Source organism: Arachis stenosperma, chromosome 4 (genome assembly GCF_014773155.1).
Source record: "Arachis stenosperma cultivar V10309 chromosome 4, arast.V10309.gnm1.PFL2, whole genome shotgun sequence".
NCBI classification, from domain to species: domain Eukaryota; kingdom Viridiplantae; phylum Streptophyta; class Magnoliopsida; order Fabales; family Fabaceae; genus Arachis; species Arachis stenosperma.
The window spans coordinates 1718766-1790854 of NC_080380.1; the positions used below are offsets into that span (position 1 = coordinate 1718766).

A 72089-nucleotide genomic window follows, 5' to 3' on the forward strand; every position below is an offset into this window, starting at 1 on the left:
GGGTACCCCGTCGCTGTGGCACTGGGTCGCATCTGTTTAGATGATACCTCTTTCATGTATTTTTTTCTTTAAAGTTCAATCATGTATGATAGTGGTTTGTACTTTTTTTTTCCATAGTTTGGACAGTTTCCAATATTTAATTTTTATTACTGAATAATATTTTATTTTAATTATTGTCTTTAAATAATACTTCTCCGCTAAGTTAACCCCAAAGAAGAGCATTTCAAACAAAGACGCATGTTAGAGTCTTTTCCGTCATCATATTTGAAACTTGGTGACAGTGTTATGTCTTGTCACCCATTTTTTCACTCCACCAATTTTGTTCATTTACTTTATTATGTTGTAGTCTGTTCACCTATGTTTTTTTTTTATTTCTCTTGTGGGACATTCACTTCGTAGGATCAACGAATCTTGAAACAGTTTAGTGATTATTTTTTTCTTATTAAATTGTGCATCCACGGAAAGTGTTGCATTATCCATAAACAATCAAACCGGTCTGGTTCGAACTATGATTGGTGACATAGGCCGGGTTGGCGACATAGGCCGCACCTCTTTGGCCGATTCGGATCTGCCTCGTCCATAGATAAACAGCTCAGTCAGTCTCACACTAATTCAAACCGGTCTGGTTCGACCTATGATTGGTGTAATTCGAACCAGCCCGGTTCGATTTACACGGAAACCCTTTCTCTCTATAATTCGAACCACCTTGGTTCGAATTACATTCATTCATAATTCGAACCAGGTTGGTTCGATTTATTAACAAATAAAATAACCTAATTCGAACTAGGCAGGTTCGAATTACTACCATTTTGAGTTCGAACCAAGCTGGTTCGAATTATATAAAAATGCGGTCTGGCTTATTGCTGAAACGATTTTTGCTTTGGCGTATTTACGTTATTTTTTCACTCATTTGGCTTAATATGATTTTTTACCCTTGTTATTGTTTATAGATAGATAATATATGATTATTTTAATTTGAATATTTTTATATTGTTATAGATTATTCTATATTATTATTTTTATGTTATTCGAATTTAAAATTTTAAAATTCATTAAAATAATTAACTTTAAATCCCATAAAAAAAGCGGATGAACAGGCAGGTAGTGCCTGTTGAGCCGCTAGTATAAATAAATATACTACAGATTACATATTTTCATAAATATTATATTTAAATAATTTAAATAAAAAAAATCCCTAAGATCAGCCGTTGTTTTATCCAAGTGTAAATTCCTAAATACTTGGGAGGCACTCGTTTGGGTTGAATCGTACTTGACTACATCAAGTACATCAGGACTCGGGTTGTGTGATTCTGATTCTACGTTTTCCACTTCCACGTTGACGGTCAAATTTTACTCTTCTCAATCTTTGAAACCCATTCTGCACCGTCATTCTTTGTTTTTCCACTCCCACCTTCACCTTCTTCTCCCTCTCTCCATGGATATGCATTTTTATGCTTCATCAAAGGCAAATAACTTTGCCAAAACCGACTCCTACATTTTCCCCTCTCAAAGTTTGCATTTTTAGGGTCTTCTTATAATCTCATGGACTTGCAACCTAAAACCGAACCTGCTTCACCTCCGATCCCCGCTTCTTCTGCCAACCATGGAAGCTTGAACGAGATGAGCATTTCGGAGCTCTTCTCGGGTTTACGCACCAACTGTGATAAAGTTGAAGAGGTTTTGTTGGCCAGAGATGCCAAACACAAAGCGGAGATTGATTCCCTCGTTGTGAAGTATGAATTGGAGATGCTACAGAGGCTTCACACCGAAGATCAACTGAAGAAGAAAGAGCAACAGTATCAGAATTTGGAGAGAAAATGGTTGGATGATAACGATGCAATTGCTGCACTTAGGATCAGATGCAGTGAATTGGAGGATGAAAATAAGAAGAATTTGGAGACCATTCAGAAACTGAAGGATGAGAACTACAGATTGGAGAAAGAGAAAATCAATGAAGATGCAAGGGTTTTGAATGAAATGGCTGTTCCTGATTCTCCTCCTTTCAAAAGAAAGAAAGGTATTGGACACTGCATTGGTGAATCAGGTATGGAAACTCTTTGAATGGTTCTCTTATAATATAATTGTGAATCGCTTGAACAAACATTTGAACTAGATAGACATGTTTGGATTTGTATACTATGCTTAGATTCCTAGATAACTTAAAGCATGATATTTTGAATGATATGGATAGGAAGATATGACATTGTTCATAACTTACAAGATATGATAAGGCTCAATAACTAGTATAAAACACACATTGTTGACTTAAAGAATGGAATAGTAACCTCAGTATTCATACAAAGAGAAATTATCATAAACACATCGTTCATGCGGTTTTGGAGCCCATTTAGGTGTGTTAAGCCAATGGAAATGGAAAATTAATGAGCATTGAGGGGAATAACTAGAGCATAACTCTTTGGGGATGGTTTTCATGGTTTAATTCTGCTTGTATTGTTTGTTGTTAATGACCCTAATGAGTTCATATTTATGTTGCTGGATTCCTGGAGCAAGTTGAGTTTCTTTAAAAGTTTAAAATTAAAAACTAAAAGAATAAAAAGAAAAGAAAAGAAGACAGATAAGCACATTATGACGTATTTATTTGGTTGATTATTGTAGAAGATAATAAAATATAGGTGTAAGACTTATGAAACATAATAATATATAAATAAAAGTATCTTAAAGTATTTATTGAATTATCTGATACGACAAAAATGTGATACAGATGTAGCAACTGGTTTCAACTTGGAAGTACCTATGCATCAGTGTATGTTACCTGTTTTATTAAGGCAGGGTTTAGGTCATAGCTGTGATAAGTTGAGAAAAATGTTTTAATAATGGCATTGAACTAGTTTGAAGCAGATTTTATTAGAGATGAAGCATTAAATGAAGCCTCATTTAAGGAAAGATCACCTCCTGGGCCATGGCTTGTTTACACAAGAAGGAATAGACAAAGATAGAGTTGGGAATAGAAATGAGCAACTGTGGAAGCTGCTTGTTGAATAATCTGAATTTGTAAATCAAAGGGATTCAGCTATAGTGAATTACAGGAAAGGGGGTGCATTAGCAGCAGAGTGTATGTTGCATTAATAGCTAGACAAGATTGTGGGGGAAAACTTTGTGCATTTGGAATTCTTATTTATCCTTGTTTTGTTGAATTTCTCTGTCTTTGCTTTTGCATTGTATTTCCTATCTTTATAATTTTGTGATACTAGCAATATATATTACAAGGGAATGAATATTGTGCAAAATATTAGATTACGTTAAACACTAGTTTTAGCATTGTAGCTGAACTCCAATGTTTGTGCCTATAATATATATTTTGGACTTTACTTGGACTCAACGACTACAGTTTCCTATTAACCTAACTTAATATTTGTTTGCCTTCTTCGTTGGGTCTTATCAATTTGTTCCGGGGTTATTTGAAACGGTGATTTGGGCCTCAACGTGAGGTTCAGACTCTTTTAGTGGCAACGACCAACTTGTTCTTGGTGTCGAGGTGTCGCTGTCCGAGTTCCTCATAAGGAGGTTGGGGGTAGTACCTGCAAGAGACTCTGATACTTAAGTTAGCAAGGGCTTTAAGTAGGTTTTTAGTAGATTGGGACTTGAACATACCTGAGGGATTCAGTGTATTTATAATGGAATAGATAACCATTTTTTTAGAGTAGTTTCACCTTTGTTGGTGGATAACCGTTATCTTTATTTTGGGAGTTTGTTGAGATCTATCATTTAGATGAGGTAGAGATAGTAGGAGTGATTTGGGGAAGTAGTTATTTATTTAGATAAGTAAGGCTAGACCTCCTTGTTGCATCCGACCTCTGAAAAAGTCGAGTAAGTGGAAGAGGTCACCTTTTGGTGGACCTTTATCCTTAATAGGTCTGGCTTTGTTTTGGGTCAGGGTATGAACAGTGCTCCTATTTGAATCCAAATTTTCATGAGATCGGGCTCAAGCATTTGTGGTTCAAGATTCCTTTGTCGAGTACGCCACCTTTATGAGGTCGGGTATTCGACGTGTTTAAAATTTTTGAAACATTGCCCCTTTAGTGACGTGGCACACATTACGCGGCAGTTTCCTGAGAATCTGTACGGTGCATTAAGATGGGTGCAAAATGTCTTGTTTGCTCCTTATCTCTTATATAAGCTTCACCTCTTCCCTCTTCCTTCTTTTTCCATTTTTTGAAACGCTCATTCACCTTCTCACTTTCTACGCTCTTTCTTCATAATTGTTTCTCAGTTTCAAGATTTCTCCATCTTAAATCTTTTTGAAAATTTTGCTTGCATTTCGGAGAGGAATGTTCGTGTTTCTTGCTGATTGATGTGTCTTTCTATTTTCGCGTTTCGTCAAGGTTGGTGCTTTGCCCATTTTCCTTTTTTTTTTGTTTCAATTGCTTTGGGTAGTTCTTGTAATGATGCTTTGAATGGTAATTTGAAATGTTGGCGACTTTCAGGATGATGTTGGTGATGGAGACTTTATGACTTATTTTTTACTGTCGCTCGTTTGTTGTGTTTTGAATCTATTGAAACCGTTACTGTTTGATATTTGTTGCTACTGATTATAGTTGTATTGCCCCCCAAATGGCGTTGTTTTTGCATGTTGAAGATGACGCCATTTCTGTATATGATAATATGGTGGTAGTTGCTGTGTTTATGAGGATTTGTAAGAATTGTAGTTAATTTTTGGTGTTGTTAATGACGACCCGGCTTCTTTACCCGACTTTCTGACTTGTGACGTTTTTTCTTTGTGTGTTGTATTTGTAGGTATAGCCCTTATGTCTCTATCTGTAATCCACAATATGTTGACCAAAGTTTCATCTCACCTGACTTGGGTAGATATAATTGTTTTTACTCCCGTCCCTCTAATTGATAGAGAGTATGCTGAACAGTTTCATAGACATCATAGACTGTGTGAAAACCGGGAGAATGAGAGAAAGTATGAAATTATTGTTGCTGATCCCGAGTAAAGAGTGTATTTTCCCCAACTTGATAGGTCGGAATGCCATTTCATTTATGCCTATGATTAGGGCTGGCAATGGATAGGATAGGGTAGGGTTTGGACTCTACCCTAACCCTACTCGCGGGTTAAAAATTTCATTAAAACTCTACCCTACCCTACCCGCGGGTTGAGAATCTCTCAACCCTAACCCTACCCGCACCCTAAAATTCTAAACCCTATCCTACTCTACCCTACCCGCAGAAATATCAAAATTTTTCAAAGTAAATATAAAATTCAATTATTTCAAATTTTATACGTATTAATAACATAAAAAATAAAAAATTAATGCTCTAAATTATTAAATTAACAAACTAGTTTAGTGGTTGTTCACTTATTATAAGTCATTACATAAGAGAGGTTGTGGGTTCAACTCTTACTTCCTTCACTATATAGAGAGATTTTTATAAAATATGTGTTATATATGAGGTGCGGGTAGGGTAGGGTAGGGTACACCCTAAACCCGTACCCTACCCTACCCGCAGGCATACCCGGACCGTACTTTACCCTATCCGCTGCGGGTAGGATAGCCTACTCTACTCGGACGGGTTGGACCGGATTGGGTACCCGCGGGTAGGGTATGAATTGCCAGCCCTACCTATGATTGCTTTTTTACCAAGTTGGACGTTAGGCTACCTTTTTCCGAGTTTGGAATTAATGTCCTCTGGGCTTGCAATGTCGCTCCTACCTAACTACACCATAATCTGTGGCCTTTTTTGAAAATATACCAGCTTTTTTGTCGGGAATTAAATGTCCGACTTTCCCTTAAAGTCTTCTTCTACCTCTTTGTGCCAACGAAACCTTTCGGTGCCAAAAAGATAGGATGGCTCTCTTTTCGTGCTGTTTAGGGTAGGAAAGTTTTCGCTATTTTTGACGAGTTTTTCCACGATTTTAAAAATTACTTTTTCAAAATCCGAGCCATTGAGAATATCCAACCTTTCTTCTTTGATGAGAACGAGGAACCCTGTTTTTCTTTGTATTGGGAAGAGAAATCTGTAATAGTTAAGTATAATGTATATGATTTAGATGAGCTTGAGGAGAGCATAATTGGCTTGATCCATGAGTGTTGGGGCAGGGCTCCTTATTTGGACACGAAAAATTTTTTAGGAGATCACAATCAACTCCGGTCCGAGCTAGGTAGCCCTCTTTCCTTTTGCTTATAAATTTGGTTGTAAGGTTGTGTTGATGACTAATGTGTCTTTATTTGGGTGTTGCAGAAAGGATGACTCCTAACTCGGCTGCCATGAAGATACTTCGGGCCACTAGGAAAAATGTTGTGGCTCGGGGCATACAATTAAAAGAAGGTGGTGAAACTGCCGCCCTATCCTCACCCTCGAAATCGGACTCGAGCGCGTCAGCCTCTCAAAAGGTTATACCCATCCCAGCGTCCCGGCCAATTCCTCCTATTTCCACTTCGGACAGTTTGACGGCCCGTCCTCCACCTTCTTCCTCCGAAATGATTCTTGCCGAGTTGGAGGGTATATACGACCAGAGCTTTGACGTGATTGCTTGGAGTGAAAAGCACATTCTTCCACATAGCCACATTAGTATGGATGATGATGTGTCCATCAAAAACCATCTCCAGCTCTTGGTCCGAGATGGAATTCGGATGGCAGGCATATGTGCAGCCTTGACCAGGGAGTTGGAGAAGACTCCCCTTAATGCCACCCATAATTCATTGGTGGCTTCACAGGCCGAGGTGGTTTCTCTAAAGGAGGCAAAAAGGGAGCTTGAGGAGGAGAGGGATGCATTGCTATCCGACTTGGGTAAAGCTCGGGCCAAGGCGAAACAGGCGGAGGCGGCCTTGGCTATGTCGGACGTGTTGAGAAAGGAAGCAGAGGAGAGCTACACCCGCGTCTTTGGGGAGAGGCTCGACCTTGTGGATGAACTGACTATGGCTCGGGACAAATATGTAGAACTCGAGGAATCTGTGGCTGAGGGAGTGGATGAAATGTTTGCAAATTTAAAGGCCCAATTCCGTGTCATTGCTCCCGAGGCGGACCTTTCCCTAATCAGCCTGGACAACATTGTGGTAGACGGAAAGATCGTCCCTGCTCCCGAGGAAAATGAGGAGGTTCCCTTGCCCGACCCGAAAACTTAGGAGGCAGATGTCGGTCAAACATCGCAGAATCCCAAGGTTACTCCTTAATTTTCGTAGTTTGAATGGCCCGATATGTGGGTCTTGGATGAACATCTTTTGTAATAACTCGTAGTTGTTTAAACAATTTTATTCTGTTTTAGTTGTGATTAAGCGGTAGAATTTTATTAAAGAATCTATTTTCATTTTAGTAATGATTTTAGGTCTTTGTCTCTTGTTGAATTAGCTCTTAGTTGTTACCGCTATTTAGTTGAAGATCGTGTTTTGACAACTTTTAACGCTGTTTTTTTGCTAAGTTAAAAATGAAGATCGGTAAAGAATATCACGTTTCCTTTTGTAAGTTCCGACTTCGGGTTAGTCGGACTTTGCCAAGTTACTTTTGCATTTCGTTTTTGTGTCGCCTTACTTTTGAGGTTGGTCTTACGAATTGCTTACATAACTTCTTACATTAATTTGTACCTCGTCGCTTCATCTTGCGGGATCATTCTAGGTCGGACAATGATTTTTGCGGTTTGTTGAGTTTAAACTAATGCGTTTTTATAGGAAACTTTAGAAAAGAAATGAATTTATCATTGATAGATCATAGATGAAAAATGCCTTAGAGGTCGGGATGCACTTTAGGATAGGTGTTGATACCCTCTTTTGTATAGAACATTGTGGACCAAGAATGCAGTTGTTTCATATTAGTTTGTTATATTGATCTCTAATTAGGCAAGAATGCAGTTGTTTTCAATAAAGAAGTTGATATTAAGCATCCTTATGCATTGGAGACATCTTGCGTGCAAGGTTTATTGCATCCTAATTGGTAGTTTCATGTTCAATACATCTCTATAAGAAAGCTAATTGTGCTGCTGATTCTTTGGTATCAGTTTGACATTCTTCAGATTTCAGTATTTGTGGTTATTTTTCTCCATGAAATGGTTTTCGGAAGTGTTGTGAGAGATGATATAGCTGGAGTTGTTTTCTTTTTCCCCGCCTTTGTCCTGTTGTATATACCATATAGAAAACAAAGCTTGGCAAGCTTGAGAACACAGTTCCTTTCTTTCTTTATCTATTTATCATTGTTATTGCAGTTTTTCTCATAGAGAGCTTTGCATCCTTCTTGGATCCTCCAGATTTGGAATTTATTTCTATGTTTGCTTCTACCCATATGGCTTCTTGCTTCCTTCTTCCATCAATGAAAAATATAGACAGAGTGCTTATCTTGCTTGCTTGGACATCTGGATATTCTTCGTCCCCTAATCTTTTGGAGCTTCATTCGACTCTGAGTGCAGAGGTCCTTGAGGTTCTTGTGCATCGTTCTGATTTTGGGTTCAAAAGGTTCTTGGATTGAGAGAACTAGAGCTGTTATACTCAAACCTTCCCTCCCAAGAAACATGGAAGAGTTAGTGAAGCTTTCTTCAAAATTGCTTCCACTATATCTTGTTTGGAAGGCTCCAAACATGAAGCCTTTGAGCTTTCTACTCTCTTTGACGTGACGAATGCTGGTATTGATGTGTTGAGTGCCATCCTATAGCAATTGTGTTATCAGAAGAAGGTATTGGAGGAAGGTCTAAAAGTTCTCACTTTTCTCTTTTCTCTTTGACATCCCTGTATAGGATTGTGCCCCTTTTGTTGCTTAATGCCCTTTTATTCTGAAAATACTGTTAAGTGATTATTGGTGACATCATATTTCAGGTTCATGTATTTTGGATGCATAGGTAACACCCCTTTGGTGACTCTTTTGTTGTTGAGCCTTAGTTTTATGAAATATGAATGCTCAGCCAATGCAAGAATTTCTCAGAAAAAGATTGCATGCATTAATAATTTTAACAAAATATAAAACAAAACGTTGTAACCAAAACTCCTATCACTTGTGCTCATATTTTATGTTGGACTTGAGTCACCAGATGTTATGTTGGTAGTTCAATTGGAACCAAGAAAAAAGAAAAAGTTGTGCCTATATTTTATCAAATTAGGCAAGAAAGTTCGGACATGTTTTTCAAGCATTTGCCGATGAAAAGTGTTGGGAATTCATCCGGAATAATCAGTGTGCAATCGTCGTTACAAGTATAGAGTAATGAAATGGATTTGTCAGAACATGAGGAGAATGAAAAGAAAGAACAGGAACTTGTGTAAAAGAAATGGTTGTTCTATTCCAACAACTATAAATATATTTACATTTGACAACTATGATCTACAAACACAAAATACATAGAAAGGAAAAAGTGTGCAAGTCTATTTTGTCTTTAAAAAATCAAAAAGAGAAAGAAGGACGTGTTCACTCTTTGATTCTTCTCTTCTTTCCTTCCCCATTTTTCTCTTTCACTTTGATTTTGCTTCCCTACTAACAATGTTCTTCTCCGAACTCTTCTCAAAAGCAAAGGCAACAAACAGCTACCACGACTGGTGTAGTGTGGAGTAAAAAGCCAGCAACGACAATCATGGCCTATGCAATGCAGTAAATATTGAAGACAAAGAAAGTGATGACGACAACATGTTTGAAAATTTTTTTACAGCACTGGGATTTTGTTGATTTTGCTTGGTTGACTTGCTGGTTGTAAATTTTTGGAGGTTGTTTGGTTAAATTGTTGGTTGGGTAATTGGGTTGCTTTTTTATTTTGCTTGGTAAAAGAGAGCTTTTTGGGAAGTAGAAACAATATAGGTTTGTTTTTGGTAACTTATTTGAAGCTCTTGAAGCCAGAACGTAACACTAGTTTCCCAAGGTTGTTTATAGCCTTGCAATATGCAAATCTGATAATGTATTTTTTAAATTATTTATATTTTTTTGTTATATTACTTATATCATTTGTTATGGCGATAAGATATATGTTATCTCGTTGTCACAACAAACAAGTAAGTGTTGTGACTAAATAGCTGGTCTCATGATGAGATAGAGTGGAGACAAGTAATCATTTTTTTGTTTGTGGTAGTTTTGGCTTTTCTTATGCTTTCTTTGAGTTTCATCTAAGACATTATGGCATGCTCTTCAGATATTAATAGACTGAACAAGAAATGGCACATTGCTGGAGCACTCGACTTTGAGGTTAGTTTATATTTTATGTTTTGTATTTTTTTACAATTAAAAAGTGAATTATTTCAAATTAAACCTTATGTTTAGTATAGAATTATGGTTAGGGTTAGTTAAGAACACTTTTATGCATTAGATGCAATATTTAGAATTTGTTGACTTGTTTAGATGTACTATATATGTAGCATATACATAATACATTGTTATCCGTGGGTTTCATATATTTGAATGAAATTAGATAAAGTGATAGTGTTAGGTATAATAATTTGTTTTTAGGTAAAATTTAACATTTTTTTTTTCTGTGAACATCTACTTTTTCGGCAACATGTTTTGATAACTGATTTTTTTTGTGAACATGAGCCTAAAGGAAAAACTGAACATGACATTTTTACTTTTTGGTTAACAAGTATATATTTTTTTAAATTTGTTGTTCTTTTAACTTTTTAATATGCTTATTTCGTTTACCTTTTCTCATATATATTGTATTAATATACTCATATTTCTTTATTTTTATTGGTTATGTGTTTAATGGTATTAGTTTTTCTTTTATCTTATTTTTTTTTAATCTTTTTCCATAGAGATATCGACTATTACTTCCTAGGCGGAGTAGTCACACTAAGTCTCCACAAGAGGTACTTTTGCCATTTCTCAAGGAGGCTGGTTTTGGGGACGCTATCCAGCTTAAGGACTTTATCTTTGACAATACCTTAATATCTGCATTTGTTGAGAGATGGAGGCCGGAGACACACACATTTCATCTATCATGGGGTGAATGTACGATCACTTTGCAAGACGTGGCATATCACCTCGGCCTATGTACTGATGGCGAGCCTGTTGGGGGGTGCATGAGAGATTTCCAAACTTGGCATCAACGTTCGACGTGGCAGTGGGTAGAGGATTTGCTTGGTGCTAGGCCTCCAATGCAGTCACAAGGGAGAAAGGAAGGCTTTGCCATCAAGTTGGCATGGCTTAGAGAGAGGGTACAGAATATTCCTGCTGGGGCTGGTGATGACACATTGCGGCAGTACGCGCGTTGCTATATCTTAATGCTGATTGGGGGATACTTGATGACGGACAAGTCGAACAATCTTGTCCATATTCGGTGGCTCCCATTGCTAGCAGGCTTCGATAGATGCCGACAGATGTCACGGGGATCGGCAGTGCTTGCATGGACGTACCATTCTCTTTGTGGGGCGACCCACCGCTTTGTGGGGCGACCCACCGCAATGTGACGGACATTGCCGGATGCATCCTGCCCTTGATATCTTGGATATACCACAGGTTCCCTCAATGGGGACCTAGCGACAGAGATGTAGCCACGTTCCCTTTAGCTGCGAGGTATAAATAGTTAATATTGTGCTTTGCTTTTTATCTTTAAATTTTTATAATCTTCATAACTAATGCATAATGTTAATTTGTGATGTACTAGGTTGGTCGGTCTAGGGCAGCAGAGCAGGGACCACCATGAGGGGAGGCTGCTGAGATGGCGACACAGGTTGGACACCGTGTGTTTTGATCAGGTATATTATGAACAACTTTAGTTGGAAGCATGTTATTGGGTCTTTCATATTTATTCTTGGTCTCACCTATGAAATCAATGGTGAGAGATCACACTTTACTCTTTAAAGTGAAATTCAAACTTTAGAGGATCCAAATCCGTTATTGATATGCTTTTAACGAATTATGTCTTAACCTTTCTAAATATAATGTCTTTCAGTTCCGATGGACGCCCTATGACCGACCTGAGTTGTAGGCTTTGTGTCCTGACTGGTTGAAGAATGGGCATCAGATCCACACATGGAGGGCAGTTGTGCCACTAGTTTGCTTCAACTTTGTCGAGTTCCATCATATCTATAGAGTTAAAAGGCAGTTGAGGTCAGACCAACAGATTCCTGAGGATCCTGTCAATGTGGACAAATACTTATCTACTACGGCACGAGGGGATGATGTATGGTGGCCTGAGGTGCTTCGAGAGTGGTACGATCGATGGAGAGCTCGTCATCAGCCATGTCACATGATTACAATCACACCTTAGCCTAATCCCCGTCTCACACAGGGGTATTTTAATTGGTGGCTTGAACGATGTCGCGTTCGATTCTTGTCTGTTGATGACATCCTAGCCGATCCCAGACTCACAAAATTGTCAAATGATGTTCCACCTAGACCCAACATGGATGTTCTACATCTCCCCCTGGATGCACCAAACCGTAGGCGTCAGGCAACTCAGGGAGAAGATCCACTATCCGAGAGCTCGGATAGTGCATCTAGATGTGGAGTCAGAGGAGGAGGAAGTGGAGTATCAACATCATGACAAGTTTTAGGACTTGATTCACAGTTCCAGTGTTTCTACAACATTTAAATTTATTTTATTTATTTAAAAAAATCAAATTTATTTTGTTTGTGGTTTCGTTTTCTATAGGGCTAATGATATGTCTTCTAAAATAGAAGTCACAACATATAAAAATAAATACCTAGATTCTAAAATGTCTACTTATACAATAATACATTTAGTTTTTCAAAGGATTATAAGAGCTAACCTAAAATAATAGAATTAAGAATTGTACTAGCAATATAACACTCAGTTTCTTTTTTGCTGAAGATAAATAATTAGATGCAAATGAAAAGTGTAAAAGAATGAACTAAAAAAAATAATTTCTAAAGGATATAACTTACAATTACTTTTTCTTTCCCAAAAATTGACTTTTTTTTTAATATTTAAATTTATCGATTATAGAATTCATACAGAAAGTAAAAACAATCTCTTTCTCAATATAAATTACTAAATCATCTACAAGAAATTTATTATTCATCTTTATTCAGAGTTTTATTTTAATAATTTTCATTACAGAGTAAGTTTTTGTAATTGTTGTTGATACTAGAAAAGTTCAGATAATGTATATCAATTTGTCAATCCATTGATAATATAAGTTCTTGTTTTTTTTTTTATTTTCTTTCAATCTTTGACTTAATTTAAAAAAGTGTCTCAACATCTTTGAAAATATTTAGTACATCACTCTATAATATTACAATCGAAACTTCAAAAGAACTCCCTATTTAGTTTGCTCCTCTACCTTATGCAGTTACTTGTGTAATGATCTTATGGGTTCGAAGTATTTCTTGAAGTTGCAATTAGTGCTAACCACAATCTATGAACAAAATAATATACATAATATGCTTATAGATAATTATTGAAAATCATAGGTAGTAGTTCATTCTATTCACCTCGCATACTACTAGCACTAGTATATCAGCCTCAAATATTTTCAATTTGAAAATTGTGATTGGAAAAAGTAGATACTAATCCATTCTTTAAAGTTGATGTACTAACATCACTAACATGAACAAGATTCCAAAATTTGTCTCGAACAATGGCATATAGATCGAAAAATCTCAACAAAATAACCAGTTGCTCGTTTTTTCCTATTCATCCATGTTGTCGTTAATAATAATACAAAATTTTGGATCTTCTAAATCTTCTCTGATTCATTTTATCCCTTAGTTGTGGGAATATAATTAATATATAGAACTTCCTTTTTCAATATCTTTAGAAATTCTGTCATGTACTAAGATTTATATGATGTACACTAAAATTTATGTGTTTGTTTATTTTATTTGTTGGATGTCAATATTTTGGGTATGACGGCAGTGACGACGACAAGGATAACAAAAGAGGAAGAAGAAGAGGAGAAAGAAAAAAAAAAGTGGTGTTCATGTGTATACAAAAAAGAAGCACAAACTTGATTAAAAACTTTGTTATAAAAAATTTTTTTTTTTGGTGACTGTTATAAAAGGATTTGGACACTTGGTATTAATGACAAGAATAATATCAAAAGGAAAAATATGAATGACAAATAAATTTATATATAAAATTAACAAAAATAAAATTTCAAAAATACTTTAACAATTAAATTTTTATGTGGTTTTCACAAACATGATTAAAAATTTTTTTTATTTTTAAAATAATTTTATAAAATTAATAATTTAACATCGTTAAATAATAATTTAATCAAACATATTAAATTATTATGTAATTATCATCTAACAACTTAAGATAATTCTATTTTTTTATTTAACTAATTGTGCTCTAAAAATATATTTTAAAAATATAAAAATAATTTTTATATTCCACGAATCTGTGGTTTGTGTTGTGGCTGTGAAATCTGAAATCGCAATTTATGGTTCTCTCATTAGAAACAGGAAAAGCGCTCGTCTAATCCAACACTGCTCCGCTTCGCGAAGCTTCTCTCGACTCTACCGTCCTTGCCGCTTTCTTCTTCCACCAACAACATTCACCCTCCGCTCTCGCGTGAGTTCTTTTTGTCTCCGACGATGCTAATTGCTATTATTTTCTCTAATTAATAGTCATAATTTGACTCCACAAAGTGTTTGAAATTTATGTGGAAAAAATTGGCTTGGTTCATTCCAATTGAGTGAAGATGCCTCAGGTAATGGTGCTTGAGGATAAGTCGATAAGTTGATAACCATGTTAATGTCATGATCCAAGTGAGAAAGAGAGTAAAATCCACAAATTGTTCCCTAAACCTTTTTTTTTTTCCGGTGGCAACTTTATTCTTTGGTTTTGGTTTATTAGCTTTTAGTTCCTGGATGTTCACATTGTGAGACAGATGAGTACTATTTTGTAAAATTTGATTGGGGACTAAAATTCCTCTTTTGCATGTTTAATTGCTAATCTTTGTAATGATTTGAAAATTAGGGAATAATGGTTGAAAAACAACAATGAAAGACTAAGGTCGCCACTCAAAAAACGTTTCTAAACCAATTGGGGGTTTTACTCGGTGAATAGACTAGTGTATGAATTATTTAATTAGTGTACCATCTTGGTGAATTTTCTTAACTGTTATTGTGATTAGTTTATCAACTGTAGTGATTTTTCCTTATTGCTATGTTAATATGGTTTTTCAATGTAAACAAAGGAACCTTTTGATTAGCTTAATCCGATAAAGACCAAGGTCACTAAGTATTGAAGTGGATGTCATAACTCATAAGTTATTTGTGTGTTGTTTGCTGAATCAAGATAATAATATTAACTTATGTACCATAGAAGTTTTAAGTTAACCTTAATCAACAACAAATTCTTTATTCAATAGCATGATAACAACAAAGAAGCGAGAATTATTTAGAATACTCCAAATTAAAGAGTAATCGATAACAGTATTTGATCTTGTTGAGTCTGAAATTTGTCTTGATCACTTTCACAGTGGTAACATAAGATAGTACTCCATATATGAGTTATTTTTCTAGTCTTTTGTTTAAATTTATAATCTGATATTAGAAAGTCAATTTTGGATTTTCATATCTGTGTTTTTTATTACTCATGAAGCTCTTTTGAATCTAGCCTTTATGAATTTGTTGTATTTGATTTTTTTTTAATAATTGTTTCTAAGCTTGTGATTGTATTTGATTTTTTTTTTAATAATTGTTTCTAAGCTTACGATTGTTTTACATGTAGACAGTAGACACTTGTTCCATGTTATTTTTCTAAGAGATTTTTTAGTTGGTCATAATAGGGTCAATATACTCTATATTATTGTTTTTTTAATGCTAAAAAGTTTTATATATGGTTGAAGTGTATTCTTCTGATTAATCTATGAGGAGAAAATTTCAGGAAAAAGTAGATAGATAAATTGATATGCTTCCAGTAACATCCATTTTTTTAACTCTTATTCTAAGGGTTATTTTGCATTCTGGATGTCTGTAAATAAAATGATGTATAGATATCTAATTATGTATTGCCATATAAGCAAAAAGTGTTTAATTCAACCATGTGTAACTTTATATACGTGTGTGCATCAAATTCACCCATGTAAATCTTCACCTCTTTTTTACTATCCATCCAAATCCTTCGGGTTTATGCCATATTCTATTGAATTCTCTTTCCTTTCCTTTAATGTTCAGTTTTCTCTCTGCTTTGATTTCAATTAACATCAATATCTGTGAAGATGCTTCTTGTTATGTCATGTTAATTGAAAAAGGTTTCATTTCTAGATGAAATATTCTTCTTGGAATGCTTGGTTCTTTCTTGGTTGTTTCCGTTTTTTGTGCAGTGCCCAAAAGAAATATAGAAAAGCAAAAAGGCCAAATACCTAGATTTCAGTTTGAGTAATGGAACCTGTCAATTATTTATGATCATAATAACTTGGTCTAGTCCATGTCAAGCTCAAATTTTCATGAATATGTAACACCCTCTGTTGAATCAATCTGCTCTGTTAATTCCAGTGTTTGCAATTGCATACCATTTTTAGCATACAACTCATTCATATTCAATTGCAGATGAAATTTGCAGAATTCTTTATAATATTGATAGCTATAGTACTTACTATTCATTCTATGCGCAAGTTATTCTTACATGTCAGTGCTCAATTTGGGAACTGATCAGATTGTTTTTGCCTTCCATGGGAAACAAAATGGGGAAGCAAGAGAAGGATGATGTAATATTTTTGAAGATCGTACCTCCTGTGGACCAGGTATATGCCAAGTGGCTTGCTAGAGATGTTGAGAGAATTCATCGCTTTGTTCCAAAACATACTCGTGCAGTAAAGCCACCGGATCATTATGTGGAGTACATGAAGTTGAATGGATTGTTGGATGTGGATCTGGATGATCCTGCTCTTGCGCATTTGTTCAAGTAGATATATAATCTCAGATCTGTATGCAATTCAGAGAAGTAGCATGAGTTGATATACTTGCATTGCATTGTGAATAACTGAATATATTGATGTTTATTTTCCTGTCTTTCATTGCTTTTTCCTATAAGAGTTTCTAGAGTTTTTGTTTCTTAAAATCTTTGTTTGGATAGATGACAGAGAATGATTGCTTGGGAGTGATTTGAAAGAAAGTTGCTATATTTATAGTTTGGTGTTCATTTTTCTCTTTCCAAAGAGGTATGTGGAATGGTTGATGGTTCTAGTATTTTCTTCCTTAACAATGTTTTTTGACACCAAAAATCGTCCAACAACTTAGGTATTTTTAATTTTTTTTCGAAAGAGCAATTATAATGTGTTTTTTATTTCTCTTTTGACTTTTTTTTTCTTTTAGCTTTCTCAGAAATTACAATTTTTTTAAGAAATTATCCATTTTTTGTACTCATGCTATAAACTATTTGATGTTTATAGGAAGAAAGCATTTTATTTATTTGCATGCAATGGCATAGAGTTAAACTTTATTTCGGTCTTTTAGATTGGTAAATTACACTAATTTAGTCTTTTAATTTTTTAATTGTTATAATTTGATATTTTAGATTTAAAAAAATACACTAATATAGTCTTTTTTCAACACTGCTAGTAACATAGCTTAAATTTTATTATGTTGAACATATTAAAATCACATTGTACACATTTTGACGCAAAAAAAGTATTAAATGATGTTATTTCAGGGTTTGAATAATATTAAAATAGAGGGATATTACATTTTAGTATTGTTCAAATCTTCAAATAACGTCATTTAGTGTCTTTTTTAGTGCTAAAACGCAAACTGCGTCGTTTTAATATGTCTAGTGTGATAAAGTTTGAGTTACGCCACTAATGACATGACGGTGACGGCGGTGATGAAAGATACATGAGAGATTATATTGTTACACTTTTTTTTCTAAAAAATTAAATTATAACAATTAAAAGTCAGGACTAAATCAATACAATTTACCAATCTCAAAAACTAAAATGGGATTTAACTCCAATCGCATATAACTCAAATTTACAGTATCGTACTTACGTAAAATCAAACCCCATAATATCAAGTTATGAACCATCACAATCTGGTACAAACGTGTAATTTAGTTAAGGGTCCATCTAGTGTACAGATGAGTTTTGGTACAGATTTACAAATTTTTGTTTTTTATTGATTTAAAAGTGTATCACTAAAAGTGTTACTTAAAGAAAAAGTGTTACCCTTAATTGTTAACTTGGCTCTGATACCAATTTTTAAATGTAATTTCTTTTTCAAAATTTCTTTTAACTCTTCATATTTTGTTTCGAATAAGTTTATAATTTGTATAGATTTGGTTGGTGGTACTTTATAGTTCATAATCCAAGGTATTGACCATTTCTATTATTACTAATTCTAATTTCATTTTTATAATTTCTCAATCTTGTTTTAGTTTATAATATTCTTTTTTGCATGTATTATTGTATATAAAATCTTTTATCTGTTTGTCTTTTCCTTTAATATAATTTTTCAAATCCTCAAAAACTTCTTTTATTTCTACACTTTCTGTTGTTTCTAAATATCTTTTTAATTTTTCAACTTCATTTTCCATTTTTTCTTTCAACAGCTTTAATTCTCTTAAGTCATAATATGGTTTTCCAGGCATTTATAAATTTTTTAAGTTTAGCTCTAACTTGTTTATATTTGTTCTTATTTCTATCCTTTTTATTATAAGGTCATTAATTTCGAACTGAAGATTATTTAATTCCCTTTTATACTCCTTTATTTTACTTTTTAATTTTTTCACCCTTTTTCTTTTTATTTTGTTTTCTGGTCTTTCAATCTTTATATACTTCATTATTTATCTTAGAATTTCTGCAAATTCTATCATCGATTCATCACTATTTTCTAGAGATTCTATTAATTTTTCTAACTCTTCAACTTCTTCTTTCAATTTGTCATAGATTATTTTTAGAGATTTAAATGCTCTTTGATTTATTTTAGAAAACTGTAAATAATTCAACCGATTTTCTCTTTCAAAGAGCTCTTGTTTCTTGTCTTGATAGGTTACATATATTTTTTCTTTATTTATTGTCATAACTTAGTGTTTAGGGTTTCATTTAATTTTTCGACCTTTTTTGTTAATTATTTTATTTCAGAATTTTCTTCTTTAATCTTTAACTTAGATAAACTTAACGGGCTATTAATTTTGGATTCTCTTATTTGAAAATTTGATGAAACTAATTTTTCTGATGGTTCTTTTAGTAAAAGAACTGGGTTTTCAATAGCTTTATATTTTGGTATTTCTGTCTTTACAATTTTCTGAAATAATTCATCGACATAAATTCTTTCTCTGTTTTTAAATATTATACTATGATGACTATTTGTTAAAGCATAATTTATCGCATATGTAATTGAAAATGGTTCATCGTCTTGTTCCATTAGATTCTTTCTGTGAAATTTATAAGCCAAACTTATAGATCTTCCAAGATTTTCAGTTGATAATGGTATAGCATATCCAAGATGGGCATTAAATTTAACATTTACATTTGCCAAGTTTCCATGAACAATTCCAATTATTTGATCTATTGGGTCATCAGTAATTCTTTTGTCACAGACTGCTAAGCTTATTGGTGAATTAATTCCTTTCATATATGTAGATTTGATTAAGACTTGTATAGTACTAATATGAATCCATCCAATTTTATATCTTTTTTGTTGATTCTTAATTTTCTCAATCTGTTTACTCAATTCTTCATCATTTATCAAAGCTATTTCAAGTTCTCCATTGGCAGATTTTATCTTTATAGGGGCTTCAAGTTGAATTTTTTCATAGTATATTATATTTTTTCTATTGAAAACTTCTTTTAAAAGATTTTGTTTATTAAAATTTTCATTTGATTTGAGATTTAATTCTGTTTTTAGAACAGCTTGTTTTTCATTATCTAATAAGGCAGATAATCTATAATAATCAGATTCTTCCGTTAATTCTAAATTTTCTAAAAAAATCATAACTATGAGATTAGGATAAAGGCGTACCTTTCTGGAGAAAAACTTCCTTTATTTAGAATATTTACATAAGATGTTTTTATCTCCAGAGGGGAGATTGTAGATACTAACTCCAGAGGGGAGTTTAGAATTGGTTTTTCCTAAGGGAATTCTTCTTCAGACTATAGAATCGCCTCGGCAGCTTCCTCCTTGCTCTCCTAGCATATGAGTACTCTTAGCCTCCTGCTTTCTATTGTCTGATGCCTTCTACAATTGCCTAAGCAACCTATTTATAATGGTTGGGTCTGATGGACAATTCACATCCTTACCCTTCTTATGACGTCATTGCTTATGTCATTGTTTATTATCTTGCATCAGCTACATTGTTGGTGCTCTATGACTTAAGCGCTTACGTCACTATGCAATAATGTTGAAAGATGCTTCAGATGTGCTGTCTTCCTCTTTCATTATGTGACCTTCAGATGCATTGTCTTCTTCCTTTATCATGTGGGTTGATTCCGTTTCATTATTGCTTTCTTCAGATAACTCTGAGACACATAGCTGGCACTTGTGGTCTTCTCTGTCTTTTATCAAATAGCAGAGATTCCTCTTTATCCCTTCAGGGAGCTTTTCTAAGAGTCCAGATAAGTTGTAGAATGCTGATTCAAATTCCACTAAGAGTCTCATCTCTCTTTCTTCAATTTCATTCTTTTTACTGGACACAAGCAAAGTATTTCTGCTTTTATAATTGATTCTTGTGTGAGATTCCCTTGTTATCTTTTGAGTTCTTTCGAAGACCCTTGCTAAGGTGCTGGCTAGTCTTCCTTCATGACTGTAGATTGTTAAATCTTGAACTTGATCAATTGGTTGAAAATTTTCTGGGAAGACGGACATGAAGATTACTTGATGTGCTGGAACCAAGCATTCTTCTTCTTCATTAAAAATAGGTTGACTATTCGTAAATTTTAGGGATATATCCCTTGGATTTACGTTGTCAATCATTTTTTTAAATCTCTTTACTGCATCAATGAATCCTGCAGGAAACTCACTAATAATTTTCAAATCATTAAAAATTAAAATTGTATCAATTAATTCATACTGGAAAAACTGATAGGTGTCAGATGGGGAAGCATCTGGAAATATAACCAGCTTTGTTAGCTGTTCCTTGGCAACAGGATAATATCCCAAGATTGCCCTTTTTTCTTCAGTCCAATTCAGGACTATGTTAAGGGTTTCTCTGAGATTTGATCTACAGACCCTTTTCTTTTCCTTGATTTCAGCTCTTGTAGGAATGTTTCTTATTATTCATGTTCTCTGGGTTTGAATTGGAGCTTTATCTGCTCTTTTTAGGGTTTGCTCTGGATGAAGAGCTTCATATTCCCTAAAAGATTCCTTTGCTTCTTCCAGTGTTAAAAACCCTCCTTTATGAATTATCCTTGATTGATGTGTAAATGGTGCTGCTTTTTCCCAGGCATCATATACTCCTTTCATGGGGCCATTATAAATTACATAATATTTTTTATCTTTGGTGGATTTTTTGATAATTTCAGCAATTGTTTTATTTTCTGGAATTTTTTCTTCACCTGATTTTTCCACCACGCTTAGCTGGCTGAACTCTGATGATTTTGGTTGTTGTGTTGATTTCATTGCTTCGATGGCCTTCTTGAGGGATTGGATCTGTGTCCTTATTTGTTGACAATGCTTGCATTTTTCGAGTTCTTGTTCGTATTTTTGAATTTCTTGATCTAATGCGTTGTAGACGAACTCCATTCTCTTGTTAATATATCTGCAATAACATTTTTGTCACCCTTAATATATTCAATTTTTATTGGATATTGTAACAAAAATAATTGTCATCTTACCAACCGTCCATGATTATAATCAACTTTTAAGTTATATCGTATGAAACCTGTTAGGTAACTTGAATCTGTCCTTAATGTAAATTTTCTGGGTAGTAAATCAATTTTCCATTTCTTAAGAGATTTAATTGCTGCTAGAGTTTCCTTTTTATGAGTGGTATATCTCTGTTCTGTTGGAGTAAAAGTCCCTGAAATATACCTGCAAAGTAATTCCTTTGGGGGATATTTAGAATCTAGTGATTCTTTTTCTTGTTCCAAACTTTTTATAGCTTTCTTAGCTTTTAGACATCCTGACCAGGTTATGTCTGAAGCATCTGTTTCTACTATTAAGTAGTCATTTTCTTCTGGAATATAAAGTTCTGGAAATTTTTCACATAATTCTTTAATTCTTTGAATTTGTATACTATCCTTTTCATCCCATTTCCATTCTTTTTTAGTACTTATTTTTGGAAATAAGCTTTTAGTGTATTCTGTTATATTCTTTAAAAATCCTTGATCCGAAATATAATTTATACACCCTAAAAATCTTTGTAATTGTTTTCTATCTTCTATTCTGTTAGGAAATAAGTTTACCTTTTCTAGAATATTTGGTTGAAGTTTTAGCTTTCCTTGAGTGGATAGAATTAATCCAAGAAATTCTATTTCTTGTTTTGCTATTCTTGCTTTCTTTTTGCTAAGAACTAACCCTTTCTATTTACATCTTTCTAAAACTATTAATAATTTTTGAAGATGATCTACTTTATCCTGTTTTGTAAAAATTAGTATATCATCAATGTATACTAAAACAAATTCATTTAATTCTTTTAGATTTTCTTCCATAAATCTTTGATAAATACTTGGGGCTTGCTTTAATCCAAATGGTAATACATTCCATTCATAAAGCAACACACTTGTTGATTCTTTTGTTGGGCAAGTAAAAGCAGTTAATTTCTTTGTTTCTTCGTCTAAACGAAGTTGCCAATATCCTGATTTTGCATCAAGAGATGAAAACCAAGTTGCTCCTTTGATTTTTTCTAAAATAGAATCTTTTCTTGGAAGTTTATGAGCATCACCAATAGTTGCTTCATTCATTTTCTTATAGTTTATTACCATTCTTCGTTTTCCCCTTTTAATTTCATTATTGTTTTCAACGTAAAAAGCTGGAGCCGCATGAGGACTTTTACTTAATCTTATAATTCCTTTTTCCAAAAGATCTTTACATTATAATGAGAACTCTTCTCTATCTCTTGCGGAATAAAGAATTTTATTTGGAACATTTATCTCTTTTGTGGGATCTTTTAATTTAATGCTTACTAATTCGTTATTTGTATTTTTAATATCTAAAGGATTTTCAGCACATATTTCATCCAAAAGTTCTTCTATCTTTATTTCAAGATTATTTTTTTGAATATTTATCTGAAAGTATAGATTTAAATAACATGTTTCTAATATAGAAAATATTTTAAATTTTAAGATCTTATCTATAGTAGTAGTTGATATTTTTATACGTTTTGATTTTTGATTTATTGAGGAATCGTGTGGAGCTTTTAAAACTATATATGTTAATTCTTGAATGAATGGATGATATAGCTTTAAAAAGTTATTTCCTATGATAAAATCAATTCCAGAATCTAACATATATATAGATGGAACGATGAACCTATAATTTTGAATAAAAATTTCAACCATCTCTGCTTTTTTGTCAATTTTATGTATTGATTTGTCAGCTATTCTAACTCTTAATTGTTTCTTTAATTTTTTCCAATCAAGTTTTATATTTGAACTAGCAAAGCATTGTGTTGCCCCAGAATCTATGAAGGCATTTATAAACTTTTCTGTTATTTTTATAGTAATAAATGTAGCATTATTACTCAGTCTCTGAGTCTGTTTCCGAGACATATTCAAAAATATAGTCTAAGTTATCATCAGATTCTTCTAATGGTTCCATGAAACAAGACTTAGCAATTTCTATTTGTTTAGTAAGATCCTTTTTATCATTCTTTTTCGGGCATTCATTTGCATAGTGTCCTTCTTCTTGGCAATACCAACATTTACAATTTTCTTTTTTATTCGGGCAATAGTTATTTCTTTGTCTTTTGTTTTTATTGTTATTTTCTTTTCTAAAATATCTCTTTTTCTCCAGTTTGGATAGTATTTTCTTTTTCTAAATTGATATTTCTTTTTCTTTGAAAATTTTTATTAAGACCATATTTTTGAGGTATCTCTTCATTATCCTGACAGCAAATTCTGATTATATTTGTAAATCTTTTTTGAATTGCTTCTTGCATACAACGTTCTTTTATTTCCTCTCTTATTGCAGAGGTTGCTCCACCAAAATTATTTTCAATTGTTCCTCTATTTATTTCTCTTATAAATCTTCCCATTATAAATTCATTAGCAGGATATGGAAGTTTTGTTATGTACATACTAAGATAATGATTTTTATCTTCTTCTTTTAATTTGTAATAATGTATTCTATATTCACATATATAAGATTCCACATTACATAAATCATATATCTGAATATTAGCTAAATGATTTTTTGCTTCTTGATATTCTTTATTATAGACTTCTTGTCTATGATCTATAATATTTTTTCCAAAAAATTCTTTATATAGAATCTTCATTATATATAATATCTTATCATAAGCTATTGTTTTTGTTTCTAATTCTTCTATTATTTGGTTTTCTATTGATGTCATATGATCTCTTATAGTTCCTTTAGTATGAAACCCTATGTAATTCCAAATGTCTCTTCCAGACAATTCACTAAGTTTTGGATTAGTAAAGGCTTCTAATAAGAAGGAATTTAACCAATTTTCGAAAATTTCTTTTTCGTTCTTTTTGCAGTCTAAATCGAGCATTCTTTCTCCTTCAATTTCCTGGATTTTAGGAACGTATTTTGATGGTATTTTTGTATATTTTGAATCTTTATTTATAAACCCTTTTTTAAAAGCATAATTATCAAAACCTGTTTCCCATTTAAATTGAGATTGATTATCCTTAGATGTTCCAGCTTCATTTTTTACTTGTATTGGAATTGCTGGTTCTTCGTCACTTGAATAATCTAGAATGTGTTCTTCATTTTCTATATTTTCAGAATTAACTAACTCTTCTTCTATTTGAAAACCATGTTCCATAATATTATTTTCTTGAGCCATTTTTAATTGTTTAAAAAGCATTGTAACTTCTTCTAATTTTTCTTCAATATTCATAATTTCAATGGTGGTTTTACTTTTAGATCTGTTATGTTGATTATATTTTGAAATTTTTCTTCTTTGGGATTCTCTTTTTCCTTATCCCTTTAAAATTGTATACATACTAATATTTCTTCGAGCATATCTACTATAGAATTTAATTGTGGGTTGAAGGTATGATAAATATGTGGGGAATCATTTCTATGGTAACATTTTTTAGAAATTCCGTGTGAAAAATAAGTTTTTTCAGGTTTTTGAAATCCTTCAATAAAACTTATAGTAAAATAAAGATTTTGAGAAAAATCATTTTGTATTGATTTTAAGAATTCGGTGTCATTACAATTAACATTAGTTAAAATCATTAATTTTTTATCTATTAATTTTGATAACTTAATTATTTCTTCTCTTAAATCTTCTAATTTACTTTTTTCCATTAGGTAACGCTTTTTTTTATGAAGAGTTACGGTTTTGAGTAAAAAGTGTAGCTTTAAAATGTGTGGTTTAGATTTTGCCACATCATTATATCTTTAAATTTGTACAAATTTAGATCTGTACCATATAATTTTCTTTTAGTTAAACGTTAGCTCCACCTGCTGCAATCTCATTGGTCATCACCGGTAGGCCACAATAAAATACTAATCCACTAATGACCCTATCCCCAAAATTCAAGTTTATGTGTGCCGTTTTATAAGAAGTTATTTGAATAAAACAGTATATTAAAAAATTAATATATTTAAACATCTTTAAATAATAAATATATCAATTTTTGGTTTTCAATATATCATTCACCTTATCTAAACATATAGTTATTTAATTAGGAATGAAGAAAGTATTTTTAAAAACTTATTATCCAATTCATTCTAATTCGGTATGATAAGATTTTCAATCTGATCTGGAGTAGGTAGTGTAAGTTGAATAGAATGTAACTTGAGTCTCAATCTTATTCTGACTAATTTGCATTATATATATATATATATATATATATATATATATATATATATATGATTATATGTTATATATTTATATAAAAATATGTTTTAAATAAATGTTAAATTAAAAATTTCTTACTTGGTACAAAAAAAATTTAACCATTCAACTAAAATCATTAATTGATGAATTTTTAATTTATATGTCCATCAAGTTATATAATAATGTCACATCTTTTTTATAATTCATAAATAAGATTGGATATTCACATATTGAGAATTGATAAAATTAAGATCGGAATATTTTCGATCTACCAAAAGAATTAAAATTATGTCCAAATTCTATTTTATCCTACTTATTGTCACCTCATTTCTAAAGTCTAAATGAGACAATAATTTTAAAGTTGAAAGAACATTATATATACTAGCGCTCAGCCGCTTTTCTATTATTTTTAAAAAATTAATTTTATTTTTTTATTAATATATTATTACTTTTCAAATTTATTAGATAAGTATTTTTTTATTTTAATATTAACGTGATCTTATTTATATTATATTTTGTTAAAACTAAAATTACTATAAGACACTTTAAAATGTTAAATTATAAAACCACACAATAGAGAGGTAATATAAAATGATCATAGTTTAAAATTCTAGGTAATATATGAGGTGAAATATTCGATAGAATAAATTTTTATTCTCAACTATTCTAAAATATACAAAAATTATTTTCAGAATGATAATGCTTCTATTGTATTTCTTTAAAAGTTTTGAATGTCTTCTATTAATTTATAATATTTTTAATTTATTTTTTTAAATTTATTATGACAAAATAACAATATGATGAGGATTTTGTCCGCTAAAATTGCGAAAATATTTTTAAAAAATAGTTTATTCATTGTACTTTATTTTGTTTTTGTTTTTTGGGGTGTTTATGTTATATTCCATACATTATTAAATTTCAATTTGATAAGTTTTTTTTTATCATAAAGGCTTATTATCTAGTTACTGTAATTTAATTAAGATTTATTTTTCATCACTAAATGATGTTATGTATATTACGGTTATTGCCATTAAATAATATTTGTAGTAGCATTTTTTTAGTTTGTACTTAAATTAGTTATTCAATAAAAATTTGTCTGATAACTCATGAAAATATATACAATGTTATCTATATTTTTAGTTTGAGAATTTTTAATTTAGTTACCTATTGACTTGTAATATTTAATATAGTATTTAGATATTTTTTATGAAATTAGAACACATTTTGCCATGACCAAATTTTACTATCCATTAAATTTTTAATTGGATAAAGATTCTATAATAAAAAAGGATTCATATCATTTGTACAATACATTAATAAATACATGAGATAAAATAAGACATATTTTTGTACTATTTTTCAATAGTTGTTGTTTTGTGTTTAAGGTAGATCTTTTCTAATTTTACTATTTAATTTTAAAAGATATATGTTGTTACCAAAATTTTATTACAAAGTTATTGTTATTATTAGTTTTATGAATGTATTGCCTATTTAAAATTTATAGTATTTGTTAATTATTTGTTTTATTTTTTTATTATAGAATTCATAATTTTGTTTGACATTAGGCATTATATATAATAGTGTACAATATCAAACATCTTAATTTATTCAATACAAAAAATATTTTAAACGAATATTATGCGATGAAGATAAAATATTAAAAATATAAGTAGAGTAAGTGAGTACTAACTATTCATATTTGCATGGCTTTTAGCATTGTTTGTAACTGGTTCATTATAAGAGATTGATTGAGGCATTGAATTAGTAGCAGTGGTGTATGTCTCGACCTACACTTATACAAAAAAAACATACTTAATATGTTGTAGATTGTCTTAAAAGAATTAAAAATTAGTTATCAGAAATCAAATCAAATCGCGTAAATTAAGTTAATTAATTTTGTTAATCTTCTATATTAAGATTTATTAATGTATAGGCAAAATGACTTAAAACAACGTTATTACATGTTTTAAATATATAGGGTACTAAACAGTTAGGACATCACCACATCTTTTACTTGAACAACTTTATTATAATGTGATTCCAGACCTATATTTTTAAAGAGCAATATAGATAATAAGCATAATTTGAATTCATAAGAGTAAAATTAGTTATTATGATTAAAGTTAACTTTTATGTCGCGTATAAATGTGATTTTAATTATTTTAAATTTGTTTAATTTTATTCTGAAACAGAGAATATTTTAAAAATAATATGCTTCTATTATATTTTTTTTATTGATTTTTTTCAAAGTTTGAATATGGTCCATTAATTTGTGACATTTTTAAATTTATTTTTTTAATTTATTATGATAAATTAACAATATGATAAGTATTTTATCCGTTAAGATTGCAGAAATATTTTAAAAAAAAATAGTTTATTTGTTATACTCTAATTTATCTTTATTTTTTGTGTTTATATGTTAACATTTCACATTAGGAATTTATTACATATTTAATATTATTAAATTAATATATTTTTTAATAATAAATAATGTTACGTGTCTCATGATTATTATCATTGGCTGATATAATAGTATTTTTTTAATTAATATTTAAAATAGTTATTCAATAAAAATTGATTCAATAACTCATATAAATATGTAAAGCGTTATCTATGTTTTTAATTTTAAAATTTGAAAATTATTTATCCAATCACTGTTTGTAATATTTAATATAATATTTAATTTTTTTTATAAAATTATGACCCATTTTACCATGATCAAATTTTGGCATTTGTTAAATTTTTAAATGGACAATAATTTTATAGTAAGAAGAATTAATTTTTATTTATGCCATGTATTTAAATACATGAGATGAAATATCAATATTTTTATATTCTTCTTCTATCATTATATTTGTATTTAAGTCAGATTTTTCCTGATTTTATTTTAAAATTATAAAAAATATATATTATTACCAAAATTTTAAAATATTAAAATATAAATTAAAATAAAAACTAAAAAAATTAAATTAAAGTATATTAAAAATCATTATGTTACATTAATTTAACACAATATATAAATACTATTTTGATAATAAAATTATTATGTTTGACAACTTTTTATAAGTATCTTATAACGTAATATTTTTATGTATAAAATGATTTATTTTTTTAATATAAGAATGCAAATACATATTTTTTATTTTTAATATTTTATCCCAAGCATCTACGTTAATTTGAAACATAAATATATTTTTTGTAATAATTTTTTATAATAAAAGTTTTAGTTAAAGATTACTCAATACTTCTTTTTATAATTTAGAGCAGTAAATTTATTTTCATTTCATAATTATTACTTTATAAAATATATTTAATCACTCAAATTTAAAAATACACATGGCAAAAAATAAACAATATGTTAATATTTTTTTTCTTTATTCTATTTGTTATTATTAGTTTTATGAATACATTATTTATTTTAATTTTTTAATTATTTGTATATTATATGATAAAGATGGAATATTAAAAAAATATTATTTTGTCTACTAAATTTATTTTATAAAATAGATTATGTAAGGATATACGAAGTCTAAAAAAAATTGGACACCAAATTCTAGTAACTTTTTGTATTTTTTTTATTAAGAAGTGCTCACTTTTTTTTAAGTTAAATAATAAGTATAAGAATGTATATTAATTTAATTAATTTTGTTATAAAATACCAACTAATTATGTTATGTTACTATGACGTCTATTATTTTGTTATTGAAAATGAATCGGTATTTAATTTGAGTACGTATTAATAGTTTTTTTTATTGAAAGTGAATAAAATAAAAAAAATGAGTACGTAGTAGCCGTTTTTTTTATTGAAATCAGTTTTTAAATTCTGTCGTGAAATAAAGCCAGTTTCTAATAAAAAGAGAACAGGGATAAAATAGGAAGAAATAATTGGATACCAAACTTCCGTATCCCATTATATATACTAGCGGCTCAACAGGCACTATCGTGCCTGTTCAGCCGCTTTTCTATTATTTTTTTTAAATTAAAATTTATTTTTTGCTAATATATTATTTATTTTTTAAATTCCTTGTTATATATTTTTTAAATAAGATATTAAAAAATTTATTATATTGTTATTATGTGTAATAAAATTAAGATAAATATTTATAAAGTAATTATTTATAAATATTATAAAGTTTATTTATTTATTTTTTAACAGTATTTAATTTGAAGCAAATATAAAAATTTATATTTAAAGTATTTTTTTATTTTTATTCATAATTCTAATAATAAAAATATTTTATTTTTTAATTTTATTCATAATTTTAATAGATAAAAAATATTTTATTTTTAAATTTTATATTCAATTTATTAAATTATCTTTAATTTTAAGATTTTTTTGAATTATTAATGTATATTTTTATTATATCTTCTTATTGTACCACACACTATTATTTTCTCTTACTATTATTTCTATCGCACACTATTATTGCCTTATTCTCCTTTCTCATTTTCTTCTTCTCCTCACACCTTCTCTTCACCCAGTCGTAATTAATTATCACCAAGTACTATTATCGCAACTTTCAATCTTGTTTATCACTTTAATCTATAATCATTTATTATGTTAACTTTTATGAGTCGTTGAAGTGTTGTTAAAAGAATTGGTTTTTATGTCTTCTGAATATTTAAATGTATAAAAACAATAGTTTTTTTCTTGATGTGAATTTTAAGTTGTCTTATTTTCTATTAAAAAAATGTACCACATAAAACATTCAAAATTTTTGCTCAAATTATCAAAATTTGATGTCAGTAATCCTTAAAAATAATATTAAAATATTATTTTAACTAATATAATAAAAATAGTACATTATTGTAAGTTTTTAACTAATAATTATAAAATCAAGTTGCAATTTAATATAGGCCCTTAGAATAAAAGACTGTCATTACTTCTTACATTTGACTACTATTATATAAGTTATACGTTTGTTTTATTGTGTAAATTAATTAAACTATATTTTATTATTTTATTTTGCATGTTTTGAAATAATGCGATCCTACTATAAGGATGATATTAATTTTCATAATCTAATACGAACCTTCTTACTATTTTGTTTGTCACTTAAATACTATCCATAAAAAATAGTTAGTTAAAGTGAAACACTGTATAAAGAGAGTAATAAATTTTTTTTGAATTAAAAGTTCTAATATATTTCTTAATCATCACTTGATATAACTCATATTTAATAGGTTAAAAAATTCTCTCTCTCTCTCTCTTATATTCTTAACTTCTTCTATAATAAATTTTTTACATTATCTAATACATAAAATGTCACATCCTTACATTTATCTTAAAAGTTAAAAGTTAAAAGTAAATTATATTAGTATTTTTTAATAAAATTAAAATAAAAAGATAAAAAGCTACCGAAAAGAATAATATTAAGTTTGAGTTATGCTATGTGTACACCAAAATCTGCCACCAGTATAAAATACATGCTAAATTTTATCTTCTTTTGTACCAGAATATTAAAATTTATTAGATTATTATATTATCTTTGTACTACAAAATAAAAAATAAAATTCTATATCTTCTTGCTGTTACTTATTTTATTTTATTTTTATTATAATTTATTATATTATTATATTATTTTTGTACTATATAACAAAAAGTGAAATTCTATATCTTCTTGTTGTTACTTATTTTACTTTATATTGGCTATCTAAATTAGCTTGTATAATGTAAAAGTTGAAACTGTTAAAAAATATAACAAAAAATTTAGATATTTGTTGTGTTATCAGGTTATTTAAAAAGCTAATTTATAGGTGTTATTATCCTACCATATCTTTAATGTTATATGTCAATCTAATATTTAAAAAAATAATATTAACTGACATAAAACTGATTAAAATTTAAAAAAAAAAGTAATTAAAATATCTATGAGAATTTTTTCACTTTACTATTGATAGATACATATATATTTTTTTTGCATCTTTTATATGCCAATCAAATAATCAATACTATATGCCAAACAAATAATATTTAATTAATTAATTTTTTTGAAAATAATTATTTATTTTAATTGAATTATAAACAAATTTTCATGTACTTAAATGTCAGAACTCTACATCGTTAATAGTTTAAGAAATAAACATATCAATATTTTAACAAATCATTGGTAGTTGCAATTTTTTTTTGCGTCTTCTTATGCTAATCAAATAAGAATTTAAATTTGATGTTTTATTAGTGTAAAATAGTTTTACACGTGCATCTAATCACCATCAAAATTAAACTCATCAAATAATCAGGACTATATGCCAAACAAATAATATTGTGGAATACAAAAATAAAATTTTTTGCTGTATAATTTATTTAATTTAATTTAAAAATAAATATTTATGTACTCTAATTTTAATTCCAATACTTTATATAATCAATAATTTAGAAAATTAAAAAAATAACATCATTAAATACAAAGCAGTTTAAAAAAATTGAGATTTAACTAAAGGGTAAATATTGATGCACTTAAAATTTAAAAAATATTTTACATAATTAATACTTTAAAAAATTTTAAAAATAATTTTATCTTGTACAAAATCATTTAAAAAATAAAAAAAATTAACAAAATAATTTATGAGAGTTATTCGGTTCATTATTGATAGGTATATACATGTCAAAAAAATTTAAAAACAAATATCAGACAAAAAAATAATAATTTTTTTAAAATTAAATTGATGAAATAAAACTTTGGATGTGAAAGATAGATTAAAAATATATAAGAATTAATACAGTTTGGTAAGTAAACTGAAGAGAAAAGAAAATGAAGGTGAAAGTTATGCGTGAAATTAATAACTACAGTAAAACGGTATAAAATTTGCAATTGTAGTGAATGGAAGTGAGGAAAAAATGGAGGCGATAGATATTAAAGGAAGGAGAATGATGACAACAGTAATAATACAGAAAAGTGCACCTAATGGTGAGAGGAGAAGCACTAAAAATTGAATAATGAGATCAACTATTGGTATAAAGTACTCACATAAAGAATATACCCAAAATAAAACGATAAAATCGATAAAAAATTATTTTTCATCCCTAATTATTTTTTTCTCCTTTCATACATGGCATCCAAAATCAACATTTAGCATAATCACTATCTAGTTCAGAAAATCACAGAAACTCATCCAAATAATTGTTACATACAGAGAAGCACATTCAGAATTGGAAAGAGAAATAAAAAAAATTGAAAATGGATAAAATTAATAAAAGGATAAATTATTGGAATAAAGAATTGAAGAAGAGGACGGTTTCTACAACTATTAGTGAAATACAAAATAAAAAGATAGAAGAAATGTGTTGCTGTTAATTGTGGAAGTTCTTTTATTTAAATAACTCCGTATCGACATATATATTGTTATAGATTTCTATTTGCCTGTTCTAATTGTAGTGAATCGGGCTACTTCTGTGTTTGTGGTACCTCCACTTGTGTAGTTGTATTAGTTGATATGGCAACTTGTTTTCTTGTCGAATCATCTCCCAATAAGTTACACGTCTTCTAGTTAGGTTCTGTCATTTTCTGTCTTCTTCGCCTAGCAGATTATGTCCAAGTAGTTGATGTTGACGTGATTGTTGATTTCGTGATAGCAAGATGCAGAGAAGAAAAATGTTTGCGAGACCAAAATTGAAAGTGAAAGAGTAATTTAATTCTCTTGGGAGTTAAGTACGACTGAAGGTGGATCAGTTTTTTATTGAAAGTGGGTCAGTTGGTAGCAGTTTTTTTATTGGAAGTAAATCAGTTTTAAAATATGTCGTGGAGTTGAAAGTGAATTAGTTTGATACTCGATAAATTCTTTTTTTGATAAAAAAATAAAAAAATGGAGGACGTAGTAACAATTTATTATATTGAATTCAATGTTTAATGAACATAAAAAAAAATAGGGGTAAAATGGGGAGAAGAAATTAGATACCAAATTTTCCTATCCCATTATACATTGGTATAATCCATTATATATTGGTATAGATTTAATTAAGGAGTACTCTTCTGTATGTAATTTTTTTTAAATATAAACAATAGACATCAAAAAAATATATAAATCGTGTATTGTAATTTAATTAATTGGTATAGATTTAATTAAGAGTACACATTTATATGTAATTTTTTTAAGATAAACAATAGTATTGTAATTTAATTAATTTTGTTATAGAATATCAATAAATTATGTTATTACTTGAAATAAAATAAATTAGTTTTAAACTTTGTCATGGGTAAAAACGATTTTTTTAAAAAAATAAAAAATTAAATACGTAGTAACAGTTTTTTTTTTAATTAAAAGTGAAGTGGGTAAACCCTTTTCTTGAAAAAAAGAAAGAGGGTAAAATGGGAAGAAGAAATTGGATACCAAACTCCCATATCCCCATTATATATTGGTATAGATATATTAGTTTTTTACACATTATATTGCAGAAGACAGAGAATGGGGAGCAAAATTCAGTTAAGGCACGTAAATGCCATGGTTGGAGATTTATAAGCGCGTAAGTTATTCTTGTATTTATTATATTTAATGCTCAATTTCTATCATTATTACTATCATCATTTGGCTCATTATTTTTATCCTTATGCGATGAGTTCTTGTCAAAGCTCGCTCCCTCTATTCTTCGTTCTTGATTCTTCACTTGATTTTTCATCCCTTCATCAGACACAGAGATACCTACATTAGATATGGCTCCAAAGAAAAAAGGTGAATCAATTGGTTCATTTTGTATATAAGAATTCAATTTCCATGTTAAAGTATAGATGTTAATCTTTGCTTATATATATATATATATCATGTGATTTGGCAGGTGAAGTTATCGTAATCATGGGTGTCAGCGGTGCCGGAAAAACGTAAGTGTCCATCCATCCAATAACCAAAACCTCTATTGTCTCCTATTAACAAAAAAAAAATTGATTTCAGAATTAAGATAAAATAAGGATAAGTGTACTTAGTTTGTATTGTATCTTAAATTAACCCACATATATTGTAAAAAGTTCAAGTAATATGTTTTAGATTCAAATTTTCCTTTGTGTTGATGTACTAAAACATTAGCCATTTGTCCTAAATCCTAAACCATAAACCTGCAACCACAGCTATCAAAATACAGTGGTTGTGTAAAAATGGCTCTACATTTCTTAACCGAGTGTCAAGTTCGAACCTCACCTGCCGGTAAAAAAAAAAACAAAAAGAAGGGATACAAAAGGTCCACTATAATAATTCTAGAATATGGCTCTGCTAATTGCTAGTCTGCTGAACAATTTCTCTGGATTAACATCTTGATAATGATATGTTGGATAGTTTCTATCTTTATTCTAGTTAAATTTTTGAGCTGATGAATGAAACTGATTGGTTAACTATTTTCTTTTCGAAAACTTATCAATGAATTGAAAATTTACTCAACAGCACAGTAGGACAGATGCTGGGAAAAGAGATGAAATATAAGTATCTTGATGCTGATGATTTTCATTCTGAATCAAACAAAGGTGGGTATATGAGCATACATGCACAATTGTAACAATGCAATGCATCTTTGAGTGATATCATTATCCTGAAATAAAGAACTTGTTTCTATCTGTCTTGTTTCTTTCGTTATTTATTTATGTTGTTCTTTTACTTTTTTCGGTTTTGTTATTTTAATAACTCAAAAGTTGTCTAACAATTTTTATGGAGTATAATAAAAATGTAGGATACATACATTCTCTCTTTGCTAAAGTTTCCTTCCGAAACATAGCAGAGCTTTCACTGCATTGATAGTAACAAAAATTTCATATAGAAGTTACAAAGTTCTTTTGCTCTCAAAAATTCCTCCTTTAAAAGTCACAAACCTTTTTAGAAGTTCAATTCCTTTTAAGCTAAAATTACAAGTTATTTACATAGTTACCAACTATATAGACAGCTTTTAGCAATGTTGAAATAACATTTCTATTAATTTTTCTCCCCCCTATTTTGTTTCTTCTAAATATTGCAGAAAAGATGGGCAAGGGAATCCCACTCACTGATGAAGACAGGATGCCATGGCTTGAATCACTAAGAGATGCCACAAAAGAACACATAGTTAACGGAAATGGTGTGATTCTTGGGTGTTCTGCATTGAAGAAGCAATATAGAGAAACACTAAGATCAAGTGACCCTGATTACAAATTGGGAAGTTATGAAACAAATGCTGTTAGCTTTGTACTATTGGAAGCTCCTGCTGAGGTGCTAAGTGTTCGTTTAAATAAAAGAGCTGCAGAAGGGACACATTATATGCCGGCATCTCTTTTGCAATCTCAGTTGGATTTGCTTAAGATTGATGAATCTGAGGGAATACTTAGGGTTGATGCCACTTTAAGTCCTCAATCCATTGTCAAAACCATTATTATAAGCATTTTCCAATTTCAGGACTCTTTTCATTCATCACAATGTTGAAACTAGAAGTTATCTATAATAATAAATAATACTAATGATTAAATCAGGTTTCATCATTAAGTATTATTCAAGCAAAAGTAGGATATGAATTATCCTAGGATTGTTTCATTTGAATTGGCAGTGAATCATATAATTAAGCCTATTTTTTCCGGATGGTTAACATATTTTAAAATATGATGCAATCATTTCCTATCATCATTCATAAATTAATGCAACTCCTAGAACATTAAGAGTTAAATCAATAAGAGAGAATTTGCTACATGAACAAGTAACTAAACTATAAAAAACAAAATCCTCTACATTACTAATGCATATAAATAAATATCAATTTATGTTAGAACTGACAAGATACTCCACCATTCGGACACATTCTTAATTTAATTTAGAATAGAGCAAATACTCCTACTATCTGATAAAATTCTTGTTGCATATTTTAAAAACATGCTGCTCCACTATAAAATCAAGTGGAAAGTATATGATTATTTAAATTATGTTCAATTCTATGTAAGATTAAGAAAACATAAGCTACATATTTTTAATGCAGAAGTCTTAACAATTGTCCGGATAACAATAAAAACTTTGTATTTAATTTGGCAAAGTTGTCCTTAATGTAACTGAAACCATATATTTTCACTACAAAAAGTACCAACTCATCAGTGTGAAACTGTAATACTAAAAATTTACAGATGAAAAAATATGGACCAACCAATGACTTTCCAAATTGAGCAATGAATAATGAACAAATAAACCACAACTTGACATGAAATTGCATGTTAATCTCTTAGCTGGACTAACCCTCTCTTTTGGAGGTGAGGAGTGGAAAACGTACTTTTTTCCCATTCTGGTCTGCTAAGCAGAGAGCATCAAGCATCATTTCTTTGCCTTGGCGAATCTAAGGCATCTGTACTTTTCGCCGCTCACTGTAATTTCAAGAGCTCCATCTTGGTTATCTTGATTTGAGGCAGTTCCCATTAAGACACTTTTTTCTTTCTCAAGGTTGTCTCTTTCCATCTTCAGCCTTGCCTCTTGACGCGCAATCTCTGCCTGAAACAAAAAAGTAACGGTGTAAATTTTTGTAAACCAGCAGTATCATAAAAGAAAATATTGTTATAATGCCAAAAAGTTTCTTCAGTCAATTTCCATCTTTTTTTTTCCGTCAAAATGTTGGTGACTCACAAAATGCCCCAGATCATTACAGAACAATGAAAAGTAGTACCTTTGAACGTGTGAAACATGATATCAACAAAAATATTAGATAAAGGTTGTCCTAACTATATGTGTCTCAAAAGTATAATGTCCTAGTCTAAGGAGAACTAATTTTGCAGAAAGTTGCAGCAGCTAAGCATCTTATAAATCAACCATGAAGTCACTGTTTCAGTGATACTTGCCAACTCTAGCTGATTAGTCAAATAATTTGCTCTGTATAATGCCTAATACCTAAAAGCCACATTACTTTGTCTCTATGGTTTCAGGAAAGTTCATTAAAATTTCACTTATATCAAATCTTCAATACCATCAACTTTAAATTAAACTGCTACATTTCACTTTGTCAAGCGTTCATCTAGACATCAGAATTGGAATTCATACAATCATTTCTTGGTCAATGGTCATGCATGACTACAGGATAATCAGGTTATCCATCAAAACATTGGATAATCATCAAAAGTCAAGTGACACTAGCATTGCTAGATTGCTACTGCTTTCTCCTTTCTCTAATTCCTTTAACATTTTAAATATATCCATATGATCATACAAAGATATATGATTAATCATGAGAGTGATTTGTAGCAAAACCCACTACAAACATTATAAATTTTAGAGAAATGGATACCTCACGACGAGAAAGTTCAGCCTTCCATGCAGCTTCACGCTCTGCTACTTCACGCTCACGCTCTTCAATATAACTTTGCATCTCTCTCTCCTTCATGATCCTATCTTGAATATCAGCATCTAATGCTTCTTTCAACTCTTGAACAAACTTATCTACCACAGCCTTTATACGAAGAGACATCCTTGGCTCTAACTTCTTGTGTTAAAATTCCAAACCTTGAAACACACCAAAAAAGTCTCATATATTCTAGTACTCAGTTTGAGAATGGAATACCCTAAAGAACTACAATCAACTTTGGATTTATGCTTGCAAGCACATAAAAATCTGTTTGGGAAGAATTTTCATTCTTTTAAACTTCATACTGATGCATCAATTAAAAACAATAACTATCCAAAGCATTTCTTTATTACATTTAGTTTTGAATGAGCAGCAGCAATATTCTATGTTTTTAAAATTTGCTATTCTCAAAGTTACTTGTTTTTTTGAAAACTAAGGAAACTTCTCAATCTGGGAATATTACTGCATGAAACTGGCAATTGCCCTAATCATCCTTGTCAGTATCCTTAATCCCTGACCCAAGAAGGCCCCTTATAAGTTTATATTTTATCAAGTACAGAACAGAGTAAAGTTTCCTTTGAGGTGATATGGGTGAATTGATACATATAAATGTTCCAAACCGAGAAAATGAATCAAAATGTTGAGGCTCCTAGTCAGAAGATAAGTTTCTTGGTATCTATGTCATCTTCAGAGATATTCAAATCAAATAATAATAACAATAATAATAATAATAATAATAATAATAATAATAATAATAATAATAATTCAGCTCAAAGTGGTAATAAATAGGTGAATCAAACCAAATCAAGTGATCATATCAAGATGAAGCAAAATGGAAGCATTTAATGAAATATGATGACACATTATGGAGCAGACTCTAACCATTTACCCATAATTAATTAATTAGTTTCAACTCACACACAATCATCATCTTCACTTCATCAAGTCTAGGTTCAGCTTTACCATTTCATGGCAAAGATCAGCACAATTCTAGTAATCCAAAACCCTAAAACTAAGTTCAACAACAGCTTCTTTACTTATCCCTTTTAATACCGAAAAAAAAAAAGCAAAATGTACAGGAAGAGAGAGACGGAGAGTACAGACCAAGGGAACTAAGGAGAGGATCTGCCACCTCGGGTTACCGCGGCCGCCGCTTGTCGTTCACGGAGCCACAGCCGATTTCTTCATCCCTCGGCGCGGTCACTCCCTTCCCTGTTCGCTATTTGTCTTGACTAAAAACCTAAAAGTGGTATTTGGGGGAAGAGAAGAAGCATTTGGAGAGGAAGAGAGTGTGTGTGCTGCGGCTTTGGTTGATACTTGATTGTGTTCTGTCAATGAAGCCCTAATTCATTTTTTGGAGTGGGAGAGAAGGAAAGGGAAAGGGGTTGGGGGTTGGGGGTTGTGCTCCGCTATTTTCACTTTTCACTTTTTCAGTTTGTGTGTGTTTTGGAGTTGTCTGATAGAAATGGAAAACGAAAGGAAAGGAAAGGAAAGGAAACGCCTGGCCAGTAGCGCCTAGTTTTGGCAATCAAAGGCTGTAGTCTCTCCCAACCCCAGCCACTCACAAGTTCCAATATTGGATTTTGAGAAATTACGAAGAGCAATGAAATATTTGTAGTAGTTTTGTATAATGTGTATAATAGAGGTTTATGGATGTCTGATTTAGTCTTAGAGATATAATCATTAGTGTTATCTTTTTTCATCAGTTTAAACTTTTGGGATGAGTGGTATAATGACATGGTATCAGAGTTCTTGAGCTTTTGAATCTAAAGTTCTGATACCATGTTATAATACCGGTCATTTTAAAAATTTCAGTTGATAAAAAAAGATAACACTAAGTTATATCTCTAATACTAAATATTGATAACGCGTCAAATATGTATTGAATATTGATATACATAAATTTATACATTTTGAATAATGTAGATTTAATTATATTAAACACATATTTTGAATACTTAAAGAGAACACAATAAAAGCTGATACATTAGAAATATGGTACAAAATAAAAAATAGACACTTAGTATTCAAAATATGTGCGTGAAGAAAATGAGGTCATAATATCTAAAATATACACAAACAGCTGTATATAAGGAATGCAATCGAGATCTTCACTTATTTTGTTAAATTTTTTACACTTTTTAATTTTATTATGGAGATTAGAATGGGGTAGAATCTTGATATGGAGAGCAAGCATACTTTACCTGCCTGTGGTATCAGCGATGAGTAATCGGACGGTGCGAGTTGTTCTTGACTAATCGGACGGTCCGAGTTCCTCGTGACAAAACGGATGGTCTGAGTTCTTCCTCCCCAGCCACGTATCACATGCGTGTTGCTCCCCACAAACGGTGCCCCTTTAACCCAAATACACCCCCTTCATTGCATGCATATCCATCATTCGAGTCACATTTTCCTTCATCCCCACCCAGCATCCATTCCTTCTTCTTCTTCCTCCTTAAACGTTGTCTGCTTCGTCTACTTCACTCAAAAAAATTAAAATGTCAAAGAAACAAAAATCTAGAAATGTTGATCGTCCTAAACTTCACATTGTAAAATATCTCAACCATTCTGATTATGTAAGTTTATTTGTTAATTTTTTTTATATTTCAGAATTATAATTATTATTTTTAGAAATTTAATTATAATTATTGTTGTTAGAAGTTGAACTGAAGAAGATATATGTGACTTAATTATTATTTTTGTTGATAGAAATTTAGAAATATATGTTTAAATAAAGTGTAAATGTAGTTGATTCTAGTTTAAAATTTTTTGTAATATAATAGATTAGTAATAAAAAATACTTTTTTATAATTTTTTGCAATAATATTAGAAGTTATAATTAAGTAGTTAGCTATTATAATTAAGTTTAGAAATTTAGGAATATATGTATAAATAATAGTTAGAAATATCTATGTTTAAATGTAGTTAATTCATGTTTAGATTTTTTTGTAATATAATAGATTAGTAATAAAAAAATATTTGTTTAAAATTTTTTGTAATAATATTAGAAATTATAATTAAGTAGTTAACTGTTATAATTAATTTTAGAAATGTAAGAATATATGTTTAAATAATAGTTAGAAATATGTGTGTTTGAATGTAATTAATTCTTGTTTAGAATTTTTACCAATATAATAGATTAGTGTTAAAAATGATTTGTTTAGAATTTTTTGTAATAATTTTAGAAATTATAATTAATTGGTTAATTATTATAATTAATTTTAGAAATTATAATGTTATAAAGTATAGTAATTTTTTGTAACAATAGATAAACTAAATTGGTGTATAATTTTTTGGAATAATGTTGATAATTTCGATTAATAATTAGGATCTGTAAAATATAATGTATTTGCATTTTTGGTAATAATTATTTGTTTATTGTTAGCCTTTTAATTGACAGAAATATGTTATTATAGTTAAGGTTTTAATATTATTATAGTGGAACATTATTAGTTAGATAGAAATTGAAAATATCTATTAGTTATAATTATTTGTAGTAGGTTAGAAATAAGTTCTAAGAATATTAATTAAATTTAGAAGTTAAAATATTATTACGTAGTAAATTGGATTCAGTAAAATTATTTGTTTTAATTAGATTTTTTTAAATTATCAATGATAGTTGTGGAATTTCAATTAATATTTAATATGCTTTTGTAGAGTTTACGGATGTTGACATGTGATCATTCTGTCCCTCTGAATCGTTACAATGAGAGAGTGGAAGAGCATTTACGATCTACTGGTTTTTACCATGTGGCCCAGATTGGAGTAGTCAAATGTCAGAAAGCACTGGTAAATGCTCTAGTCGAAAGGTGGCACCCAGACACTCATACCTTTCACCTTCCGGTTGGTGAATGTGCCGTGAAACTGGAAGACGTGGCTATGATTCTCGGTCTTCCGACAGACGGTCTTTCAGTCACATGGATTACTCTGAGTAGTTTTGAAGCCTTAGAGGCGGAGTGTATGCACCAATTTGGGGTTGCACCGAAAAAGTCAGACTGTAGAGGAAGCTGCATAAAACTGACGTGGCTACGGGATTTAAAAGAATGGTTACAGTTGACTGATGAAAATAGTATACATGTGTACGTGAAGTGCCACATTATGTTGTTGATCGGTACGATCTTGTTTGGAGACAAGTCTGGGGTATCTGTGCACTAGAAGTTCCTGTCTCTGCTCCGTGATTTTGCTAGTATTAGACAATACAGTTGGGGATCAGCATGCCTAGCACACCTGTACATGGCGTTATGCAGGGCATCACGTTTTGACTGCAAAAAAATCGATGGTCCGCTAACACTTCTGCTTGGCTGGGCTTGGATTCGCCTACCATATCTAGCACCGGCTCCTAGGGAATTCCGCAGTTTTTCGCTTGCAAACAGGTAACATTATCTTACATTTATCCCGTATCTTCATATTTAGAATCCAATTGTGTTAATGAAATAAGTCATATTAGGTGGCGTAACTGGGAGGGTAGAGACTGAGTCTATAGATATCTTAAGTTTGCTCACTTTAGGAAGGCCTTGGATGATCTTCAGGAAGGTCAGGTGTGTTTTCATTAAAGTAGTATTTGTTTCAGGTTTAGTGATATTGTTATTTGAATTGTAATCATTTGTTTGCTTTATTTTTCCCAGTTTGTGTGGGTTGCATATGCTGTTGATCGCGTTGATCCGGAAATAATTCCTGCAGACATCTACATGCACTCGGTTGTGTGGAGTGCTACGGTGCCATTGGTGTCTTTTGAATGTATTGAATGGCATGCAACCGATAGGTTTAGACGACAGTTTGGTTTCGTTCAGGGAGTTCCTCATCAGGATCGGAATCTAGACAAGGCACACAGAGAAGTCTTGACTGGTCCTAAGAATCTTAACTGGGCCACAGCCACGACTCATTCATTTTGGGTGATGCAGTGGACAAACAGATATAATCACGTTTTTACTGAGCTTCCTATGGCTCCACAGCATCCCTTAGATATTTACAGGTACTGGTACCGTTCAAAATATGGCAATCACTTGAACTTGTCGGATCTTGTTGTTCAAGAGGATGTTGAGGGTAATCAGGCTATGGATGATGACAATCAAGAGCATGAGCCACAGTCACCGTCACCTCCACCTCCACCTCTACCTCCACAAGAACAACCTCAGTCCTCAAGCCAATATGTACCTCAAACACAGTTTACCCTCATCGTTCCCAATACATTAGCAGTATTGGAGTACGCCATAGTTTGAATCAGGAGACGGGGTTTCTTTTAGCCAGTTGCTTGGGTTCATGGCTTCAGATGCCAGCCAAGCACAATATGTCCATCAACCTGATTTCATGGTGGGTAGGTATTCTTTCGACGTGAGGCATCCATGTCGCACTTTCTCGAGTGCTTCTGGAGGGTTGGTATCTGGTGATTCTAGTAGGAGTGACAGTGGTCGAGAAATTCTTAATAGTCAAAACCCTCACCGTGTTTCGATGACTCTAATTAAAGAAAATGTTAAGACACTTGAGCATGAGACTGATGAGTATCTAGTGGATGAACCAGATGACGAGGAGGAGGATGAAGACGAGGACATGGACGAGGATGAAGAATCCTGTAGTGATGCAGGTCCTATTATTACTTTACTTGTTTGGTCAATTGATGTTATTATATTCATGTATGGTATCTTGGTTAGGATCGATTATATTGCTTTATTTGTTTGGTCAATTGATGTTATTATATTGATGTATGGTATCTTGGTTAGGATTGATTATATTATATACTTGCATGGTCTGATTAATTAGGATTGTCTGATTAATTAAAGTGTATACAGGCGAGGCATGTACTCCAGATGAGACAGGCAAAGGCTACAATCTTAGGGTTGATCTGCCACGTCGTAGCACTAGTCGATACACTCCGTCTCTGTTCAATAAGGCCACCAAGAAATGCAAGAATCTTGTGAAAGGTGTAAAGTGGGCAAGGAAAAAGTAGTTATGGTGTAGTTAGTTTTCTCTATGTATCAATTAACTTTCCTAAGTATCAGTTCACTATTCTATGTATGAGTTAACTTTCCTAAGTACCAATTAACTATTCTATGCTTGAGTTAACTTTCCTTAATTTCATTTAACTATTATATGTATCATTACTATGCATGTGATGAAATACTTGGACAAGTTATAATGTTTCGAATATTGTAAAATGTATGGACATAATTTAAAGTCGAATATTTCATAGAGTAGATTGATATAAGTTACAATGTTTCAAATATCATAAAATATAATCCTACAAAGCATTATTGTCGGCACTTGCACCACGTGCCTGACGGCATCTACTATGACTGTGTCCTTCAGCCCCACATTGCCTACATCACCTAGGACAACGTAACATTCGCGTGTCCATCTCGTTCAAGAAGCACGTCATCTTGGGGCGACCTTTGGTAACGCGACTCAGGTACAGATTCGGTACGAATCGAGGACCATTGTAAGCAGGCCAGGTAGTAGGATTTCCGAGTGGCCTAAACCTAGCTCGATAAATCCGTCTAATATGGTCCATCTTGTAAACATCATGCACATACACTTGCCAATCTAGTCATTGATTTGCACAACATGCAAACACATGTCGACAAGAAATCCGGTCTACCTAGAACTCACCACAATCACATCGTTGACGACAGAGGTCGACGACATACTCCAGTCCACGTAGCATCTCACGCACTTCAAAGACTTCATTCTACCTGTCGAAGCAATTAACCTGGATGTTTCCTGTTGCAAGTTGATTTGCATGCAATTTTGAGGTCACAAGCTCAGAAAAAACATGGCCAGCATTAATCCGAGCCTCCGTCTTCGCTCTTTTCTGGGTGAACAACTCATTAAGTCTGTAGAATGTTGCTTTCACAAGTGCAGTGATGGGGAGATTGCGTGCACCCTTCAAGACTGAGTTGATGCATTCCACCAGGTTTGTCATCATGTGACCCTATCGGTAACTATCGTCGAATGCCAACGTATACTGTTCGCGGAGAATACGATTTAACCAGTTAGTGTAGGCCTCGCCCCATTCTCGTAAATGCTGGTAACGCACTTCATACTCGCGCACCGTCCTCGAATATCCTGCACAATATCAAATAACAAATAGAAAAAAAGAAGGATGACAAACACTAGGTTGGTTGCAACTTTGTTAATAACAAACTTTGAATTACTTAATGTTACCTATATTGACAACAAGCTTTTGCAGGTACGGTGCCTTGAATTTTCTCAGGAAGTTCGACTCTATATGCCTGATGCAAAACATGTAGAAAGTTCTAGGAGGTGACCAAGCTCTGTTACTGCGTGCCACATCTGCATTTATGGATTCGTGTCGGTCCGATATCAGTCCCACACCATCCCGAGTCACAACATGTTGTAGTAGGTTACTAAGAAAAAAATGCTACGCATCAGAAGTCTCTCCCTCCACAATAGCAAATGCAATTGGGACGATATTATTGTTACCATCTTGTGAAACGGCCACTAACAGGCAACCCTTATACTTTCTGTACAAGTGAGTCCCATCCACCTGGACAACTGGTTTATAATGTCTGAATGCTCTAATGCAGGGGTAATAGCTCCAGAAGACTCGATGCAATACCCGGATATCACTTACCAAGTTATCGCCTTGATATGCAGGCATAGTCTCAAAATGGACGACAGCTGATGGCTCCTTATGACACATGACCTCAAACCATATGGGCAACGCTTCATACGATACTTCCCAACCTCCAAATATTTTTTCTACTGACTTTTGCTTAGCCAACCAAGCTTTCCGATAACTGTTGGTGTAGTTGAACTTCAATTGCACTTCTGAAATAACTGATTTTACCTTTAACGTGGGGTTAGCTTCAACAAACGGCTTTATTGCTTCTGCAATTGTATTTGAATCCAGCTTCGAATGATCCTGAGAAATGGTGGCTTTGGTACACATGTGACTGTCGTTATACCTCCTTATAACCCAACAGTAATTTCTGCTGATCATGCTAACTCTGATAAGCCAATTACACCATGACCCGTACTGTGTACACTTGGCATAAAATGTCAACGGCTCCGACTCATACACCCGGTAGTCTACACTTCTTCGGAGGGTATACTCTTTCATCGCCTTAATAACAGCTTCCCTAGAACTGAATTTCATCCCCACGGCGAATTCACCATCTGCGACAATAGGAATTTCTCCCATGACGGCAGCCATACCATAAGTATTTAATACACGATTTAATAACTGAAATTAAAAGTAAATCAGTACTCACTACATCAATAACGATATAAATAAACTTTACATTAGGTTATTATCTCAATCTTAATAAATTGAAAACATAAACATATAAATAAATACTGATTAATAAATACAAATTAACTAAATAATAACTAAAAAGAAATACTAATCAACTAAATAAATTAATAAATACTAAAATAAATACTAATTAATAAATAATAATTAACTAAATAAATAATGATTCCTAAATACTAATTAACTAAAAATATTATTATCTTAAACTTGACTAAATAACACTTTTACAAATGCTAATGGAGTATATTTTTACAAATCACTTAACTATTTGGTCAATCGATCAATATCAACTATTACAAAACTCTAATCCTTCTTATAAATATAGGCAATTACGTACCTGCACTCATATATTTCAGAAACTCCGGAGCATGCATGGCTTCCAAATCCGAAACTCGCATGAAAGATGACTCCTCAAACGGCACTTTGTTTGCGAGTGCATTTGCCACGTTTGTCACATTCGGAGCCACAGTGCCGTCACCTTGATCTTCATCTCTGTTTGGACTAACAACGTCGTAATTGCTTTCGAACTATTCATCACTGTCACTATTGTAATCTTTCCGTACAATATTTCAGTCGGCCTCAGATTGTTCGAATTTAATGTACAACTCGATGAACGAGATTTGAGCACGACTTTCAATATACATTGAAAACATCTCTTGCATACTCGCTTCGTCCGTTATATATATATTTGGTTTGAAATTGAACGAATCCACCAAATACTGGTATGTGATATCTGAATAAAATACATGATATTTTTTGACATCTCCAAATCTATCTTCTCACAAATCAGACCTTTGAGCTCTTTAAATGAGATTGTGAAGGGAATAACAACATCTAACGGATCTTCACAAATAAATTTTACTCCTTCAGATGTTTGCAACAAAATCTGACCAAAATAATACACTTTCAAAAGGATTTTATCATCCATTTCTCTCACTCATTTAAATAGAAACAGAAACTTCACTATCAATTTTTTTTCTTCATACCCAACAAGAAATATACAACACCATAAGAAAGAAGAAGAGCAAGTCGAAGAAGATGAAGAAGATTGGATCCGATAAGCTATTTACACGTTACACACCTTTATATATACATATATACACATATAAATCAGACCCAGCGACTTGTTTAAGCTCATTCAAAATTAATATATAATAATCAAATCGGACCGTCCGATTTGATTTTCTGAAGAAAAAAAAATTACTACATATACAACACGAATGGTCCGATTAGCTTCCATCAAAATTCAAATCTTCCCTCCATGGAAAACGGACCCTCCAATTTGTTTACAAAATTTTTCCCCAGGGAAATCGGATGGTCCGATTTCTTCACACCAAAGCTGAACAAAAGCTGTCCCACAAATTTGTCTAGCACCTCTAAAATTCATAACCAAGCACAACACATTCACAGCTTCCATAACAAAAAAAATCATAACGCATAAAATATGTATTGACATACATAATTTTATACATTTTGAATAGTGTAGATTTAATTGCATTAAACACATATTTCGAGTACTTAATGAGGACATAATAAAAGCTGAACATAGCTCGAATACATTCGAAATATGGCACAAAACAAAAAATGGATACTTAGTACCCAAAATATGTGCGGAAGAAAATAAGGTCATAATATCTAAAATATACACAAACGGCAGTATATAATGAATGCAGTCGAGGTATTCACTTATGTTGTTAAATTTTTTACTTTAGAAACTTTTTTACACTTTTAGTTCTAGTACTCAAAATATAGATTTTTTTTGACAATATATGTCTGACAGAGACAATAACTGACTAAATACAACATTATTAGATTTTAAAATTGGTTTTTTGTCTTTTTTATTTTGACTTATTAACTAGTTTACATATTTAAATTTATTTAGTTAATATGTTAGGATACTTTTAATTAATTAGTTAAAAAATATATAATAAAAAAATTACCCTCCTAAACATATATCAATATATGAAAATAATGACAAGTCATATTATTTTGATCTATATAATTTTATTCAACACTTGTAGAATAATTTATTTAAGGGATTGAAATCATTGAGCCAAACTAAAACAGCAGGGGACTCAGGGAGGTTGGGGTTGGGCACGAACAAAGGGCAAAGATGAGGACAAGGCTAAAGGACTTAGGAACAAGGACAAGGATAAACAGGGGTTAGAGACAAACAGAGACCAGAGGCGAGGATGAGCAACTTACCATCGACGACGCTGAAGAAGCAAGCAGAGATGTCATTCGGCGAAGACAAGAGGCGAGGCCAACGGCGATTTTTGGGCGACAACTCAGCGACGTTCGTGAGAAGTAGTAGTAGCTAGAAACCAAAGAGAGGGAGGCAGGCAAGAAGAGTGACGTTCTTGATGGTGAAAGAGTGTGAGCACTGAGAGGGAGATGGCAAGGAGAAGAGGACTGCGACGAAAGAGACGCCGGTGGTGCAACACCCTTTGGCTAACGGAGAGTAGTTTGGATGTGGAGAAGTTGGGGGTTGCGGTTTATGGTGACTAGCTAGTCATCTCTTATGTATGTATAAGTGACAATGAATGGGTTTAGGGCGACAAAATAATTTTTATTTTTAATAAACCGACCATTCCTTAAAAAAAATTGGTCAATTCAACCAATTTATCAGTTAATTATCAATTTAATCGATATTTTTTTTATCAATTTTTTGTTAGACGATTTTGTATATCCGACAGAAAAAACCGATTCGATTTGATTTGATTTTTAAAACTATATATGACTGTTTACACATTCATTTTATTATATCTTTTACCTATCCTTATTTTACCCTAAACATACTATTACAGTTGCATTACGAGGGCAAATATCATAGTAATGGTAGGTTTGATAACATTTTTATTTTTTAAAAATAATTTAATAAAATTAATTTTGAAAATGGTAGTGTTCTTGCCTGATTAATCCGAAGTATATATCGTCCTTTGATGAAGATCGGCAGAGTCTTCAAACTGGAACGTGGTATACGCCGAAAATGGAGGAACAGTGGAGGTGGATACCTGCAAAGGCACTCCGACGCTCAAGTCAATAGAAGTACAAATTGATGTGAATTATTATTCGGAAAAAGTTGCGTACCTTTTGCTGTTTCCTCATCCTGCTTTATACCCGGTTGGGTGAGGTTAGCCGTTTTGTCTGACTTATAACGCCTAAGAGAAAAAGTAACTGCATATCCGACGTTATTGAATAGAGATCAATGCTAATTATTATAGATCGTCGGTTATGACCGAGGATTATGCGTTACCGAGCTATAACTCGTAACTGATGTTTACTGGTTATATCACAACCCCCAAGCTTGACCTGACTTAAAGGAGACAGGTTGAGCTTTCAAGTTTAAGCGAGTTATAGCTCGGTATGTGGAGCCCCCAACTCAACGTGGCTCATTTAAAGGTATCTCATCGTTTAACGCGTGTCTTATTTATTATTTTAATAAGTGGATACGATTCCCAATGTGGCTTACTGACCGTTGAAGGTGCGCTATTCTTTGATGGCTGAGATGCAATAATGGAACTGAACAGTTTAACTAAAGAGTGGTTTAGAGTGTAGGTGTGGTAGTCACTTGGTGGGGTAACTTGGGAACTATCTCCAGAGGCTTTTAAGGAAGAATGACAACTAGAGGTTAGTAACTATTCTTCAAAATCAGCCCGAGGATCAAGTTCGATTAGTGTTATGTGCTCCGATTGTATGGAGTTGACCTGTGTTGGGCCGATTGTTTTGATAGGCTTCAAGCTTGTGTTACAGCACTGCCGAGCCTCATGAAGGTCACCGTGAATCGTAGCTACAACATTGTCCTACACAGGAAACTTGACACCAAGGTGAACTGTGGATACAATTGCAGCAAATCTATTTAAAAAGGGTCGCCCTAATATAAGATTATAAGCCTAAAATTTATAAACCGAAGTATTCAAACCTCGGGTCGTTCTCCCTAGGAATTACAATAAAGTGTCTTGTTATTGGTTGTGAGTTATTTTGGGGTTTTGATATGAAGTGTCTTGTTATTGGTTGTGAGTTATTTTGGGGTTTTGATATGAAGCATGAAAGAAAATGCAAGAAAGTAACTAATGGCTAAAAAGGTCTTGGCAAGGGTTGGTGGTCAAGGATCTCTATCCTAATCACTAACCACAATATGAGAATTGGCAAGGATTAATCTCATTAAATCATCCTCTAACTAGTAGTAAAGGAAAGTCAAATAGGCTATATCATCCTAGTCCATAAGTCCTAACTCTCCACCAATTCAATTAGTGAGAACTAGAGTCAATGGCTCCCAATCATCAATCACTTGGACATTAGTAACTCAAGAGTTCTAAGTTACCTTTCCAAGCCAAGAGTATAAAATTCTACTCTAAAATCCAACCAAGCATTTCATCAAACACTGGAAGGTATAAAGGAAAGCATAGTAAATTGACAACAAGAATTAATTCTACAACAATTCAATGTAAGAATTAACAACACAATTAAAGGAAACAAGATCTACATGAATTACCTCTTATTGAATTGAAAGAGAAAGGAAGGAACAAAAGTAGATCTACAACAAACATAGAATAAATTACAGAGAGAAGTGAGAGCTTCTCTCTCTAGAAACTACTTCTCAAACTAAACTAAAACTAATGGTTAAAGGTTCAGTTGATTCCTCTTCAATCCTTGGCTTAAATAGCATCAGAAATGAGTTGGATTGGGCCCACAAGGCTTCTAAAATCGCTGGTCACATTTTGCTTCAAGTGGACTAGGTGGCAGCAACGGCGCGTGCGCGCCACCATACGTGTAGCAACTATGGCAAATCTTATATCGTTTCGAAGCCCCGGATGTTAGCTTTCTAACCCAATTGGAACCGCATCATTTGGACCTCTGTAGCTCAAGTTATGGTCGTTTAAGTGCGAAGAGGTTGGCTTGACAACTTTCCGGTTCTTTCATTTCTTCATGAGTTCTCCAACTTTTCATGCTTCTTTCTTCATTCCCTTGATCCAATCTTTGCCTCCTAAACCTTAAATCACTTAACAAACATATCAAGGCATCTAATGGAATCAAGGTGAATTAAATTTATTCATTTTAAGACCTAAAAAGCATGTTTTCACTCTTAAACACAATTAAAGGAGAAGTTATAAAACCATGCTATTTCATTGAATAAATGTGGGTAAAAGGTTATAAAATCCCCTAAAATCAATACAAGATAAACCGTCAAAATGGGGTTTGTCAACAATCGACTACAAGATACTGAATATCTTGTGTCTTATATAGTGGTTGCTCACCGAGTGTGGTTTGTAACCACACCAAACCCATTACAGGAACTCGTTCCCCTGAGAATCCAACTAAGTCTCCAAGATAGGGTTGTAGAATATTGTTGCTCAGTTTCATCTTTTTAAAGGTGGTGAAAAATAACACGTCGGCACTGCTTCCCGGGTCAAGCAAGACCTTTCGAACTATCAAATCTCCTAACTGAACGGAGATGACGACAGGATCATCTAGATTGGTGTCAGTACCATTAAAGTCATCTGATCGGAAGGTCATCTCTGGTACACTCATCACTGGCTGAGGATTGTTGGGGGTGTCCGTTACTGCCAACATGGCCCTGTAAGTTCATTTTCGAGCCGAGCTTGTGTGTCCGCCTCCGGCGTAACCTCCCGAGATACAGTTTATTACTCCTCTAGGTTGGGCCGGAGCTTTTTCTTTCCCTTTTGAGGACGTTCCTGCTAAAGCTGCATCAGGGGCGGGGATATTGTTCTTCTGCATATGTCCTGCAATAAATTTGTCAAGGTGGCCCTGCCTTGCTAGTCGTTCGAGGAGATCCTTGGCAATCACACATTCGTCGGTTGTGTGTCCGTATTTCTGATGAAAGGTGCAATACTTCAATTTGTCAATATTTTTTACTTTGGGTAATTGCCAGCTTTGTGAGGAGGATTGATGAGCTTAGAATTGAGTATCTCCTTGATAATGTCATCCCTCTTTGTATTGAATTGAGTATATGACCCATAACGGGGTACCGGCTTGAATGCTTTCTTGCTATCCCGAGGTTTATCGTCGTCTTTGCTTGCAACCGACCTTTCTGCCTTCCGTGCTTGCCGAAGCTCTTCAACGTCAATCTGTCCCTTGGCCTTTTCACAAAATTCGGCCAAGGTTTTGGGCTTGGTGACGGCGATGGTTTCCTGAAATTTACCTGGACGAAGGCCGCTTTTAATGGCATGGAGATGAACTTCCGGATGGAGATCAGGGATCCTCATGGCGACCTTTGTGAAGCGGGTAATGTAATCCTTCAAGCTCTCCTGTTGACCTTGTTTAATGGTCGTCAAATAGTCGGAATCATGCAAATATATTGCGGATGCCGCAAAATGATCCTCGAACTGCTTTGTCAACTCCTGGAAGCGCGATATGGAATCTGCAGGCAAGGAGCAAAACCAGTCAAGTGCATGACTATCTAAAAATGAGGGAAAACAGCGACATAAAATAGGGTCGGATGCACCGTTTAACGATCATAATAGATCGGAATTTTTTAATGTGTTGCTTGGGGTCTCCTAACCCATCGTATGGGGTTAAAGTCGTCGGCAAGGTGAACTGCCGAGGCAGTTGGAAATTCATTATGTCGGCCGTGAAGGGGCCAGCGGAGTTGTCGCGTTCCTCTTCTTCAGCATTGGGTTGACCTTCTTCATTATGGAGGCCTCCTTCCTCATTACTCTGAGGTGTCTCCAAGACATGGGTCGGGTTCGACTAACGCTCGTCATTTTCTTGTCGCTCATGATGATCATTATTGTGCTCTATTCGGGCATTAATCAACTGCGCGATTTGATTCTGCATCCTTTGATTCTCCTCGGCCATCCGTTGGTTTGCTTGTTGAAGCTCGGTCACCATTCTCAGAAGCTCGGATGAGGTAGGAGGAGGAACGTCAGCCATGTACGAATGTGAGGATGATTTGGGACCTTTAGCCGACGGTATCTTAAGCTTTTCGGCCCCACGGTGGGCGCCAAATATTCTTGCCTGATTAATCCGAAGTATATATCGTCCTTTGATGAAGATCGGCAGAGTCTTCAAACTAGAACGTGGTATACGCCGGAAATGGAGGAACAGTGGAGGTGGGTACCTGCAAAGGCACTTCGACGCTCAAGTCAATAGAAGTACAAATTGATGTGAATTATTATTCAGAATAAGTTGCGTACCTTTTGCTGTTTCCTCATCCTGCTTTATACCCGGTTGGGTGAGGTTAGCCGTTTTGTCTGACTTATAACGCCTAAGAGAAAAGGTAATTGCATATCCGACGTTATTGAATAGAGATCAATGCTAATTATTATAGATCGTCGGTTATGACTGAGGATTATGCGTTACCGAGCTATAACTTGTAACTGATGTTTGCTGGTCATATCAGGTAGTATTTAACATTAACAAATCAAAATAAAAATTACTTTTAATAAATATAAATAATAACAATAATGTTCTTGCCTGATTATAGCCGAACTATAGATCGTCCCCGAGCAATGGTAGGCCGAGCTTGTCTTTGGGGCTGTTGTGTGCCACCACCGGCCAACAGAGCCAAAAAGGAGAGGGGGGAAGTACCTGCAAAAGTACTCCGACGCTCAAGTCAGTTTAGAAGAGTTTATTCTTAGAAAGTAAAGGGTTAAGAAAGGTCTACCTTTACCGATTCTTTCTGATTACTTTTTATAACCGAGATACCGTAACGGTCTTATTCCTTAACGTACCTTTTAAGGCGTAACTGGTCATAAAGTTATTTAACGCCATAAACTCGGCGTAAAGGATTTGTCGGTTATCAAGACGTCGCCGAGTTATAACTCGTAACCGACGTATAACGGTCGTATCACAGCCCCCAAGCTTAGCCTGGACGTAGATAGGGCAGGTTGAGCTTTGAGATTTGATTTGACCGAGTTATAGCTCGGCGTAAGGAGCCCCCAGTTCAACTTGACGTATCGAGTGGGGTGCATTTATTATAGCATAGTAAAGGTTACCTGAACAGTTAATGATGATGCCTGTCTTTTCAATGCAGGTGCAAGTTCCAAAGTCACATAGATGCCATTGAAAGTGGGTTTTAATGGACGGTTAAGATTTAAACTTGGGGAATGAAAACGTTTTCTTAAATCAATGGCTATGAAGTGACGTTGAGTTACTTACGTGTGAGAGCTTTAGTCTCTTTGTCTTCTGAAGGCGGTTTTTAAACTATGAGCAAAAGAGGTTAGGATTTCTGTTCTCTTTCTTCTCTTCATTTCTTCTTTTTCTCCGTCTGATAAGTGAAATGGGTGATTTGAAAGTGAAGCTGTTGCCTAAGGTAGAAGATGATGGGTCCTACGGTTGGGTTGGAGATGATGTGAAAATTAGGGCTTCCTTGTTCTTTGATGAAGAAAGTGTTAGAGCAATATCTTTAGAAAAAGTAACGAGGTCCGGTTTTCACATCGAACTTATTCCGTGTGACCGTATGGATAGGGTTTATCACAGAGCAAAGGATTTTGAAAACTTTTATTTGTATAGTTGTATCCTTGAGGAATTGTTTGTGAAATTACCGTTTTCAAAGTTTGAATGTAGTATACTGAAACAGATGAACTGTGCTCCATCCCAGGTTCATCCTAACGGATGGGCTTTCATAAAGTGTTTTGAGGTATTAATGGAGTTCCTGGGTATTGAACCTGAGGTAGAACTTTTTTTCTCACTTTTTCAAGCAAAAGCTGTTTGGAAAGGTGTCTGGGTAAATTTGAACAGTACACCCGGATTTGCTGTTTTTAAATTATACAAATCCTCTTTCAAGGACTTTAAAGAGATGTTCTTTAAGGTGAGGTCTGTGGAGAAGGAGTTCCCGTTCTATTTGGACGAGAATCTCGGTGAACAGTTTCCTCTTTTCTGGTGTTGCCATCCGAATCACATTTTGGGCCCTGAGTTAATTTCGCTGAGGAATGAGTGTATTATTAATTTTTTAATGGAAATGGTTGATTTGGGAGGGTTGATATCTGTCTCTAACTTGTTGCCTTGGGAAGAAAATAGGGCTTCGGTGGTGGAATATTTGGGTAAGGGTTTGTTGATCATATGTTCTGTGGTACATTCCGATTGCTAAGGGTTCCGCTTTGTTGTTTTCAGGTGGTAGATATCCGGGGGTTTCGGCGTCGAGTATGAGGGCTCGTTTTAAGTTAAAAAATTTTGAAGGTTCTTCCTCTAATCCGGAGAAAGTGGAGGGGGAGGTTGAAGTGAACCAACCGATTCCGAGAAAGAAAGGTATCGTGTTTAAGAAGAGAAAGTCTGAAAATCTGGAGGAGGGAAAGAAGGTGGTTGAGCTTGACGAATTGGCGAATTTCATCGTGAAGCAAGAGAAGCTCCACTCGTTTGAGGAAGAGGGTGATGGTTCGTCACTGTGGGACAAGAATTTCCCTTTTAATGTGGTGGCGGACGAAGTTGTGCAGTCTGCTTCTGATGTTACTCGGATTGATGAAGTAGGAGATCTTGGAATAGACCAATTCATGCAGGTCTGTTGTGTTTTATATATATATATATATATATATATATATATATATATATATATATATATATATATTTTGGCAATTAATTGGTTCTGCAAAAATGCAGGTTATGGGCTTTCGGCTTGCTAGCATTGGTCGGAGCCAAGAAAAGAGGCATAGAAAAATGTTGCAGTGTGCATCTGAGAGCACCGAGTTAAAAGGTCAGCTTGAGACGAAAGAAAGTATGCTTGCCGAGCTTGAGAAGGAGTTAGCTGCTGTGAAGGAGAAATTGAAAGTTGAGAAGGAGAAACATGAAAGTGTTTCCGAGGCTTTAGAAAAGAAGAAGAATGAATTGAGTTCTATGAGTGAAAAAATCGTTGAGGTTACGATGAAAATGAAGCAAATGGAATCTAGTCGGCAGTCTGATGTCTTAGATGCTTTTGCAGAGGGTTTTGAACGTGCGGTAATTCAAGCTAAGTTTTTGTTTCCTGGCAGTGACTTTACTGCCATGGATCCGAGTAAAATAGTTCGGAATGATGAGTTAGTTGATGATGAAGATGAAGCTGAAGAGGGTGACGATAATTTGGCTGACTGAGATATTAGGCTGTATTTTGGGTTTTTTGCTTAAAATTGGAATTATGTTATTCCTGTAAGAACTTGTTTGTTTTTTGTTTGATGACTGACGTACAGTTGTTTTGGCCATTATGGCTTTGATGTTGCTTACTTTGTTATCTGATATATCTGTTGGATTAGGATATGGTTAATCCTGATTTTATTTGTTCCCGTCTGAGGGTCTGATTAATTTGCGCATGAGTTATCAATGCGACTTAACGTTTGGCCGACGATATATAGATGAGTGTATTTGTCGGTTTGTAATGAGAGACAATGTATATGAGATATATAGAATAGATATGCTAAAACAAATTTTATTTAGTGCAGTACCTTTACAATTGAGATAGGTAAGCTAGCCTCGTTAAAACCTTCTTGAGCAAAACCATATATGGAAAAATCCCAAGTTAGGAAAAAGAGTACTAGCGTTCTGCATCTTGTCAGCTGTAGTATTTCTTTAATGAAGTAACATTCCATGTGTTAGGAAGCGTTGTTCCGTCTAATTCCTCTAGTTGATAGGCGCCTCTTCCGATCACTTGACGTACTCTATAAGGTCCGTCCCATGTTGCGGCAAGCTTACCGTGGGTAGGTGGCTTGCGGGCTGTTTCAGTTTTTCGTAACACCAAATCGCCTTGGCGAAAGGACCTCGGTCTGACCGTCTTGTTGTGACGTTGAGCTATTCGTTGCTGTAATGCTTTCTGCTGAATTGTTGCCATTGCTCGAATTTCTTCGACCAAGTCCAGCTCGGCTCGGCGGGCTTCATCATGGGCTTCATGTTGTGTTCTTAAGGAGTTTTGTGATATCTCAACCGGAATCATTGCATCGGAACCATACACCAAACGAAATGGTGTTTCCTTTGTTGTTGAATGCACCGAAGTGTTGTATCCCCATAAGATTTCTGGAACAAGCTCGGCCCAGAGGCCTTTAGCATTGTCGAGTTTCTTCCTTAGAGATTGGAGAAGGACCTTGTTGGCAGCTTCTGCTAAACCATTTGATTGAGGATGTTCTACTGAGGAAAAATGCTGTTTCACTTTTAAATTCTGCAAACAAGTTTGAAAATTATGGTCTATGAACTGCCGACCATTGTCAGTCACAATGTGTTGTGGTATACCAAATCTGCAGATTATATGTTGCCACACAAATGATATCATTTGTACCGATGTAATTCTGGCTAGAGGTTGAGCTTCAATCCATTTGGAAAAGTAATCGATTGCGACGACTAAAAATTTTACCTGTCTGGGTGCCGTGGGGAAAGGTCCGAGGATATCAATTCCCCATTTATGAAATGGCCAGCTTACCGTTGACTGATGTAATTCTTCGGCTGGGATGTTGAGTACTGGGGCGTGCTTCTGGCAGTGTACACAAGTTCGAACTTTTTTCTGGCTGTCTTCCCATATGGTCGGCCAGTAAAAACCTGCACGGAGAATTTTGCGTGCTAAACTTCTGGCACCTGAGTGTATTCCACAGATGCCCTCGTGAACTTCGGCTAGGGCTATTTCGGCCTCGGCTCTGTCTAAGCATTTTAATAATGGTCGAGAATAGCCTCGCCGGTACAATTCGTCATTCAGCAATATAAAAAATGATGCTTGTCGTTTAAACTTTTTAATGTCTTTTATTTCTAGTGGAAGTTCTGCCTTTTTGAGATATTGAATGTATGGCCTTTGCCAAGAATCCTCGGGTTGCAGGTTGCCGATCATATTTATGCTCGGCTCCTGTAAAGTTGACTGCAAAAGTGAAGCGTTATGTGATTGACTAGTAGCTAATTTAGATAGTATATCTGCCCTGTGATTTTGATCTCTTTCTATGTGGGTAATTTCAACTTTCGAAAAACGAGTAAGCAGTTTATTAACAATTTCAAGATATTTTAATAGAATAGGGTCCTTTGTTTGAAAATGCTGATTTACTTGTTGAACCACTAACAAAGAATCACAATAAACATGTAAGTTATTGACTTGCAATTCGATTGCTAACCTGAGCCCTGCAATGAGGGCTTCGTATTCGGCCTGATTGTTACTGGCTTTGAAGGAAAATCGGAGAGAATGTTCAAATATTACTCCCTCGGGGTTTTCCAAGAGTATTCCTGCACCAGCTCCTTGTGGGTTTGATGCTCCATCAACAAATAACACCCATTTTTCGCCATCCTCGTTCTGGGCGGGTCCTGTAAATTCGGCAATAAAATCAGCTAAATATTGTGACTTTATAGATGTCCTAGGTTGGTAACAGATGTCGAACTCCGAGAGTTCGATGGACCATTTGATCAATCGTCCGGCAAGCTCGGGTCTGGCGAGTATTTGGCGTAATGGTTGAGACGTCCTAACATTGATCGTGTGACTCTGAAAATAGGGACGAAGCCTTCTTGCTGAAAAAACAAGGGCATAAGCTAGTTTCTCAAACTTCGGGTATCGAAGCTCGGCGTTCTGGAGTGACTTGCTCACAAAATAGACTGGCTGTTGAGTCTTGTGGTTTTCTGCAACAAGGACAGCACTAACGGATATATCAGTGATAGACAAATATAAATATAAGGGTTCACCGACTTTGGGCTTTTGTAAAACAGGTGGTTTAGAAAGGAATTTTTTGAAATTTTGAAATGCCAGTTCACAATTTTCATCCCAGTGAAAAGCTGTGTTTTTTCGTAAGCAGTGGAAAAAACTTGCTGATTTAGATGCTAAACATGGTAAGAATCTAGACAGTGCTGCTAGTCGTCCTGTTAATCTCTGCACTTCCTTTATGTTTGTGGGACTGCTCATATCTAGAATGGCCTGACATTTCTCTGGGTTGGCCTCGATTCCTCGGTTGGTCAGAATAAACCCGATGAATTTCCCACCTTTGACACCAAAGGCACATTTTTCTGGATTAAGTCTCATTCTGTAAGCTCGGATCTGACCGAATATCTCTGTAAGATCGTCTACATGACTCTCCCCGATCTTTGTCTTGGCCACCATGTCATCAACATAGACCTCTAGGTTTCTGCCGATCTGTTGGTCGAAGACTTTGTTCATTAGCCGTTGGTATGTGGCTCCTGCATTCTTTAAGCCAAAAGGCATGACATTATAGCAATAGTTACCATATTCAGTTATAAAAGCAGTTTTCTCTTGATCTGATGGATGCATCAAGATCTGGTTATATCCAGAATATGCATCCATAAAACTTAATGTACCATAACCGCAAGAGTTATCTACTAAAGTATCAATTGAAGGTAGAGGATATGCGTCTTTTGGACATGCTTTATTTAAGTCTGTGAAATCAACGCACATGCGCCATTTACCGTTATGTTTCTTTACCATTACGATGTTGGCTAGCCAGGTTGTGAATCTGATTTCTCGTATGAAATTTGCATCGATTAGCTTTTTAGCCTCGTCCATGGATGCCAATCTTTTTTCTGCGCCGAGGTTTCTTTTTTTCTGGGCTACTGGTCGGGCTGCCGGGCTGATGGCGAGCTTATGCGTAATGACTGAAGGGCTAATTCCTGGCATGTCCCCTGACGTCCAGGAAAATAAGTCGGCGTTCTGTCGTAGGAAGTTGATGAGCTTGTCTTTTGCTTCGCCTTTTATGGATGCGCCAATAAAGGTAAATTTGGTTGGATCATCTGTCAGGGTGAGCTTTATCAGTTCTTCATTTGGTAGAGGGCGATCTTGAAGGTCGGCTCGGAGATCTAGGTCGGTAAGCATCGGTTGCTCTGCGCCTATGGAGTTTACACGTCTGTCACTATTTCTTTTGATGGGCTTTAGGCTAGTGTTGTAACAGTGCCGAGCATCTTGTAGGTCGCCATGGACTATGGCCACAGTATTATCCTGCAGAGGAAACTTGATACAAAGATGAACAGTAGATACAATTGCGGCAAACCTGTTTAAAAAGGGTCGCCCTAAAATAAGGTTGTAAGGGCTGAAACTGTCAACCACCAAATATTGAATGTCTTGTGTTCTAGATGCAGGTTGTTCTCCCAATGTGGTTTGTAACCAGACTGAACCCATGACCGGGACTCGTTCTCCTGAGAAACCGACCAAGTCCCTGAATAGAGATGACAACAGGATCATCGAGATTCGTGTCTTGAGAATGATAATCGGTCTGGGAGAAGGTTATCTCAGGTGCTTTTTGTGTCGGCTGAGTATTGTTGGCCGTATCAGTCAGGGCGAACATTGCTCTGTATGTGCGTTTGCGTGCAGAGCTTGTACATCCTCCCCCAGCATAGCCTCCAGAAATGCAATTGATTATACCCCTGGGTTGGGCAGGAACTTTCTCTTTGTCCTTTGATGGAGTTGCTACCGAGGATGGATCCGCGGCAGAAGTGGATCTTTTTTGCATGTGACCTGCAATGAATTTGTCAAGGTGCCCCTGTCTCGCCAAACGTTCAAGGAGATCTTTAGCGATCACACATTCATCGGTTGTATGACCGAACTTTTGATGGAATGTACAATACTTGGATTTATCAACATTTTTTGGTTCTGGATAATTCCCGGCCTTCCGTGGAGGTTTGATCAGCTTAGAATTTAATATCTCCTTGATAATGTCGTCGCGCTTGGTGTTGAACTGTGTATATGACTCGTATCGGGGTACTGGTTTGAAGCTTTTTCTAGTTTCGCGGGGCTTCTTGTCGTCTTTGGTGATTGCCGACTTTTCTGCTTTCCGAGCTTGACGGAGTTCTTCGATGTCTATTTGTCCTTTAGCCTTCTCGCGGAACTCGGCCAGGGTTTTTGGTTTAGCTACGGCGATAGCTTCCTGGAATTTCCCTGGACGGAGGCCACTTTTGATAGCATGTAGGTGGACTTCGGGATGGAGGTCAGGGATCCTCATCGCTATTTTCGTGAAACGGGTGATGTAGTCCTTTAGGCTTTCTTGAGGGCCTTGTTTAACAGTTGTCAAATAGTCCGAGTCATGTAGGTAAATAGCGGACGCTGCAAAATGGTCCTCAAACTGCTTCGCCAGTTCTTGAAATCGGGAAATAGAATCTGCAGGCAAAGAGCAAAACCAGTCAAGTGCAGGACCATCTAAAAAAGAAGGAAAACAACGGCAGAGAATAGGATCAGATGCACCGTTAACAATCATAATTGATCGGAACTTCTTGATGTGTTGTTTTGGGTCTCCTAATCCATCATAAGGAGTCAATGTTGTTGGTAGAGTAAACTGCCTAGGTAGCTGGAAATTCATGATGTCCGCCGTGAACGGTCCTGTAGAATTGTCAAGCTCGTCCTTATCGGTTTCGGCTCTTTTTTCGCTGTCGTGTGGACCGCCGCCTTCCTCATCCTGAGGTGTCTCCGAGACGTGTGTACGACGTTCCTCGTCATTATTTCGCTCATCATGATTGTTACCATGCTCAATGCGGGCGTTGATTAATTGCTCGATTTGTTGTTGCATCCGTTGATTCTCGTTTCTCATATGTTCATTAGCCTCGGCCATGCGCTGATTCGCCTGTTGAAGTTCGGTCACCATACGAAGGAGCTCCGATGGGGTGGGAGGAGGTGCGTCAGCCATCGTCGAGATATTTGGGGCCTGAAAGAGAGGGACTTTAAACTTCGGGCCTCACGGTGGGCGCCAAATGTTCTTGCCTGATTATAGCCGAACTATAGATCGTCCCCGAGCAATGGTAGGCCGAGCTTGTCTTTGGGGCTGTTGTGTGCCACCACCGGCCAACAGAGCCAAAAAGGAGAGGGGGGAAGTACCTGCAAAAGTACTCCGACGCTCAAGTCAGTTTAGAAGAGTTTATTCTTAGAAAGTAAAGGGTTAAGAAAGGTCTACCTTTACCGATTCTTTCTGATTACTTTTTATAACCGAGATACCGTAACGGTCTTATTCCTTAACGTACCTTTTAAGGCGTAACTGATCATAAAGTTATTTAACGCCATAAACTCGGCGTAAAGGATTTGTCGGTTATCAAGACGTCGCCGAGTTATAACTCGTAACCGACGTATAACGGTCGTATCAAATAATATTTAATATGGTATTTTAATTTTCATAAGCACAATAAATTAACTTTAAAAAATACTTTTTTGATGATACAAGTACGTTATTTTTTTGTTTAAACACTATAGTCCCGAAAATAGACCGAATTTGTCAATCAAACAAATCAACCGAAAATGAAATCAATGTTTAATTCGATGAATTGCTGCAAATGAACCACAAAACTGTCCAAAAATCGGTGAATTAGATCGAATTACCCAAAAAGTTCTGACCAAGACGATGTTGATAAAAAATGAAAAAGCATCAAATGAAGGAGAAAGAAAGCGCACATATACAAAACAACATTTAACAACAACGAAAGAAGGAGGAACGCAGGTAGAAATAGATCTAAACTAGCAGCCAGGACAAAGGAGGAATGGTGACGAACATAGAAGTGGATTCTGGTGCGAGCAGAAACAAACCCATACAACAGATAATTAAAGGCAAAGCTATGAGCAGATCAACAGAATCGGATAATGAGCCAAAGAAGGAGAAATAGAGAATGCTGGAGCATATTGTTTTATCAAAAATTATACGAATTTAATTTTGATGATATTCTTTTGAATAATTATTCGGTCAATATAAAAAATATTTATTTTTACTAATGTGATGTTATGTAATTAGATATACATATAAAATTATTTTATATTATTTATTTTTAAAATATTAATATAATACATTTAATTTTAATTAAATATATATTAAAAGTTAAAAAATATAAAATGTACTATTTTTAAATAAAAAATTAAGAATTAAGATATAATTATACTAACAAATATATTTATGTGTGGTTATCTTTATCGTTCTATGACATATAAAATATAATATCATGAATCTTATACATATATAAATTTTATATTTGATATTTGATATTTCATTTTGTATGTGACTCATGTAATAATTGCAAAGGATTAGAACTTAGAAGACTTAGATTGGTACTGCACTTTCAATTTTCGTTTTTTTTTTTAAATTTATACATTAAAATATATTTATACTATGTGAATATTGTACGCTTTTTAATTTTGATATTGGGGAGTGTATGGTGTTAGGCGTGTATATGGGGTGAGTGGGTGAGTTACTAGGGTGTGGTGTCAGAAAGGGTTGTATAAAAGGAATCGGACCCAGCGTTTCTTCCCCCACACCAATCGGACCCAGCGTTTCCTCAACACCGATCGGACCCACCGTATGCAGCAATCGGACGGTCCGATTGCGCCACCTTCCACGTGTCGGACACGAGCTCCTCCCCAGAACGGTGCCCCAGCAGCCAGCATACCCCCCTTTCCCCCACTCCCTCAGTCCGAAACATCATTTTCAAAAGTGAAACTCCATTTTTTCATCTCTGAGTTCATCCTCCTCCTCCCTTCTTGTTCAAAAACTCTGCATGCAATAGAATCTGTGAAAATGGCTAAAAGACAGAAAGCTAGAGATGTTGATCGTCCTGAACTTCACATTGTAAATTATTTGTCTAATCCTGATTATGTAAGTTAAATTTTTTAATTTTTTGCAAATTTCTGTATTTTAATTAAATTTTGTAGAAATTTTTTTTGTATTTTATGGTTAAATGTTGCAGTTAGGTAGCTAGCTATGTAAATGTTGATTGTTAAAGATTTTGTGAGAATTTTTTGAGAGTAGTATTAGAAATTTTAATTAATTAATAAAATGTGATGATTAATTTTAAAATTATAATGTTAGCAATTTTTTTAATTTTTTGTTATTATGTTTAGATATTGTTAGTTAATTGGAAAATATTTTAAAAAAAATTTTGTTAGACGGTTATTTTGATTACTGAATAAATTTTGATGATTAAAGTTATAAATTATGATTGTAAATTGTTTGTTATTATGTATAGATGTTGTTAGTTAGTTGGAGGAAATGTAAGATATTATTTTTCGAATAGATTTAGAAATTATAATTTAGTAAGTTAGTTTTTTTATGATTCATGTTATAAATTATAAGTTTAGGAATTATTTCCAGACATTGTTGTTGGAAATTATATATTTAGGATTTATTATAATTTTTTGTTGGAGAATATGTTAGAAATCTTTTTGTAGTACGAGTAGATATTGTAGTTTACTAATTAACTTTTGTGATCAAGGTTGGAAATTATAATTCTGATTTTGTAATAGATTTAGAATTTGGAATTTAGAATTACTTAATTTACTTTTGTTATTAATTTACTGTTGTTATTAATTTAAGAATTTATAATCCGGAACTGCATCATTAATAACGAAATTTGTTAATATTAATTGCAAGGCCAATTTACTTAATACATAGTTCATTTGGGAAGAAAGGTAAATTATAAGAATTCAATTATAAATAAACTAAGAATACTAAAGTAACCTTAATTTTGTATGTCGTTAGTTAGACAATGTTGTTCATATGTTGTTTGTAAATAGCTGAGAAGTTATAATTAATTAGTAAATTATTATGATTAATTTTAGGAAATTATAATTATAGGAATTATGATAACCTTTTGAAGTTATGTTTACATGCTGTAGTTTGATAATTTGTTAGTTATTTTTTTGTAATTGGGCTAGAAATTATGATTAATCGATGAAGTAGTAAGATTAATTTAAGTTGTAAATTAGTAATCATTCATGATTTGACTAGGAACATGTTATGTTTTTTCAGAGTTCACGGATGATGACATGTGACCACCCACTGCCTCCTGATCGGTACCATCCAAGTGTAGAGGATCATTTACGGGTTACTGGGTTTTATCATGCCTCTCAGATTGGAGTAGTTCAAGGACAGAAAGCATTGATAAATGCTTTAGTTGAGAGGTGGCGGCCGGAAACACACACCTTCCACCTTCCGATTGGTGAGTGCACAGTGACCCTGGAGGATGTAGCCGTTATTTTGGGCCTCCCGACGAACGGTCTTCTGGTGACGGGGATGACCTTGAGCAGCTTTGAAGCATTGGAGGGTGAGTGTTTCCATCAGTTTGGGGTTGCACCGAGAAAGGCCGACTGCAGAGGGAGCGGCATAAAAATGACATGGCTTAGGAATCTAAAAGAACGTATACAACTGACTGACGAAAACAGTATGCAGAGGTACGTCAAGTGCCACATTATGTTGTTATTGGGTACTATCTTACTTGGAGACAAGTCAGGGGCATCTGTGCACTGGAAGTTTCTGCCTTTGCTCCGGAATTTTCATAGTATCAGTAATTTTAGTTGGGGATCGGCATGTTTGGCGCACCTATACCGGTCCTTATGCCGGGCCTCTCGTTTTGATTGTAAAGAAATCGATGGTCCGTTAACACTGCTGCTAGCTTGGTTTTGGATCCGCCTACCCTATCTTGCGCCCCCTACTAGGGAACCACGCAGTTTTCCGCTTGCAAACAGGTAACATTGTCAACTTACTTGTTATGTTCATAATTCTATTTAAGATGTGCTAGTAACATAAATAATTTCAGGTGGCGTAACTGGGAGCGTGGTGACAATCGGTATAGATATCTTAGTCTCGCCCACTTTAGGAAGGCGTTAGATGAGGTTCAGGAAGGGCAGGTGTGTTTTTAATAGAAAATATTTGTCTCCAACTGAGATTGACTGTTATTTGGCTTGTAATCACGTATGTCTTATGCTGTGTGCAGTTCGTGTGGGTTGCTTATGGTGTGGATCGCATTGATCCGGGCATAATCCCAGAAGACATCTTCCTGCACGCAGTAGTCTGGAGCGCTACGGTTCCGCTGATTTCATTCGAATCTATTGAGTGGCATGCAACGGATAGAATTAGAAGACAATTTGGTTTGGTTCAGGGAGTTCCATCTGAGGAAACAAATCTGGGAAGGGCACATGGAGAAACACTTGCTGGTCCTAAGAATCTTGACTGGGCCACAGCCCCGTCCCATTCATGTTGGATTATGCGCTGGACAAACAGGTATAATTACATTCTGCGTGAGTATGTGGAACCTTCACAGCATCCGTTGGATGTTTACATGGACTGGTATCGTGCACGGTATGGCAACCATCCCTAGTCACAACATGTTGTCGCAGGTTACTAAGGAAAAAGTGCCATGCATCAGAAGTCTCCCCCTCCACAATTGCAAACGCAATAGGGACGATATTATTGTTACTATCCTGTGAAACGGCGACCAACAAACAACCTTTATACTTTCCGTACAAGTGAGTCCCATCAACCTGGACAACTGGCTTGCAGTGTCTGAACGCTCTAATGCAGGGGTAATAACTCCAGAAGACTCTATGCAATACCCGGATATCAGTTACTTCCTCATCACCTTGATATGCAGACATAGTCTCGAAATGGACGATTGCTGATGGCTCCTTGTTACACATGGCCTGAAACCATATAGGCAAAGCTTCATATGATGCTTCCCAACCGCCAAATATTTTTTTCACTGCTTTTTGTTTCGCCAACCATGCCTTCCTATAGCTGACGGTGTAATTAAACTTCGACTGCACTTCCGCAATAACTGATTTCACCTTTATCGACGGGTCAGCCTCAACCAACGGCTTTATTGCTTCCGCAATTGTGTTCGAATCCAGCTTCGAATGATCCTGAGAAATAGTGGCTCTAGTACAAGTGTGAGAACCGTTGTACCTCCTTATAACCCAACAATACTTTCTGCTGATCATGCTAACCCTGATAAGCCAATCACACCCTGATCCATACTGTGTACACTTCGCATAGAAGGTCAACGGCTCCGACTCATACACACGGTAGTCTACGCCTCTTCGGATGGTATAATCTTTCACCGCCATCATAACAGCTTCCCTAGAACTGAATTCCATTCCGATTGCAAATTCACCATCTGCGACCATAGGAATTTCTACCACAACGACAGCCAAATCAAAATAATTTATGGCAAATACATTTAATAACTTAAAGACTACGTCAATGCTCCCTATATCCCCATCAATATAAATATTATTCCTATCTATCATGTTGTCATCCCACTTTTCAAATCCTACAAACATAAACACATAAAAAACTTTGGACGAATGCACACAAATTAATTTCCACGTGACTTATATTCTTATTTACATCTATCAACATAGATTATTTCCCAAAGTCTACTACTTTCTATATTTATATGTTAATACGTACCGGCACTCATATATTCCGGAAACTCCGGCGCATGCATGGCTTCCAAGTCCAGAACCCGCATGAAGGACGGCTCCTCAAAGGGATCTTCGTTTGCAAGTGCATGTGCAACGTCTCCCACATTTGGAGCCACCACCCCGTCACCTTGATCTTCTTCTCCTTCTGGAGCAACAGCTTCGTAATTGCTTTCAAACTCTTCCTCACTGTCACTATCATATTCTTCCTCTTCAATATTTCGGTCCACTTCAGATTGTTCGAATTCGACGTACAACTCTATCACCGATATCTGACCGCGACTTTCAAAATACATTGAAAACATCTCCTGCATACTCGAATCGTCGGTTACATACTTGGTTTGATACTGCACGAAACCACCAAATACCGGTATGGGATATCTATATACCATACATGATATTTTTTTGGATATCTGAAAACCTATCTTCTCACAAATCACACCTTTTAGCTCCTCAAATGAGATTGTGAACGGAATAACAATATCTAACGACTTCTCACAACTAAATCTCACTCCTTCAGGTGTTTGTAATAGAATCTGACCAAAATAATATACTCTAACTGTAACTCTATCAACCATTTTTCATACTCTCATACATAAATATCCCCTAAACTCTCATTTACTCTTGGAGTTCAAATGAAATCACAGAGACGCAATGAGAAGTAGAAGAGAAACAGGGGGAGGAAGAAGGGAAGAAGACGCGGAACAACAAAGAGGAATCAGATATGAGGAGTGCATCCGAGTTCCCAAAACACACACACACACACATATATATACAAATCGGATCCCCCGAATCCTACTAAAAAATTTTTTTTTTTCTTCATCAAAACGGACCCAGCGACTCCATAGAAAAAAAAAATTTTTTCCCACAAAACGGACCCAACGACTCCATGTAAAAAAAAAAAAAAAAAACACCTCTCCCACCAAACGGACCCAACGAGTCCGTGCATAAAAAAAAAAAAAATTAAAACCCCCCAAACGTACCCTGCAATTCCACTTTCATACATAACATAAATAAACTTAACATTGGAATCGGACCCTACGATTCCCATCCACAATTTCAACTTTTGCTCCCGCGCAGGCCAATCGCTGGGTCCGACTCCCCCCTGCCATGGAACAGAAAAAGCTGCCCCACACCATTGTCTAACACCACCATATCCCATATCTCTGCACAACTCCTCCGAATGTCCAATATTAAAAAAACTGAGCCAATATTGTACTATATTTTTAATATGTTGGCAAAACTAAACCTAGTTATACCTCGACAGGATTAAATGAATTCAAAATAGATAATCTCAATCATAACAAACTTTTTTTTTCTGAATTTCGTACTTAATCGGCCACATATGCCAAATGCCAAATAGATAATTCTATTCTTAAATGCCAAAAACGTAATTCTTAATGTCAAAAGCGTAATTCTTAATGTAAAAAAACGTCATTTTTGAGAATAAGAAAGTATGAGGAACCAATGAAATATTTATACAATGTGTACAATAAAAGTTTATAGAGTATTAGAGATATAATTATTAGTGTTACATTTTTTTCATCAGCTGAAATTTTTGGAATGAGTGATATCATGACATGGTATTAAAGCGCTAGATCCGAAAGGTTAAAAGTTCGATTCTTGGTGAACCCAAAAATTAAATTAAATTAATTTTTCGAGAAGATATTTATTATCCTTGTATTCGGATGATTATTCTAAATAGCATAGGAGATGTTCATTTCATAACTCAATAACCATTATACACATTGTACACATATCATTTTTTTCACTTTTAATTATATTTTTTAAGTATATCTGAATAGGTATTTTTTTTATAGTGATATTTCAACTAATAAATTGACAGATATTTCAGCTATGAACTGACTATAAGGGATAGAAGATTATTAACAAAACATACGATATTGTATTTGTTCTTAACATTTCACCGACTTGAACGTCGAAATTTTTTTGTAAGTACCACCCTGAATCCAAGTTCACGAGGCTACTTTCTAACTAAACAAAAGGCTTCAAGAATTTGCAGAACCATACAGAACCGACCTATTGCACGAAAAAATAATCTTGCCAAAACAAATATATTTTTAATTTTATATATTATTTTATTACAATTCGATTATTCCGGTTGAACCATAATTCAACATTTAAACCACTAAACCAACAGAGTTTGGCTTTCATGATAAACACCTCACGTAAAAATTTTACCAAACCTAATATTGCAGCTAAGCATGATCAGTGGGAGTGGGAGGAGGAGCTAGTGGAATAAGGACCAAAATGGAGGAGCTCCTTGGAACGCAGCCATGGCTTTACCACCACCACCGAATTGAACATCTTTGGAACGCCATTCTCCCTCTTCGTGGTGGCCGAAATCTTCAAGTAGTACTTCAACCCTGACACCACTTGTTGCTTTGCCTCCACCACCTCCCCAAACTGCAGCTTCTCTTCACCATCATCTTCCTCACCGCCATTAAAGTAAATCTGCCATAGCCTCAAACCCTCGTTGTATTTCTCCACCGCGAACTTCCCTAGCTCCTGCACCTCCTTGTTCGCTTTCACGTCGGCAATCTCCGTAGCCCGGCCGACCATCGTCCGGCAAGATGCTGTAGAAAGGAGGCAGAGGGAGGTGAAGAGGATTGTAAGAGTCACCGCCGCCATACTGTGAAAGAACGCAAAATCAAGAAAGCAAAACGCAGAGGCTTTTGCCGTTTTGGTTGTTTATGAAGAGTTTTAGTAGGTGAGTGAGAGAGTGTATTGTGATTTGTGAATAAAAAGGGGAAGAGTATGGCGGTATATATAGTGTGGTTTGAGTTTGGAGGGAGGTGGGTTTGGTTTGGACACGTAAGAAGTGGGAAGAAGCAATAATTGAAAGATGAGATTAGGTGGAAATGGAAGAGAAGGGAAAACGGACGGTGTGCCGCGTATGTTGTGGGAAACAAAAACTATGGTCTCGGTCATCACTGGGAGGGAGTCAGGGAGGCACGAACTTCTTTGGAGTTTTGCATGTGATTATGTGATGAAGGGGAAAATGTTTCTGAATACTGAAATATATTATTCATACTCATATTTATATGCTAATGTAAACTCTTTGGAGTTTTTCAATATTGAACAACTTTGCTACCTAAGCAACTAGGGTTGCAATTAGTATATAGAGTTCAAAAGAAGTTCAATAAAAATTAAAATACTAAAAGATAATCAAAATTTATTATTTTTTGTTATTATTTAGTTATTAATTTAATTTTTTAGTTTAATTTTTTAATTTAATAATTTAATAATATATTTTATCTCATATTTTTAAATATTGATATTTAATTAATAATAAAAAATAATAAATTATATAGTCATTTAATATTTTTCTTAAAGAAAACATAAATCCACACAATTTTATTTTTAATTTTTTTTAAGAGAATATAAGTTCAAATTATTAAGAAAAATATTCAAAATCAAATAAAAAAATTCAAAATCTGAAAAAAAATATCTAAAATCAAATAAAAACAAATATCTAAAATTACTATAAAAATATCCAAAATCTAATTAAAAAAAAACTCGAAACGTAACAAATTAAAAAAAATCCAAAATTTAATAAAAAAAAATATTCATAATTATTTAAAAAAAATTAAAATCTAATAAAATGAGACATCCAAAATATTAAAAAAAGAACTTCTAAAAATTAAAAAGAGAAATATTTATCTAAAATTATTTTAAAAAAATTATTCAAAACCTAAAAAAATATATATATAAAAACATCTAAAACATATAAAAAAATACATTTAAAATTAAAAAAAACATAAAAAATAAATAAAAAAATCATCCAAAACCTAAAAAAAAATATATGTGTCACAACAAGAGTACTTTGAAAACGATGGCATAATTTCACGGCAAGAGGACTTCTAAATAATATTTTTAAAAGAAAGTTAATATATATTTAAATATTTATAATCACTTATATCTCTTCGTATTAATGAGACATTATATAAAATTTTAAAATGAATAATTTTACATATTTTAAATATATTAAATCTTTACAAAAAATATATTTTTTCTGTGAATTATTTTGTTATAACTCTTGAGTCGTGAGCTAGTTTTGATGGTATTGAGTGGAGTTATCTTCTTGGATTCTTATGGAGAGATGGGCAGAGAGAGAGAGAGACAGAAAATGCTGCGTGTTGCCACTTTGGAGATGGTGATGGTAATCCTGCTACTCTTGTCAATGTCATATAACTCGTACCACGACCCATATGATCCATAATCCATGCCCAATATAAATATTTTTACTGTCCCAAACTGATTTAATGGTTGATATTTTGTAGTTTAGCTACTTCTTTAGTATTATCAGTGGATAAGATATGTTTTTTATTGCTTAAATTTAAAAATTTTAAAAATATTTTAAATTTAATTTATTTTATTTTATTTTTAATTATTAATTTTTATTCATGTACGGTGTATACTCTTTTATATCATTTTCGGGAATCATCTTTTCAACTTTTCTTCAAAACTATTAGGCTACATGCTGCATTTGTTTATAGATATGGAATATATATTAAGATAATAATACAAAATATAAAATTATATTTAATAAATAAGATATAAATAAAAATATTATATTTTAAAAATATTAAATTAATATATTTTATATTTATTTTAATAAAAAAATATAAAAATACTAATAAAAAATATAATTTATTTTTTTTATTACTTTTATTTATTTTTTAAAATTATATTTTTTATTATTATATTTTTCTTAAAATATTTGAATTAAAAAAAT

General features: G+C 33.5%; 5 protein-coding genes across 8 annotated transcripts; 3 read left to right on the plus strand and 2 right to left on the minus strand.

Moving 5' to 3' along the window:
- Positions 1 to 1290: 1290 nt before the first annotated feature.
- On the plus strand, positions 1291 to 7254 carry LOC130973027 (uncharacterized). Of its 2 annotated transcripts, XM_057897389.1 has the most exons (3): positions 1291 to 2044; positions 6014 to 6124; positions 6205 to 7254. In XM_057897389.1, the coding sequence occupies exons 1-3, from the start codon at positions 1543 to 1545 to the stop codon at positions 7086 to 7088; spliced, it is 1497 nt and encodes a 498-aa protein (XP_057753372.1). In that variant the 5' UTR covers positions 1291 to 1542; the 3' UTR covers positions 7089 to 7254. The 2 variants fall into 2 exon arrangements, with proteins under 2 accessions (XP_057753372.1, XP_057753373.1); XM_057897390.1 differs by lacking the exon at positions 6014 to 6124 and having other exon boundaries at positions 1292 to 2044.
- Positions 7255 to 14220: 6966 nt separating this feature from the next.
- LOC130972895 (uncharacterized) lies at positions 14221 to 16964 on the plus strand. Its single transcript, XM_057897227.1, has 2 exons — positions 14221 to 14401; positions 16493 to 16964. Exon 2 carries the CDS (start codon positions 16509 to 16511, stop codon positions 16743 to 16745), a length of 237 nt encoding a protein of 78 aa, XP_057753210.1. The 5' UTR covers positions 14221 to 14401; positions 16493 to 16508; the 3' UTR covers positions 16746 to 16964.
- Positions 16965 to 34152: 17188 nt separating this feature from the next.
- Positions 34153 to 36263, plus strand: LOC130976924 (gluconokinase-like). 2 transcript variants are annotated; one of them, XM_057901878.1, is made up of 4 exons: positions 34153 to 34414; positions 34518 to 34560; positions 35119 to 35193; positions 35679 to 36263. In XM_057901878.1, the coding sequence occupies exons 3-4, from the start codon at positions 35127 to 35129 to the stop codon at positions 36116 to 36118; spliced, it is 507 nt and encodes a 168-aa protein (XP_057757861.1). In that variant the 5' UTR covers positions 34153 to 34414; positions 34518 to 34560; positions 35119 to 35126; the 3' UTR covers positions 36119 to 36263. The 2 variants fall into 2 exon arrangements, with proteins under 2 accessions (XP_057757861.1, XP_057757860.1); XM_057901877.1 differs by having other exon boundaries at positions 34156 to 34414; positions 35114 to 35193; positions 35679 to 36253.
- Positions 35601 to 39573, minus strand: LOC130976925 (uncharacterized). Of its 2 annotated transcripts, XM_057901880.1 has the most exons (4): positions 39111 to 39573; positions 37950 to 38164; positions 36948 to 37162; positions 35601 to 35795 (listed from the first exon to the last, which is right to left on the minus strand). In XM_057901880.1, exons 2-3 carry the CDS (start codon positions 38127 to 38129, stop codon positions 36989 to 36991), a joined length of 354 nt encoding a protein of 117 aa, XP_057757863.1. In that variant the 5' UTR covers positions 38130 to 38164; positions 39111 to 39573; the 3' UTR covers positions 35601 to 35795; positions 36948 to 36988. The 2 variants fall into 2 exon arrangements, with proteins under 2 accessions (XP_057757863.1, XP_057757862.1); XM_057901879.1 differs by lacking the exon at positions 35601 to 35795 and having other exon boundaries at positions 36602 to 37162.
- Positions 39574 to 69559: 29986 nt separating this feature from the next.
- On the minus strand, positions 69560 to 69982 carry LOC130973920 (cysteine proteinase inhibitor 4-like). Its single transcript, XM_057898616.1, has one exon. The coding sequence runs from the start codon at positions 69980 to 69982 to the stop codon at positions 69560 to 69562; it is 423 nt and encodes a 140-aa protein (XP_057754599.1).
- Between the last annotated feature and the right edge of the window lie 2107 nt (positions 69983 to 72089).

What these genes read in the sequence shown, in the direction of transcription:
- LOC130972895 (XM_057897227.1), top strand. Translation starts at nt 16,509, where the DNA reads ATGGGAAACAAAATGGGGAAGCAAGAGAAGGATGATGTAATATTTTTG.
- LOC130973920 (XM_057898616.1), bottom strand. Translation starts at nt 69,982, where the DNA reads ATGGCGGCGGTGACTCTTACAATCCTCTTCACCTCCCTCTGCCTCCTT.
- LOC130973027 (XM_057897389.1), top strand. Translation starts at nt 1,543, where the DNA reads ATGGACTTGCAACCTAAAACCGAACCTGCTTCACCTCCGATCCCCGCT. An exon ending in ACACTGCATTGGTGAATCAG is followed by an intron (nt 2,045 to 6,013) that starts GTATGGAAACTC and finishes TATATGATTTAG; the next exon opens with ATGAGCTTGAGGAGAGCATA. An exon ending in TCAACTCCGGTCCGAGCTAG is followed by an intron (nt 6,125 to 6,204) that starts GTAGCCCTCTTT and finishes TGGGTGTTGCAG; the next exon opens with AAAGGATGACTCCTAACTCG.
- LOC130976924 (XM_057901877.1), top strand. An exon ending in GTCAGCGGTGCCGGAAAAAC is followed by an intron (nt 34,561 to 35,113) that starts GTAAGTGTCCAT and finishes TTTACTCAACAG; the next exon opens with CACAGTAGGACAGATGCTGG. An exon ending in TCATTCTGAATCAAACAAAG is followed by an intron (nt 35,194 to 35,678) that starts GTGGGTATATGA and finishes TAAATATTGCAG; the next exon opens with AAAAGATGGGCAAGGGAATC.
- LOC130976925 (XM_057901880.1), bottom strand. Translation starts at nt 38,129, where the DNA reads ATGTCTCTTCGTATAAAGGCTGTGGTAGATAAGTTTGTTCAAGAGTTG. An exon ending in CTGAACTTTCTCGTCGTGAG is followed by an intron (nt 37,163 to 37,949) that starts GTATCCATTTCT and finishes TTTTTGTTTCAG; the next exon opens with GCAGAGATTGCGCGTCAAGA.